Consider the following 72,089-nt stretch of genomic DNA (forward strand, 5'->3'; position numbering starts at 1 on the left):
GCTCTGCAAGAGAAGCCAGCCAGTAAGAAGCGTGCACGCCACAAGGAGAGGAGCCAGTGCTCACCACAACCAGAGAAAAGCCCACGCAGCAACTGAAGATCCAGCACAGCCAAAATAAATAAAATAAAAGTATTTAAAGGGGGGGGGGGGTTCTTTGTGAGTACTCTGTCCTGATGAAACAATAGAGCTGTTTGGAAAATCATGAAATTCCTCCTGTGCAAAGCAATGATATGTAAGCAATGAAACTCAAGAACATTTTCCTTAGTATTTGGAAGCCAGGTTTTCCTCCATCTGTAAATCCTACTTAATCCAGGTTTTTTAAAACACCCAGAGAAAAACATAAGATACCTTTAGTTTATATATCAGCTATTAGGTGGTTCCTTACCCACTGTATGCTGCAAATTTCTTTAAAGATATTTTCTAGTTTAACAATTCCAGGAATACTTTCAATTCTCCTTTTCAACTGCTACTTTTCATTAAACACAAGTTATGCTGTTTTGCATATTGGAGGTCTGGGCTAACTGTATTTAAAAATATGCATTAACTCAATAAAACAAAACTTTAAAAAACCTTAGCACAGAAAGAAATATTAGAGTGCAATTTCCCCAACCTCTTCATTAAAAATAAAAAGTAATATAAAGTATTCACCTGGGGAATTTTGCTCATTGGATATCATGGGTGGATGATGAAGGGCCATATTGTAATCACCTATTATCAGAAGAAAGTTTTTGAATAAGGAGGTAAGAACTTGCCCTGTTGGGGAAATAAGCTAAGATTAAAAGGGTGTCAATGAAATAGGCAGTTACTATGAAATATGGCCCCGGCGTATGCTGGCCTCAGGGACATACCACTGTGGCACGTGGTACAAAAGTCAGGTAACATCAGTATAGCAGCACCAACAGGAGGAAGCTGGACAGACCTCTTCACTTGGTTCGCTGCTGCTGCTAAGTCGCTTCAGTCATGTCCGACTCTGTGCGACCCCATGGACTGCAGCCTTCCAGGCTCCTCCATCCATGGGATTTTCCAGGCAAGAGTACTGGAGTGGGTTGCCATTGCCTTCTCCTAAACAGAGACAAAGCCAAGAAAAAGGGAGGAACTGGGTAAATGATCCTCAACCAGTCATTCTTCAGTGACTGAAAACCTCAAGTCTGACAGCACCAGTTTCTTTTGCTAAAGACCACCATCTGGAGTGAAATTGCCTCATCCCATCAGCATCGGGGCCCTCATTATTCTCGACAGGGGTTTTTTTTTTTTTTTAACGTGTCTGAGCTCCCAAAGACAATGCAAGAAGTTTATTTATACCTGGAACTCAAAGAGCAGAGCAACATTGTTGGTCCTACAATGCCAGTCCCAGAGTTATCACAAAAGGAGGTGGGGTAATCTTGCCAGCACAGTTTGCCTGCTCTCAGTCCCACACTCTGATCTGCTTGCCACTACATCCCTGACGCTCCAAACAGCAGAGGGTATAATGTTGGCAGAGCTAAAGCAGAGTTGAAGCTGTGTTGCTATTGAACACGAAGAACTAGCCATAGAAACAGAGGCATAGGGATGGGGAGGGGACAAAATGACAAAGAAGCCGCCAGAAGGCAAAGGGGAACGAATGTGGAAGAGCCACATTCCTCCTGCCCGTCGGCCGCGGCCCCCCACCCCATTCCTCTTGAGCAGTAGCTACACAAGTAATTAGCCAGCCACTCTCAACACTAGGGTTCCTGGGGTACTGCTCAGTGCCTGGTATTAGGACATTAAGAGGATAGTTGTTCCTGATAAAATGGGGAAGCGGAAAGAATCTTGAGAGAGGTTTCGGAACAGAAGCCAGATTTGACCAAGTCAGTAATAACAATGAGAATAACAGCTAAATGTACTGTGTGTTTACATAGTTTAATTAACTGTGTTAACTGCTTATGTGGATTATATAATTTAATGCAATTATAAAATTAACTAGACGGGAAGGAAGGTACATAGAGAAAGCATTGCAGAAGGGAAAGGTAAGGATCAGAGAAAGTGTCATGTCAGGAAATGGCAAGATAGAAAAAATAAGGAGCAGGTGAGGGAAGAATCATGCTGGGATAGCATATTCTTCTCAGAAGCCTCTCTTGGCACTTCCCCATTCTGATTATTCACTGTATATTATCCCCTCCACACTTAAAACACACTTTGTTGAAAGTGCCTGTCAGGATGACAAGTAGCTGGAAGTATCAGACACCTAAAATAATAGACAGCTGGCAGTTTACTGATCTTTCATGGAGAAGCCCGGGATAGCTGCCCAGGGCCGTGTGGCAGTCCCGTAAATGCTGGGCCCCCAGTCGCCCTCAGACTGTGCCCCACCATTCCTAGGTGCGGCCCTCATCTATGTGGTCCAGCATGGTCACAGAAGCCCCAGCAATTACATTCACATCCAGTGAGCAAGAAGAAAACATGAAAAAGAAAGGCTGAAGGAGGCATAACAAACATATAAGGGAGGCTTTAGAAACTTCCTCTTACCCTGGACGCTCCATACTTGGCACTGGCAAGGGAAGCTGAGAGATGCGTCTTTACCCTGGGTGGCCAACTAAAAACTGGAATTCCGTTACTGAGGAAGGAGCAGATGTGGGGGGACACCTACTAGCGTCCATAAATGTTTATTTAATCTCTTGTTTCTAGGGCATTTTCTTTGACTCAATCAGATCACAACTTCCTTAAGAATAAGGGCTGTCTTCTACTCTTTAATGTGTTTCAAGGCATCTAATACATACCAAGCATCCAATAAATGATGTAGGAAAAGAACGGATGAGTGAGAAATGAAACAAGCAAGTCCTTGTCAAGCTTTGTGGTGTTTATGGAGGTGATTTTCACGGCTGAGCTCCACACAAATAGTGTGACCATAAGATAATGAAACGCTGGATTGGAAGAAACACAAGCTGGAATCAAGATTGCCGGGAGAAATATCAATAATCTCAGATATGCAGATGACACCACCCTTATGGCAGAAAGTGAAGAGGAACTAAAAAGCCTCTTGATGAAAGTGAAAGAGGAGAGTGAAAAAGTTGGCTTAAAGCTCAACATTCAGAAAATGAAGATCATGGCATCCAGTCCCATCACTTCATGGGAAATAGATGGGGAAACCATGGAAACAGTGTCAGACTTTATTTATGGGGGCTCCAAAATCACTGCAGATGGTGATTGCAGCCATGAAATTAAAAGACGTTTACTCCTTGGAAGAAAAGTTATGACCAACCTAGACAGTATATTCAAAAGCAGAGACACTACTTTGCCGACTAAGGTCCATCTAGTCAAGGCTATGGTTTTTCCAGTGGTCATGTATGGATGTGAGAGTTGGACTGTGAAGAAGGCTGAGCACCGAAGAATTGATGCTTTTGAACTGTGGTGTTGGAGAAGACTCTTCAGAGTCCCTTGGACTGCAAGGAGATCCAACCAGTCCATTCTGAGGGAGATCAGCCCTGGGATTTCTTTGGAAGGAATGATGCTAAAGCTGAAACTCCAGTACTTTGGCCACCTCATGCGAAGAGTTGACTCATTGGAAAAGACCCTGATGCTGGGAGGGATTGGGGGCAGGAGGAAAAGGGGACAACAGAGGATGAGATGGCTGGATGGCATCACGGACTCGATGGACGTGAGTGTGAGTGAACTCCAGGAGATGGTGATGGACAGGGAGGCCTGGCGTGCTACGATTCATGGGGTCGCAAAGAGTCGGACACGACTGAGCGACTGAACTGAACTGAAGATAATGAGACTGATTTCTTTTTCCAGTATGTATCATGGAAAGATACTTTCTAAAAGCCATGAGCATAATACCATTAGAAACAGAATTTTGTTTAAACAAAGAAACCAGACCGCATGTAACAAAGAAGAGTCTTCACATTCAGAGCAATCTTCAGAGCCCACTGCACGTTCTCTTTTACAGTAACCAATGGTGCTGAATCCTCTATCATGTGAGGGTGTGTTTGGAATTTGGAAAAGTGATCTAGAACCGACTCTGATGAATAATAAGCCAGATAATTCAACTATATCACACCATTTCTTTAAATTATAATGATAAAGTAACTAGTCTAAATTCTTCACATGCTTTTTAAATGCCTGTGAAAAGTAATTTCAGGAGTGCAATTTTAAAGAATGCTGAATTAGCTAAATGTCATAATTAGTAGTTACTTATGTTACATTATTTTAGTAGAATAATAATACAGACATGTTAAGCATATTAGCATAAAATTGATATATTTATATGTGTATATTATGTATACATACATACATGTGTATTTTGTATACATACACACCTATAGCCTGTTATTTAATAAACAGGATTATACATTATGGATAATGCAAATTACCATTTTATATTTCTTTGTATATAGATACAAACATATGCTAATATAGATATACATATACATATATGCACACACATGTATGTATGTATGTATGTATGTATCCTCCTTAATATTTGACAAACAGGATTGTCTAAAATGGGTAAGTAAAATATTTACCAATCCAGGCCTTCCACAGTATAAAGCATTTACTAGGTTCAACATTATCACCAATAGTTACTGAAAAAGCAAATCAAACAAGCAAATAAAAAGAAAATACACTGATAGGCAAATAAAAATACAGTACCAATATGATCAGTTTAAATCAAATAACAATGTCTTTTGAGAGAAAGCAAAGGCATTTTACAGACATCAATTTTCCTAGGGGAAAACACAGGCCACATCTCTTCTGCCAGCAATTCTTGGCTGTTTATGCAATGCTGAGCCATTATCTGATATGTGGAGAATTTTATATTAACCACAAGGAAAAAATTGAATCGATAATGCTGCTTAGAATGGACCCAGCACTTCTCATCTTCCTAGCACTTTACCAACATTGATGAATTAAGCCTCTCGTGGTCCCAATGAAACTAAAACACAGTTATACTCTTTCACTCAGGAAAGAGACAGAGACAGGAAGTCAAGACAATCGTCCTCAGCTCTGTAAGGGTTAGGGTCAGGGCAAGAACCGAGGCAAAAACCGGTGTGTGGAGTCAAGAGGACCACACCCAGCATATTCTGCCTCCCACCCCAGAGAACTGGACTTGAAGCTCGGGCGCCCCACTGTCTGAGCAAGTGTGGAAAATGTGTTTTCAAGTCAAATATCTATCAATAAACACACATTGATTTTCTTTAATTATCTCCACAGAGCAGACTTGATTCTGAAGAAATTTTGTGATTTGAAAAATGTATCACCTATTTGTCAGACATGCATAATTTATGAAGGTCCTTTCACTCTGGGTCTGTAGTCCAAAACCGACAATTTGTGAGTTATTAACATGTTATTAGATATACCCTATTAAGATCTGCAGACTTCCAGCCCCTTACTCAAGACACTACTTAAATTTTCACTTGCATTATTAAGCTCAGAGGATTCTGACTCAAACACCACCCAGTGAATTCTTTCTAAGGGACTGCCTGATACAATGAAACTATCAGAAAAAATTATCCTTACATCCATAATTAAAGCCTGTAGTTTAAAACAAGCATGCTTTACATGGAATGTGTTTCAGGAAGTTTCTTCCCATGCATAGTGCATGCTAATACTGATATTAACCTCAACAGAAAATCCTAGGAATCTTTATTACCAATAGATGCTCTTGATTTGGAGGACAGATTGTCTACTTTACAGGTAACTGACTTAAAAATAACTACTAAAACGTAATTCATGAGGCAACAGCTTTCTATTGCTGTCACTAAGTAATATTAAATTTAAATATGTGCAAACAACATGATAAGAATTTCTGTTAAGTCTGGTAAGATAACTGTATGCCTGTTAATGTCTTATGTATAGCAAAAAATGAGGCAAGAATAAATAGACATGTCCGTTCGTAAACAGGGATAACGGGTATTGAATGTCACATGATTCATTTACTCTCTCCATTCTAATTTCAAATTAATTAATGAGAGTTAATAAATACGTATGGAGCATATGCCCAGCACTAGGGAACCAGTAGAAAATGAGAAAAACACAGACCCTAGTAAGGGGCTCAGGGAAGAGATCCCTGAAGAAGCACCTGGAGCCTGGGGGCTGAAGGGGGATGAGGGACAACAGGAAGACAGGCAGGAGCCACTGCCCTGTGAAGACCTGGTGGGAGAGGTGAGGGACTATGTCAGGAGACAGAAGTCCAAGAGGCAGGTGTGGTGCCTGGGCCGGATGCTGCAGGCCACCTGGTCTTCATCCTGAGGACAGCAGGTGGCTACAGGAGTATTTTGAGCACAGGGCTGCCAGAAGCAAGGGAAGGGGCTCAAGGACACCTGAAAAAAAAATCATTATGAATGAAAAGGTCCTGAGAGTCCAGATCTTTTTCAAAACCTATCTTGAATCTAAGTTTGAGGCAATGTTTTTAAATTAAAAACAAAGAAGAAATCACCTTCTCAAAACCCCATGAAGATTACCCATCTTCTAGAGGTTGTTTTCCACATGCAATTCTATGATACCTCCCTGAAGTTGATATGAGAAAAAAGGGGAAAATGGAGAAAGGGAATGACTGTTTTAATATTATTTCCCATATACCAAAAAGCATTAAAAAAAACAATAACAGATACCCCCATGCCTACCAGCAAGGTTTAGCCAAGGTTAATATCTAATAATATTTGATTTGGTTTTTTTTGTTGTTTTTATGAGATCTTATTTTTGATAAATAAAACAAGTTATAGACAAAAACTAATTTCCCCAAAGGGGACAAGTATTTTGAAATTATTGTGTATCCTTCTTTTACATTTTACTTTTACTATAAATATGTATACCTATATATAATTTGGAGTCTTCCAAGTTTTTAAACTTGAAGTGGTTTCATACTGTATGTATAATTGTGCCACTTGCTTTTTTTGACCCAACATGTTTTTGAGATATTTTCATTTTGATACATGTTGTTCTAGTTCATTCACTTTAACTGCTGCATGAACACTGCATGATTATAGCACAATACATTGATCAGTTCTCCTGTTGGTGAATATTTAGGCATTCTTTTTTTTCCTGAACTCAAACAATAACTGCAGTAAACATCCTTGCATTTTTCTATCTCCTGATGCACGTGTGTGAGAGCTTCTCTGAGGGACAATGTTTATGTAAAATGTTTTAACACACTGCAGGGAGGTAGTCCACTAGATTGAACTAATATTTTAATTGTCAGCAGTGATGACAATGGCAGTGACATGTCTAGGTTACAGGGAATAGTTCAAAGCCACCGTTTCAGGACACATATTCAAAAACAAATGGAATTGATTCTGTAGAAATGAGGAATGGGCATTTAGAGGTCAACCAGAACTTGGTCAAGTTTTTAATTCAGTGGCTGAAGCTCTGCAGGGTCTGATCTACACTGAAAATCTGGTTGAAGAGCTAAGCATTTCTAAGTCAAGATATATGCCAAGTAGACCTAAATAGCAAAGAAAAACGGGAATAGATGTACTAAGAGAAAAAAAAATCCTGGCATGTTCAGGTTGGCATCTCACTGAATAAGTTTCCCAAACCCCTGAGGCTCATCCAACATGAAGAATTGTATAGAATTCTCTATAGATCGATGAGATTTTTTTCAAGATCTTATTTTTCTTTCCCAAAACTAACAATCTTGGGCCAGGCTGGAGTCAGGATTTCCATTCACTTCCTAGTGCTACTTTTTTCATCATCACTCATCAAGAAAACTCAAACAGCCACCTTGTCAGAACTTGCCCTTCGGCTAAGTGAATTGAAAATGAAAAACCCTTCTAAACTGAACAGCAGTCCCATGTGGGCAAGTGGCAAGGCTTCAGTGGGAAGAAATTAAGCACAAAATTCATTCCCTCTAAGGCTGACTAAGGGTGAAAGTCTTTCATCTCCCCACCTGCCTACAAAATGCAGGGCAACGCTTTCTAACAGCCCAAAGAGGCCCCGAAAATCACACCCTCAATACTACCAATACTGCCTCCCACATATACCACTTGGCATGTACCTGGAGTTGGTGGAACACGGATGTTTTTAATTTACAATGAAATTGGAGATCCTCTCATTTAAACCCTATGTTTTGCAGAAATGGAAGTCCAGTGATACTAAACGCCTTGTTGAGGCTTACTCAGTAAGTACTGGTATACAGACTCCAAATTCTCTCTATCCTGGGGTTTGTCTTGCATTATGTGGCTTTTCATATACTGTTAATACATGATGACAATTAAAAATATTCATTCTTTATTAAATTTTCATTACTAGAAGTTTGCCAAAAATTTTCAGGAACAGTACTTTCTGATCATTAGAAACTTCCTGTGGAAGATTATATTAACATTCTCAATCATTTGCTCTGCCTTCTGGCCCATTGATGCCAGACTTGACTACGTGATGTGCTTTGGCCAATGACATGCAAGCAGAATTGAAGTGTAACTTTCTAAGCAGAAGTTTTAAAGGGCATTGCATATTTCCTCTCTTTCTTTCCTTCCCCCTGTTATAAGACAAACATGTCCCAGACAGGGGCCATTCCTTCAGCCTAGATCCCAAGATGAGGAAGAGAGATGGGGAAGAGCTGACCCTTACTCACAGTGGCACATGGAGAATGAGAAGCAAATCTTTGCTGTTTTAAGTCATTAGGCGCTCAGGGTTCTTTGTTATTGCAACATCACCTGATGAAAGCTGACTGACACAGTTACCAACAAACTAAAAATCACAAAAATGGTCAGTCATCACAAAACAACTCATAAAATTGTGAGTAGCAAGACCAACCTCAAAACTGTTTTTGGAGATGAAGACAAGTCATAATGCATTCTTTTTCTCTTTCATGTATTCACTTTCACATTGTACAGAATTTCCAAGAGCAGTGTGGAAAGTTGGCTATGGGATCATTAATAGGTGCTTTTCATAATGTTCTATATCATCACCCATGGCTTCTAGAAAGGAGGCTGAAGAGTAAGGGCCATCGAGAAATTCAACACACGAACAGCCAAGACTTTGGGGGCTGAAGGCTCAAGCTACTTTTCTCTGTGCCCATCCATGATGGTGGTTCCCCAACAACTACTGTCTCAGAGGCTAGCCTGTCATCGTCTGTATGAACCCAGCAATGAAATCCACCCTGCTTGGGTAAGAGAGACAGTACGGCCCTCAGCAAAGCAAGTCACTTGTCTCCCTCCCTTCAGGGACAATACACAGCCCACTCCATCATTCAGCTAAGATCTGTTGAGTGCCAACTATGTACAAAGCGCTGTTAAGCCTGAGAATATAAAAAAGAACAAGACTTCCCTGGTGGTACAGTGGAAAGCAATCTGCCTGTCAATGCAAGGAAAATGGGTTTGATCTCCACATGTCTTGGAGCAACTAAGCTCGTGTGCCACAATGACTGAAGCCCGTGTGCCCAGAGCCTGTGCTTTGCCACAAGAAGAGCCACTGCAGTGAGAGACCCATGCAACTAGAGAGTAGCCCCCATTTATTGCAACTGGAGAAGCCCACACAGAAACAAAGACCCAGCACAGCCCAGGATAAGTAAATAATTTCAAAGCAAAAAAAAAAAAAAAGAACAAGACAGACAAGGTCCCTGACCTCAATTAACTTATATTTTAGTGGCATACAGACAAAAATCAAGCAAAGTAATAAAGACATTGTAAAAACTATGGAAAGTAAATTAGGTGCTGTAGGAAGGAATCACAGCCCAAATTGTTTTAGATGGTAAAAAGCCCTCTTAGAACATGATATTTTAGCTAAGATCTGAAGGATGAGATGAATTTGGTCATACAGAGAAAAAACTGGGAAAGTGTGCTCTAAGCAGTTGGGGCAGGAATTGTAAACACTCTGGGGCATGGACAAGCATGATGTGTGCAGGGGACAGACAGGCCTTCAGGGAAGTGAGCTTGTGACTTGGGTCCTGGAACCATATTCAGCATGAGACTAATCCAAACTGAATGAGAGTCAAGGAGTGAACCATGGGTAAACAGGCTATCCAGATGCTTTAAAGCAAGAAGCAGACATTTTTCAGGCTTAACTGAATATTGACTCTCTGTCAATGTGATAATGTGGCTTTGCTGATGCTGAATTTGGTTCAAACCTGGAAAACCAAAGGACACAGTACACAGAAGGTTAGGTTAAGTCTTGAAGCGAGTCCTATGTGTGAAAGACTTGAGGTACAGCCAAAACCTGGCTGCTTACTTAGACACAGCAGGCCCCTGTCCTGTTCTGTGCGCACATGCCATGGGGGGTCTAGCACAGAGGAAAAAGTCCTACCATAATAGGCTGCATCTGCTCCTGGCCTCTGTGGCTACCTCTCTTCTGAAAAATTCCTCGGCTTTGATGACACCAATCAGGGTGTGGTGTGGTGTGGTGTGTGGGAGAGAGAGAGAGAGAAAGAGAGTTTTCTCTTGTTGCACACCCATAGCCCAACGGACACATTGCAAGTGTGGCTACAGCCCCCTAACTAGGGGGTAGAGAGGATGAAATGCAATTGAAGTGTAGATAAGGGACAAGACCACACAGGACCTTGTGGTCTCTGGGAAGACATTTGGGGTTATTCTGAAGGACAACAGGAAGACAATAGAATCCCTTTAGAAGGGTACAGAGCCTGATTTTTGCTTCATGCAGATCATTCTGACTGCTGTGCATGGAGTAGGTAAGAGGAGGCAAGACGACAAGTGACAGGTACAGTTGAAGTGGACGAAAGATCCCGGTACAAACCCCAGGGTGGCGGCAGTGAGTAGGCAATGGTGGGTGGTGTGACAGATACCTGGTAAGACTTAGTGACAGACTGGTGTGGGAAAAGGGAAAAGAGAAGAATGAAGAATGATTTCTGGGATTTTGCTTGAATGACTAGATATATAACAGTGCCATTTACTGAAATGACAGAGTGTTCAGCAGAGGGGCAGATTTGGTAGGAGAAAAATGAGGAAATTAGAAGTTCACTCTTGAACACAGGAGATTAGTAAAATCTACCTAAAATATCCAGGTAGTGCCAAACAACCGGATATACAAATGTGGAGCTCAGGGCATGGAACAGAGAAGGTATGGAGAAGGAGTTATCAAGACATGGATGGTGAGAAGAAAACAAGCTTCAGATATTGTTTAGAAATTATTTTCTAGAATCACAAATATACTTTTCTCAGATAAACTCTACAACAAGAAAGCCAAGACAAAGGGCTTTAATGGTTCCTGACTAGAAGCCGGGTTTATGAATTTATGTAGAAACAGAGTCATGGGACAAAGTGAGTGAAGTCATTAACAGGCCTGGTAGGCACATGACTGCTCAGGTACATAAATTCTATCTCCTACCCAAACATATTCCAATATATACAATTTCTTATAACAGATATATAGTGAATAAGTGGAATTCCCCACAACAAATATGTAAAACAAGCCTTGCAGTTACCAGAGCCTCAAAGTTAAAGATTGTAGACCATAGATTATTACAATAAACCTGTATAATAAGGAAGGGAAATATCCCAGGTGAATTCTTTACTTTCTCAGCAAGCAACCCAGCCAGAAATTTAGTTTCACAGGGAGAAAAGCAAGTATTTAGAGATCTAACTTTAACAAGATTTTTAACCCACCTGGCTAATACACTTGATGTTTTGTGCCTTTATGGTGCATGGTGCGTGCAAAATCGCTTCAGTCCCATTTCTTTGCGACCCTATGGACTGCATCCTGCCAGGCTCCTCTATCCATGGGATTCTCCAGGCAAGAATATTGGCATGGGTTGCCATGCCCTCCTCCAGGGGATCTTCCAGACCCAGGGATCAAACTTGCTTTTCCAATGTCTCCTGCATTGGCAAGAGGGCTCTTTACCACTAGCACCACCTGGGAAGCCCCATGCCTTCATGGTAACTACTTCTAAATATTCTCATACATTATCCCTTATGTTCAGAGCAAAAGATAAGGAGTAACTCGATGCTTTGCCTTCTCAGATACGCTTGTGTCAACAATTTTCCTTCCTCTCAAAATTTCCCATTAAGTACTATTTCTCATTATATTCCCTGGCCTACCGTTTCAATACCGTGTGTGATCCAGGGTTTTCTCAAACTGGTTTGGGCTATGCCCAACTTCTCCTTTCACAATGGACTAGATGAAATTGCCTTGAGAACAGTACAGTCATACAAGGGGGGAAGCTTTGGAGCTTGGCCACAGGGATATTCAACATTAGAGATCCAGTTGAGGTGAGTGACACAGTGAGTGAAACTGAAAAGAGTGAAGTCGGAGGCACATTAGGAAAGTGTGGTATCAGAAAAACTGCTCTGGGCATTTGCTGTTTTTGCTGTCCCAGAGTCAGTCCATTTCTTATGGTAACAGGACCTCAAATATGCTTTAGGGGAACCACCCTTTCCTCTCTCTAATATATGGGATTGGGGTGAAGCCGGCTCTCTCTTAGGTGGAACATTTAACCCCAGCCTGAACCAATCAATGCCTTCCATCCCCTGGCCATAGTGGTTGGTTCAGGAATGGACACTGAGCCCAGGATAAAACAACAGGACCAATCACCGCTAATCCCAGGACTTCCTGGCTGAGGCATAATTTTTCTTGCCAGAGTTGCACGTAATTTAATGAGAGAGTGGAGTTTATGGCAGCCATCTTGTCACTATGAGGGGAGAGTATGTTTGAGAATGGAGCCAATTTGGAGAAAATGGAACCAAGAAATACATATAAAGAAAGTGGTCTTAGTAACTCTATCTGAACTCCCAAATCAGACCATGTCTAAAACCAGCATCACCAGGACAGTGATCATATGAGCTAATAAATTATCATTTAGCTTCATCTCCGTTCTCACCAGCAATGAAGTCTTAACTAACAGAGAAAGCAGGAGGCAAGGCACTTCAAGGAGTACTGAACTGCAATATGGTAAGAGGTTTAAATCAAGTCAGAAAACTCGCCAAGTCCAGAGAATCTGGCAACTTGGTGGCTATCAAGAGCCTTTATCGAGATCAGTTTTGGTGCAGTGGCAGGTTGGAAACTAGATCTGGGTAGCTCTGTGGGATATCCTCCAAGAATGTATATTATCAGTCATGGCTTCTAGTGGATAAAATGGAGCAGAAGGAGCCCTGGACGGAGAGCCAGGAGATCTGGACCTCAGATATGGCAGCCACTAACCAGCTGTGTCTCCTTGGGCAACCTGCTCACTTAATCTCCTGGGGTGTAACAGCTGCCTCATCTATCAAGTGATTACCCCTCCTTCACACCCAGGGTCCCTCTAGCTCTCAAACTCTCAGTATTTCTAAATATCTCAGTGTTTCATTGAAATTCAGCACACTTGTTCTGTTCTGAAACTTAGTGGAACAATAAGTCATCCAAAGGTACCCAGGTTCCATTAGCATTCTCTCCAATGTTGCTAAGTTAAATTATCCTTGGTTGCTGTCTATTTCATAATATCATTTCACTGAAAGTCACATCATGGATGTGGTTGGCTTGGGCAGAACACTGGGGTGTGTTCCCTGCCTCTGGAATACTAGACTCTCTTCTCTGTGACCATCCACGGCTGACACTGTACCCACGTGTCCTGTTTGGGGTTGTCCACGCTGCTTCTATTCTCATCGTTGGTCTCATACAGAAGACACAATTTATGGCTCCATAATATCTGGCCAGGGGAGTTTCATAGGCCTTTTGAATCTCTAAAAGGAAAAAATATTGGCAGAGTCTTCCGCTCTTCGGGCTTCCCTAGTATCTCAGTTGGTAAAGAATCTGCCTGCAATGCAGGAGACTCTGGTCCGATTCCTAGGTCAGGAAGATCTGGTGGAAAAGGGATAGGCTATCCACTCTAGTATTCTTGGGCTTCCTTTGTGGCTCAGCCGGTAAAGAATCTGCCTGCAATGCAGGAGATTCTGGTCCGATTCCTGGGTCAGGAAGATCTGGTGGAGAAGGGATAGGCTACCCACTCTAGTATTCTTTGTGGCTCAGCTGGTAAAGAATCCGCCTGCAATGTGGGAGACTGGGTTCGATCCCTGGGTTGGGAAGATCCCCTGGAGGAGGGAAAGGCTACCCACTCCAGCATTTTGACCTGGAGAATTCCATGGACTATACATAGTCCATGGGGTTGCAAAGAGTCGGACACGACTGAGCAAATTTCACTTTCACTTTTCTGCTCTTGACTTCATACCATGGGCCTGCCCCATTGCAAACTGAACATTGTCCAGGAAGCAAAACATGCAACAAAGGTCAGTGGCTATTAAAAAGTATTCTTATTTAGCTCAATCAGGAACAGGACAGGAGAGGTTAATTTTTCAACAGAATAACATACCGTATATATCAGCACTAACAATGAGGTTTTATTTCCCTGAGTCAGCTTTAAAAATAATGTTGACTTTTATGGTCGATACATTATAGATCACCATATTTATGTCAGAACATATTGGCATGAAAATAAATCAATGAAAATATTAATATGTGAGCCTTGTGTTTAAATGAAACCCCTTGCAACTCCACACCTTCCCCTCGTATTTCACTGTGGCACTTTCTGAGCCCTCACCTCTGACATGTTTTACTGAACATGACATCAAGGCCTGATTTTACTCTCTGCGACTCCTGTTTTTCATACATCTTGCATATAATGAGGTTCAAAAAATATCCAGTTGGTTCTTTTACCATAAACATACATATCTGCATTCTATCATTTATAGGACTGTCGATTCAAATATGCAGTTTATGCATGAACAAAATATCTCAGAGTCAAATCTCTGACTGGTACACTATTAATAAATGAAACTCTGTGTTGGAGACCACCTTCAAATATTATGTTTGCTATCGACAATCACTTTTAAGAGTCATGGTAATTTTCTGTTATAAATATGCATTTTAGAAAGCAAGTTCACAATATAGACATTATTAAAGAAAATTGGGTTTAGTGAAAAAGAAAATCCATTCTCTTAAGTGTATCTTCTCTTTCTAACACTCTTCTGTACTCAGAGCATGCCAAGCGCCAGCTGCTCACAGCCCTCTTCTGAGAGGGAATCATCTTTCTCAAAGCCTCCCCAGAAACAGCAACCACTGGTGTGCATCCACCAAGAGTGGCCTGCTCCTACCTCCGTGCTCGCATCCCAGCAGCCCCTGGGCACCATGCAGGAGCCACCCAGGCAGCCAGCAGGCGTGCAGACCCACAGCGTGCCAGAGGCCTGGTGTGGCGCTCCTATCCAAACAGGAATAATGGTGACCACCTGGGCCAATCAGAGTCTCTTGGGGAAAATTCCCATGTTTCCGCGGGCAGAGTTAGCCACCTGCAGCAGTGATGGAAGGTGAAGGAAGCCCGGAGGGAAAGCTGAGTCAGAGGAAGCAAGGAGGAAGCAGGAACTGAACAGAAAAGCAACGAAATAGAGGAAAAAAGGAAAAGGGTGAAGGTGTCGGTTAGAGCAGCAGAAAAAGAGGTCACTAGGGGTAGTCGTCAGGTCACCCCCCATATTTAATTCACTAGCTCCTCCCCAATATTTAATTCACCAAAAACTCACATTCATTTCCCTCCCAAATATCCACTGAATACACCCAGAGCTCTCTGGGTGAGGGGTGTACGCCTTCACCACTCGGTCAAAGCTACCATGATGTCCCTCCTGGACTAGAGCAAACACCCTCCAGCTGTCTCCAGTGCTCCCCGCTCTCCACTCTACACATCATCTAATCCAGTCATGCCATTCTGTGTTTCTTAGACACACACATATACACACCCACACACATTAAACCCTTCAGTAGGAAAAATCAATTAGATCTAAATGGGGAAGGCTTTCATATGCTAATTGGACAAGAAATGGAGACCCACTCTAGTATTCTTGCCTGGAAAATCCTATGGACAGAGGAGCCTGGTAGGCTACAGTCCATGGGGTCGCAGAATCAGACATGACTGAGCGACTTCACTTTCACTTCACATGCTAATACAGAAGAATATCCTTATGACCTCAGGGTAGAGAAGGAGTCTTAAACCAGAGACAAAAGGTACAAACCATAAAAGCAATATCGATCATTTCAACTATGTTAAAATTAAGAACTTTGTTTCCTAAATATATATATATATGCCCTTAAGTCCAGGAAAGCTGGAGTAGGAAAACAAAGACTTGTAACATGAGTAACAGAAAACAATTTTTATCCAAAATATGTAAAGAACTCCTAAAACTCAATAACAAAAGGACAGACAACTCAATAGAATAAAAAAAAAAAAAGGCCAAGAAGAAACTACAAGAATCACTTCACACAAAGAAGCAGGTCCAGAGGCAGCAGGAGCCCCTCTCCCACATAGAAGCAGCACAGAGGATGTGGGGAGGGAGAACACCTCATAGGAAAAAAAAATTGGGTTCAGTGAGAAAGTCTCATGCCAGAGGGTAAGAGTGGACGAAGGCAGGTGCTTCTGTCACCGGGTCACTCCCCGTGTCCCTCACCCCTGCTCCCTGGAGTCGCTCTCCCAAACAGGATGCTACCACATCCTCCTCCTCCTCCCTTCTCGTGCTGAGAGTCCAGAGCCACTGTGGATTCCTCCCTCCACAGCCCCCACCCCGCCCTAGCAACACCCTAGCAACAGGAAAGGCTCCACAGTGGACCGCGCACATCCATCGGCGCGTTAGTGCTGTAAACGGCCCTTTAGGGAAGCTGTAGGAGGAGCGTGATGCCTGAGGGTAAGAGTGAATGAAGGCAGGGTCCCGAGATACGAGTTCTCTGCTCCGCCGATGCCTTGGGCAACTTTACCGCTAGTTCTTGAGCCGCAGGCTCTGCCACTGATCTCTCTTGCCCCAAACCAAAGCAGCTTTCTACATTTCTGCACACAGCACACAGGAAAAGACTCAGTCGTGATGCGTTTAAAGATCTTTGATGCCAGATGAAATGAAAAGGAAAAAGTTTCCTAAAGATCTCCTTTCAGGGTCATGACTCCAGAGGAAATGATGGACTTCCAGAGCCACAGGACTTTATAGCTATTTTTACTGCATCATTAATGCAAAAAAAAATCTGATTTCAAAGTCATTGACAGGGTGGTATTACACTTTTGTATAGGTGAAATAAAAAGATTACTTCTTCAGTAGTAATTATTTTTCCAGACAGTAACATCAGTTTCAGAGCAGCCACCTTCTCTGTTGTGACAATACAATGTCAGAGCAATGCTTCCCAATCACTCCCTGTGTTTACACTAATTTGAAGCTGCCAATTTTGTCAGATCCTTGTCAACAGAAAACAAAAATGTGCAAGCTGCTATATAATTATTGAAATTAAGTACTCACAGTCTCTAGATATTCTTCTAAATTATTTAAAGAACCCAATTTGCTTTTCCTTTTGAAAAAGTAAAAGCCCTTGCATTCTTATGTTTGGGGACAATTCACACATGGAAAAGAGATCTAGGTACGCAGCAGGCATAAGTCCACACTGCAAAAATATAATACAAAATTATTAAAAGGCTAATCAGCACCTTTTATATTAAGACTCAGGTATAGTTTAAAACTAGGTTGCTATGTAGGTATCATTCTTTTTTTCAAGATTTTTATCTTTTTTGATGACCATTTTTTTAATTCTTTATTGAATTTGTCACAATATTATTTCTGTTTAGTGTTTTGATTTTTTGGCCATGAGGCATGTAGTATCATAGCTCCCCGACCAGGGATCAAACCTGCACCCCCTGCATTGTAAGGTGAAGTCTTAACCACTGGACTACTAGGAAAGTCCCTTGACAGGTTTTTAAAACTCAGATCTGTCCTCTCTCTCTTTACCATTATCTCCAGATCATGTTTTTTGAGACCTGGGTTCAATCCCTGAGTCAGAAAGATCCCCTAGAGAAGGAAATGGCAACCCATTCCAGTATTCTTGCCTGTAGAATTCCATGGACAGAGGAGCCTGGTGGGCTACAGTCCATGGGGTCCCACAGAGTCAGACATGGCTGAGTAACATTTATACTCTGTCATCTATAAGAGGCACTACCTCTAGTGACTTCAGGGATGACCTGCTTTTCTATTTCCCTTCTTTCTTTGTTATGTGATTAGGTGGGTGAGATGGGGGAAGGTAGCTTAAAAAAAAAAAACAGAAATCCTCTGGAAACCTGGAAATTTGCTGTCTCTGCTTTGTAAAGGAAGCCCAGGCTTTCCCCAAAACATCACAGATGGGACTTCCACTGCACCTCAGTTTGCTCAGCTGTAAAATGGTGAAAACTCAACATTCAAGAAACTAAGATCATGGCATCCAGTCTCATCACTTCATGGCAAATAGATGGGGAAACAATGGAAACAGTGATAGACTTTATTTTCTTGGGCTCCAAAATTATCGCAGATGGTGAAGAACTGACTCACTGGAAAAGACCCTAATGCTGGGAAAGACTGAAGACAGGAGGAGAAGGGGACAACAGAGGATGAGATGGTTGGATGGCATCACCGACTTGATGGACATGTGTTTGAGCAAACTCCGGAAGTTGGTGATGAACAGGGAAGCCTGGTGTGTTGCAGTCCATGGGGTTGCAAAGAGTCGGACATGACTGAGTGACTGAACTGAACCAAACTGAAAATGGGGGAATTATTCCAGCCATGCCTATCTCACAAGATCTTTTTATAACTCAGTCTCAGCAAGGTTGCTTTCAGCTGATTGCAACACCATTTTATTGTGGGAACCTAACATAGTAACTTTAGATAAAAGACCAGTAGGAGGTGGTATAGCTGGTGGGATTTTCTGTATGTCCTCAATGAATTATATCCATTCACAACTACTAGGCCTGGACCTAAAACCAATACCAAGTCCTGCTTTCATTTGGAGGGAAAAAATTATAAACTGTCTGTCAGTCTTCATCGCCACCTAGTGGTTCATTGGCCAAATAACATCAAACTATCTAGTGGATTTGAAACATAGGAAAAGTAATTCAAACTACTAACTCCTATAATCCACCATCTAATTAAATGTAGCTTGGGGCCCCATTTTAAAAGCTTATTGAAAGACAAATTATGTTGTGAATATGAAAAATAAATTTCTAATTCATCTTTATAAATTAAGAAATCTTTATAAATTAAGTACTGCATACATTAGCTTTTTTTGGTTGCACCATGCAGCATGTGGCATCTTAGTTCCCCAACAGGGGATCAAACCACCGCCCCCTTCAGTGGAAGCACAGAGTCTTAGCCACTGGACCACCAGGGAAGTTCCCTAGAGCAGCTGTTTTGAGAAATCGCCATACTGTTCTGCACACCTTTGTGGGAGGGGCATCATATGGAAGCAGGAGGGAGAAACTACGGGGTGTAAGACAGGCTCAAGGATTTACTCTACAACACAGGGAACACACCCAGTATTTTGTAATAACTCTTAATGGAGTGTAACCTTTTAAAATTGTATTAAAAATAAAAACCCTAAAGAAATGCATCTATTTATCAACAGTTTTTCAGAGTAACTTGGAAAAACAAATTTACTGTCTGAAAGCATTTATAAGCCTCCATTAAGTAGCTCCACTTCTCTAAGAAAGGTTTCTAGATATAGGTAAAATATTAAAATCAATGCATAGATTAAACACATGTAGAATACAAGAGTGGCATTCAAAAATGGAAATAAGAAATGTCCACTTCTTTGGCCCAAAATTTTTTTAAGGGAGATACTATTTTCTTACTTCAACAACCACTCCTCCACAACTGAAAGCAGTAATACTTCGTTGTTACTCAAATTTATTCATAACTTTTCCCTTTTCTGAACTCTTGAAGTACGTATCTTACAGATACTTGTTAAAGGCGAAAGAAAAGCCCTTTCTTCATCTTGCCTGAGTCATTTCTCTGGGTAGTGGTAACTATTTCAACCATGAAAATGATAAAGACTTCCCTATTCCCATGGAAGAAGAAGAACTAAAGAGGCTCTTGATGAAAGTGAAAGAGGAGAATGAAAAAGTTGGTTTAAAATTCAACATTCAAAAAACTAAGATCATGACACCTGGTCCCATCACTTCATGGCAAATAGATGGGGAAACAATGGAAACAGTGACAGACTTTATTATTTTGGCTCCAAAATCACTGAAGATGGTGACCGCAGCCATGAAATTAAAAGATGCTTGCTCCTTGGAAGAAAAGCTGTGACCAACAAAGACAGCATATTAAAAAGCAGAGACATTACTTTGCTGGCAAAGGTCCATCTAGTCAAGGCTATGGTTTTTCCAGTAGTCATGTATGGATGTGAGAGTTGGACTATAAAGAAAGCTGAGCACTGAAGAATTGATGTTTTTGAACTGTGGTGTTGGAGAAGACTCTTGAGAGTCCCTTGGACTACAAGGAGATCCAACCAGTCAATCCTAAAGGATATCAGTCCTGCATATTCATTGGAAGGACTGATGTTGAAGCTGAAACTCCAATACTTTGGCCACCTGATGCAAGAACTGACTCACTGGAAAAGACCCAGATGCTGGGAAAGATTGAAGGCAAGAGGAGAAGGGGACAACAAAGGATGAGATGGCTGGACGGCATCACCGACTTGATGGACATAAGTTTGAGCAAGGTCCGGGAGTTAGTAATGGACAGGGAAGCCTGGCGTGCTGCAGTCCATGGGGTCACAAAGAGTCAAAAGGACTGAAGCGACTGAGGACACACATATGAATTTGTAGGTGACACATTTCAGACCACAGCAGAAGGTGATAGGCAGGAAGAAAAGTGACCTTGTCTGTTATGAAGTGGTAATGCCAGACTCACCTGCTCATCCTCCCACATAAGCCAAAGAGCTTAGATCACCGTAGTCTCTAGGAGGAAAAGGGAAGGTGGGAACAGAACCAGAACCTGTTGGGTCACCCCCTTTGCAGTGTGCCTTTCTTCCAGCTGATTCTCCCAGCAACCTCACCAGGTTACATCTGTGGAGACCGTGGCTTGGAGAGAGAAGATGACTTGCTCCTTCACCCTGTACTCACAGTCCCTGCCGAGCTGGGATTGGAGGGCTTCTTACCACAGTCGTGAGGGGGCAGAAACCCACAGCCCACCTCAGGAGCAAGCCCTCCACACTGGAGGGCCTAGCCAGCCCTGCAGGGGTGTCTCCGACTCGAGGCTTCCTCACGGTAAAATAGAGCTAGTGCTTCATCCCCAAGGTTGCTCAGGAGACTAAACAAAATCACAGTGTGAACTGGTGGGCCCGAGCCAGCACTGAACCAGGCTGGTACCACTCCTCAGCATCCCTCTGAGAGCCCACATTGTGCTGGGAAGGCAGCTTTGCTGAAAATAACTAAGCATTGGCCAGCCCTCCATGTGGAAGACGATAGGGGACAAAATGAATGAAAATGTCATTCTTTCTATGGATACTCACCCAGCCAAAAAGCTTTGCTCTCCCAGTCAGGTGGATCTTAAAGTCGGTCAACAGGCCCCTTGCCTCAGAACATCGGTCCCAGCCTTCAAGCTTCAGGCTTCAGCTCAGGCACTGGCCTCACCTGCCCCCCACCCCCAGCCTCAGGTATACCCTCAACTCCTCCTCTGGCTCACGCCCCATGTTCAGTGGGTCCCATTGTTCCTACCTCAGAAGTGCCTCTGGATCAGGTCCTCTCTCCTCATCGACCCACATGGCCTCACTGGGGTCCTGAGCATCCCTCACTTTCAGGCACTGCCCAGGCCCCCTTACAGTCTGACTGCTCCAGGCTCGCTTCTGGGCTGCTGCCAGGCCTTCCTCCCACACTGCCTTACCCGTCACTGTCCTGCTTAAGCACATCCATCTTCCTTAAAGCATCCTTGGAGTTCTGCCCCCACAAAGGTCACCCCGCCATCCCAGGACTCTTCAGCTCTGTCTCCTTGCGTGTGCTATGCCTCCAACCCCACCCTTCAAATGCCCTTCACCCTTCTTTCCAAGCAAACTCCTCTCGGTTCTCCCAAGCAGCTCCGGTGGCACCCAACCCAAGTCTTCACTCAACTCCCTCAGCACCCTGCTGGTTTTTGCAGCGCTTGGTGACCATTTCCCACACTGCAATGCAATCAGCTGTATCTGCTTGTCTTCCCCACCAGACTGTGAAAGCCTGGAGAGCAAGTGCTCTACCCATGTTTTCTCCATAGTGCCTGACCAACAGATGCTCCGTAAGTGCTTGTTGACTGATAGAATGCACGAGGTCCCTGTTCCTTCTGCTGTGAGTGAAGATCTATCCGTTGCAGTTTACCCCCAAATTACGCAACGTACACTTTCCCCTCTTTCCCTGTATTAACTCATCTTTCTGAAGATGAACCCCTAGAAACCAGCTTCTTGGAAAGTTCAGGCTTCATCTCAGGCACCCCTGTAGGTCTTGTCCTGGCTGATTTCCCAGTGCATCAGGCTCCACACACAGCTGCCTCAGCTCTGCGGCTCTGGCTGTTGGATCTGCTTTGTCAGCGGGGACGAGGGTAAGAAAGAAGCTGCACCTGGCTTCACCAGGTTTCACTGAGGTGAAACACCTCAGCTGTGTTTTCTTGGATGTCCAGGATGCTGAGGTGTTTAACAAGCAAATTAGCCTTGGGATTCAAATATGCAGTTAATAAATCTTGATAGAGATACAAATCAAAATCCTCTCGCAGAGCCTGTAGGCAAATCCTATGCTTTCCCTAAACCTCCCTAACCCCCAAGGATCACTTTCCACTCCCACCAAGGCATGTAAGTGGGGTTAGGGCCAGGTTGCAGGAAATACTGCCCTCTACGGATGCACCATCATCTTCAGCTGGAAGAGATCCTCTTGGAGGTTTCCTAACTCTATGCAAAGTAGTCTAGCCAAAGAACTAGTCACAGCGCTTGAGGTGGTATGCCCTGCTTAAATCACAGCAGCAACTTTTCCTGCCACCATGGGTATCGGAGCTTCCTATCAACCCAGCCTGGAGCCAAGAGCACACAAGTCAGGGTAAGGGAGGCCCTGTGGACCTGGTAAGTTGAAAAGCCCTCCTTTAAAATCTGCTTTGCCCTTGGTGCTAGCTCTTTTTTTTTGTTTGTTTACTAGCACTGGTCTCTCTCAAACAAGGACTCTGACCAGACTTCAGGAGTTAATGCCAAGTCAAGGCAGAAACTAACACTCTGCTGAGGCCGTGATGCTCTTCTAGCCACTCCGTTTCCTCCCCGAGGAAGGAGAAGCACGAAGAGCTGTGCTCCCCCGAGGAGATGGAGAAGCTGGACACCAACATCTCAGAGGAAGGAAGATCCTGCCATCTCTCGGAGCACTACAAGCAAATCTACCTCTCCCTGACCTACAGCATCATCTTTGTGCTGGGGCTGCCCCTGAATGGCGCCGTCCTGTGGCTCTCCTGGCGCCAAACCAAGCGCTGGGGCTGTGCCACCATCTACCTGGCGAACCTGATGGTGGCGGATCTGCTGTATATATCAACGCTGCCCTTCCTCATCGTCACCTACTCCCTGGATGACACCTGGCCCTTCGGGGAGCTGCTCTGCAAGCTGGTGCGCTTCCTGTTCTATGCCAACCTCTACAGCAGCGTCCTGCTGCTGACCTGCATCTCCGTGCACCGCTTCCTGGGTGTGTGCCACCCACTGCGCTCGCTGCCCTACCGGACCCGCCGGCACGCCCTGCTGGGCGCCGCCGCCACATGGGCTGTGGTGGTCATCCAGCTGCTGCCCACCCTGATCTTCTCCCACACAGACGACATCGACGGCCAGATGATCTGCTACGACTCGACCAGTGCAGATCACTTTGACAAGTTTTTCGTCTACAGCATGGTCCTGATGTTGTCCAGCTTTGTCCTGCCCTCCTTGGTCATCTTGGTGTGCTACTCACTGATGGTCAGGAGCCTGGCCACGCCAGTGGAGACCCTCACGAGGGTGGGTGGCACAGCCCGGGCCAAGTCCATCCGGACCATCCTGCTGGTGTGTGGCCTCTTCACCCTCTGCTTCGTGCCCTTCCACGTCTCACGCTCCCTCTACTTCACGCTCCGCTTCCTGTCCTCAGACAACTGCCAGCTCCTGACGGTGGTCAGCCTGGCCTACAAGGTATGGAGGCCTCTGGTGAGCCTGAGCAGCTGCCTCAACCCAGTCCTCTACTTTCTGTCAGGTGGGAACAGAGTCAGGCTCCTCCAGGAACTGGCACACAAGGTGGGTGAGCACCCAACTGGAGCCAAGGGACAGAGACCCAGGGGTGGGCAGGTCTGGGTCCTGCCAAGATGAAGTTCAGGGGGAAAGCTCCAAGATGCTCACAATGACTTGTCTGAACAGAGTCACGAGCTAGTGGGGTCCTGAAAGGATTTTAATTTTGATGTTAAGTGATTTTAAAATAAGAATATGGAAAGAGCTACCAACACAAAGGAAAACTTTTTTAATGAAGCTGACATTTCTCTCTTGTCATTCAGATTTCAGCTCACACGTCACCTTCTCCAAAGTCACTCCTGCCACCCTAGCCAATGTTGACCTCTCTCCCCTGAAACCAATCAATCTCTATTATATTTCCCGATTTGTTGTCATTATTGTAACACTTATTAGGACTTGGACTTGTTTGCTTACTTATTCATGGTCTCTTCCCCCTAGAATGGAGGCTCCAATAGGACAGGGACCTCATCTGAGTGCTGTCCCCTATCAACAGCCTCCACAGCAGGGCCCAGCACACAGTGAGAGTACAACAGGGGCTGAATGAAGAAGTGGGTGGCTGGCTGGATAGATGGAGCCCTTAATATGTAAGAGCACTTTTTAAGAAATAACTCATTTAATCCTCCCAACAGTCCCTGGATGCAGGAGCTATTGTTAGTCCCTCTGACAGATCAGGAAACTGAAGCACAGAGCTTAAAGTAGCTTATCCAAGGTCACCCAGCTGGAAAACGCCCAAATCATAGTGCTGGGTGGGAGCTCTAAACCCAGGCACTGGCTCTGAGGAACACAGCCCTAAGATTGAAGCAGATGGCCCAATCCAAATACTCAAGAGCTGGCTGAGTTTTTGTTGATAGTACCAGCTCATCTGTTTACATAATTGCTATGACCTGAAAACAACTGTAGCAGTCCCCAACCTTTTTGGCACCAGGGATTGGTTTCATGGAAGTCAATTTTTCCATGGAGCACGGGTAGGAAGGGATGGTTTCAGGGTGATTCATGTGCATTTATTGTGCACTTTATTCCTATGATTATTACATCAGCTCTTCCTCAGATCATCAGGCATGATTAGATCCTAGAGGTTGGGGACCCCCGGTACACAGTATGTGCTCTTTTATTATGCTTCTTAACCGGTGTTCTGGTTAAAGTCAGAAAAGGCTCTGCAGGCTAAAGTGGCTGCAGAAGTGATGATCCACCTTATTCATATGTGAACATAATGTCTCAGTTTATGACAGAAAAGTCTACCACTGTCTTAAATCACAAGATGATGCTCATCTTCTTAAAAAAAAAGTAATACAAAAACAGAAAGACCTTTTAAAAAAAACTCATTTAAACAGTAACGATCTCCAAGGGGCTCTCAGGTCTAAACATGTATGATTTAATAATTCCTTATGATCTCTCTACAAAGAGGTGGATAAGCCTTTTTCATAAAAGCTAAACTGTAACCCCTCATTACTACCCCGACTCTATTTACAGGGAATGTCTGAGTAAACCACATACATGTCTAAATCATAAAATTTTATTCTAAAAGTGCCATTGATCGCTTTCAAGGGCACACAATAATTAGAACTAGACTAAGTGTTGCCTAGCAGAATTCCTTCAGATAATTAGTTTAATGAATAGGCGAGGATGTTTTCTAATTAGCAGGTCAGCTGTTTCTATATAAATAAGTGCTTCTATAGTAGCTGAGAGAGCTTAAAACTGTTTGCTCTTTTGAACATTCTCTCAGTTGTCTTGCTTATATTATTACTTTTTGTCCCTTTCTTCTCACAAACACAAAGGAAACACTCAGCTGACCTACAGTCCCAACTATCACCTCTTACAAATGAGCAAGGTTTAACATTCCTGGAGAGTTGGCTCCCCAGTAAATGCTTAAAGCCACCCTACATCCCACTTAGACATTATTTCTAATGCCCACCAGCCTGCCAACCCTGGAAATGGAAAGAAAACTAATCTAGAATTTTCAGGATGCATCACTTTTATCTAAAAAGTAGTTTTTAAATACTAAGTGTTAGTCACTCAATCGTGTCTGACTCTTTGCAACTCCATGGATTGTCACTAGCCAGGCTCCTTTGTCCATGAAATTCTCAAGGCAAGAATACTGAAGTAGCCATTCCCTTCTCCAGGGGATCTTCCCGATCCAAGGATCAAACCTGGGTCTCCTGCATTGCAGGCAGATTCTTTACCATCTGAGCCACCAGGGAAGCCCAAGTGCTTTATACCCCTGGCCGAAGTTTTCCAGTCTTAAGTCCTTGCTAACTTACATGCTTACAATTATTTCTCTGATCCATATAATGCTAATTTTGCTTCTGCAGAATCTTTTGACCTATCTAATAGCAAAAAATAAGCATCCACTTTTAACTTACTTCTCTATCACTGGGATCAAGAAAGTTTCACCTAGTTGTCCCTAGTTTTCAAGGGTAGTTATCTCAAGATATGAGAATCAAAGTAGACTATTCCCCTTTAGAGAAAGGGCTCCATTGAAATGGGAGCTGGGAACCCACTGCCCAACAAAAGTCAAGGGGATATTCCTGACTCCCCTTTGGTTAGCAAACACCCATCAACACCAGGGGATGAGGAGACAAAAAGGAACAAAAGTTCTTCCTCAATCTCCCCATTCAATGCCCACCACCCGAGTGAAAGCTTGGGTCCTCAAACGTGTTATCACCCTGGGCTCTGAGCATCTGTGTAATCCACCTGGCTGCTCGGAAGGTCAGCAAATATCATGTTTGAAATACCAGCACTGGGACAGTACTGGATGCAAATGTGATGGCTGTAGCCACCTACAAGGGGCAAGCACAGTGCCAGCTCTTGAGGAGGTTCCAGACTGTTGGAAAAACAAACCCAGACAAACAATATGAGCGCTAATTAACAACTTCAGCAGCTACAGAAAAAAGTAATGTCAGTTGGTGATTAATTTAAAAGCAAACAACAGAGTATAAGCATGAGGGAAGCTTTGTCAGGGGGCAGGGGCTTCGGGGGCCATGAAAGGTGTCATGTGTAGGCTGAAAGCTGGGTGAAACTGCAGTTAGCATTTCTCGAGCATTGGAGAGAATGGAAAATTTGTGTGGGGGCCAACGGTTGGTTACTGAAGGGTAGGAGGCAGAGACAACGCTGGAAGGGTAGGCTGAAGTGTGACTACAAAGGCTACCCAAAGCCAGCAAAAGAACTGCTCCTCAAGGCGTGGAACCCACCAAGGGCATCTGGGAAGGTCACAGGACCCAAACTTCGACTGAGAAACTTAATCTGGCAGTCGTTGTGTTTAGAGATAAGAAACAAAATGTTACAGAAGACTTCTGTGATATCTCCTAACTGGCTTCAAACTCAGCCTACACACCACGTCCAGGTACTTCTCAAAGAACACTTTTCATAGGTCACACTCTCCCTATTTCTGCCCATTCCCTCCCTACAAACTTACTTCTATAGGATAAAGACCAGATATCTCATCCTGGTCTACTAGATCCATCACAGTCCGGGCCTCGCTGAACTTTTCAACTCATAGGTCTTATACCACACCACATGGCTGTCCCCCTCTCACATGTGCACCAGAGGGCCACCATCCACCACTCGACACCCTGCCCCAAACCTTCTCCACGTGCCTAGATACCCATCTCCCCAGATCTTGGGGCCCACTTCCTCCAGTCTCACTGCACTGCTAACTCCGCCTCTGGGCCTGTCGCCTTGGACTTGGTGATGGACTTCTTTATCATTCAGGTCTGTTTCGTCTCTCCTTCTACTCCACTTTTCAACGTATAGACTATGGTACCCTAGCAACATTCCTAGGAGGAGAAGGGGATGACAGAGGATGAGGTGGTTGGATGGCATCACTGACTCAATGGACATGAGTTTGAGCAAGCTCCGGGAGTTGGTGATGGACAGGGAAGCCTGGCGTGCTGCAGTCCATGGGGTCGCAAAGAGTCAGACACGACTGAGCGACTGAACTGCACTGAGCAACATTCCAAACGTGATGGACGCTCAGTAAGCAATGGCGATGTTGACAACGAAGAGGAGGTAGAGGAAGGTGATCACCATTTACGAGGCCACTGCAGTGATCCAGGCATACAGATAATGGGCATGAAGAACTAAATCTTTTAGTAGAACCAAAAAGATTTCAAAACATACTGGAAAGAATGAAGATGAATGAAATAAATTATTGAGACATAGGTGGTAAGGGGGACAGAAAAAAAACTGGCTCTGAGTCTCCAAGCCTGAGGAATCTAAAGAATGATCAACTAGCAATGAGCACACAGGGACACTCACTAGTCGCTCGATAGGAAACCAAAAGGAAGGAAGTAAAGGAGGGAAGGCACAGGCGGTGTATCATGAGGGACAGTTCAGACAACTGAAATGTGAGCTGCCAGTGAGGCCTCAAGTTGGAAATGTAGGATGGAGGGCCAGAGAAAGTTTAGGCTCAAGCTCTGGGTTTAGAGTTATCTATTCAGGCAACTCTTCCAAGCTGCAGATGGAAATTATATCTCTGAGGAAGAAGGGAAGAGAAAGAACAGAGGACCTAGGAGATACAGGAACCATAAAAAGGGTTGACAGGGAACACAGAGGCCGAAGGTGGTGCTGATAATAGTGTGGGAAAACCAAACCAGGACAGTTTCAAGAAAGAGAGTCGTCAAGGGTATCGCATGAAACAGACACGCCAAAGAGAATGAATGAACAGTCATCTCTCAGCATACAGTTCAAATGCCACCTCTTCCAAGAAGCCTCCCCTGATCACCCATCAGAAGGCCCTTTCTCGGGACTTCCCTGGTGGTCCAGTGGCTAAGACTCTGCACTCCCAAGGCAGGGGGCCCTGGTTCAATCCCTGGTTAGGGAACTAGATCCACATGCTGCAACTAAGACCTGGTGCAGTCAAAAAAATAAATACTAAAAATAAATATTAAAAAAAAGAGAAGGCTTTCTCTCTTCTCTGACCCCTCATCCACATCTCCCTTGGACCAAGTATGAGCAGCATTATTTAAGTCCCCTATTTCCTATCCTACAGGATCTAGCAGAGATTTCAACATATGGGTACTCACTAATCTTTGTGGAGTAAATGAACATACAGCAAATAATTCTCCTGTGCATGCTTTCCGGAATTACTGCCTGAATCCAGTTTATGAGTGTGTGCCTATAAAACTAAATCACAAATCGTTTGGGATTTATTTGTTCTCACACTCACCAACTGCAATTCAAAGCAATTCCAGGACACACAATACCTGCAAGCATTCTCACTTCTTAGCCCATATTTCAAGAACAATAAAGAAGGGAAATTTTTCATCAAGTTGTTTGCAATTAAGCATAACCCTAGCTTATAAAGTTGCGTATTCTCATTGTCTTTTACTTTTTTGTAAACAAGCTCAATCTCCTTAGTATTTCAACTTCTCAACTTTTTGTTTTGTTAATGTTTTCTGTTTATTTGTTTGTTAATGTACCGAACAACTTCAAAGGTAATGGCCTCAAGAATTCCATGATAAGATGGAACTCATATTCCTGCAGCAAGCTCTAGCTGGGCATTATTATAGTGTTAAATCATGAACAAAAAGCAAAAAGTGCCACTTCAAGCAAGTTAAAGAATCGTTGAGTCTGAGAAAGTTCCACTCCACAGGTAGAAAAACACATTAGCCAAGAGACCTTTAGAAAGCATTAACCCAACAATCAAAGACACAGTCACTGAACACTCCTTATGGTCTCTCCTTTTATAGCCTAGTTTCCTGCAAGAGTAGGCAATGCTTTTTATTGCAATTTCTACCTTGAATTCATAGTGCCAAATCATCGCAAGCTGGCTACTGCCCATCTCGCCATCCCAGTGCATTGTAACTGCTCTTTACAACACACCAGTGGTTTCCAGTTACAAACCAAACGGTCGTGCCCTGTCCTGCTTGGGCTTCCATGCCATTTGTCAGTCACCCACTTCCTCATTATACTGACTGCACACACTGCACCCTCTCCTGCTTCCACCCTGTAAGTGTGGGTGGGAGGCCCCAGGGTTCCGCCCCCGCACTCTTCCTATTCTACCCCACTCTCCTCCTGGACAACCTCACTGACTCCCTGAGGGCCCCAATGATGACCCGCAAACCCCTCTCCAGGGAAAGCCTCTTGCGTTGCAAACCCATGCTCTTGTCCATACAACAGTTCCTCGGGCATGGCAAGTTCCATAAAGTCAAAACTGAAATCGTTTTCCTCCCAAACCTGCTTTCAGCTCAATGGCACCACCATCCATCCAAGCCAGAGATCTGGGAGTCGTGCTTAATTCCAGCCTCTTCCCACACTTCAAACTGTCATGATCACGTGATCAGATCAGCCTCCCTAGCATCACAGGAATGTGTTTTCTCCTGTTCATCTGCTCCACCACTGCCTTGGTTCTATCACTTCTTGTGGGCTTCACTGCTCCAACCGATTTATCATTCTCTGACCCCTAGATTTGTTCCCCTCATCCTCTAATTCATTCCCTTCCTTCTGCTTCTACAGTCATCTTTGTAAGATGTAAATCTTAATTCCCAACATGTATATCTTCCAAAATCGCCCAAATGCCTTCAGGCTTAAGTTCAAAATGCCGAACATATAACAACAGTCCTTCATCAATCTCATCTCCTATCAAAGCTTCCAACCTGGGATTTCCCTGGTGATTCAGTCGTTGGGACTTCACCTTCCAATGCAGGGGGTGTGAATTCAATCCCTGCTTGGGGAGGTAAGATCTCACATGCCTTTGGGCCAAAAAGCCAAAATACATACAACAGATGCAATGTTGTGACAAATTCAAAAAAGACTTTAAAAGTGGTCCACGTTAAAAAAAATCTTAAAAAAACAAAAAGCTTCCAACCTGAACTCTACACTTGCCTCCTTCACTCCATCTTCATCAATCAGCAGGTTCCAAGATTAGCTCTAGAAACTCATCCATACCTCGCTCATACCTCCTCATTCATACCTCGCTCCTCCACTGCTTAGGTGTCATCTTATTCATCCTTTGTCATGCAGCTCAAAGACCATCTTCCTCTGGAACCTCAGAAGTCGCCTAGGGTCCCTAACCCCCATCAGTCATTGCTCTACGACAGTGCTCTTGGCACCACATCACCATCTCAGAATCACTGATCTTTCGTCTGTTTCCCTCGCTCATCGATGTGTGGCCGATGGTCCACAATTTTCACATTTCTGACTCACCACCTCTAGTAAAGAGCCTTAGGTTCAATGCTCCCAGAAATGAATGATGATACAGAAGTCTGTGCATATCATCAAGTCTCATCTATTGTTACAGTATTATGGCTTGGTTTTCCTCACTACTATATCTCTTTGAATCATAAGATGCTGTCGCTTACTCCTTGGAAGAAAAGTTATGACCAACCTACATAGCATATTCAAAAGCAGAGACATTATTTTGCCAACAAAGGTCCGTCTAGTCAAGGCTATTGTTTTTCCACTGGTCATGTATGGATGTGAGTTGGACTGTGAAGAAAGCTGAGCGCCGAAAAATTGATGCTTTTGAACTATGGTGTTGGAGAAGACTCTTGAGAGTCCCTTGGACTGCAAGGAGATCCAACCAGTCCATTCTGAAGGAGATCAACCCTGGGATTTCTTTGGAGGGAATGATGCTGAAGCCGAAACTCCAGTACTTTGGCCACCTCATGCGAAGAGTTGATTCACTGGAGAAGACTCTGATGCTGGGAGGATCGGGGGCAGGATGAGAAGGGGACGACAGAGGATGAGATGGCTGGATGGCATCACCGACGCAATGCACGTGAGTTTGAGTGAACTCCAGGAGTTGGTGATGGACAGGGAGGCCTGGCGTGCTGCAATTCATGGGGTCGCAAAGAGTCAGACACAACTGAGGGACTGAACTGAACTGAAGATGCTGTCAAAGACACATCCCAATTTCAGAGATGTTAAGAGGTGAAATAATACAGTCTACAGAATACAGCATATTAAGTTACATGATTATAAAAACTTTATAGTCATCACACTAAAAAGACATTTTAAAAAAATCCAAGCGCTGGAAAATAACCCAAAACTTTCTAAAATAACTTATAAGTGAAAAGAACACATGTATGTTATCTTAAAATGTTACATTTTTCCTTTGAAATGTTCATTAAAGAACTGTTTGTTCTATATTCTGCTTGTGGTAGCCAAACACAAATCTACATCCATTAAAATTCATAGAACCATTAAATTCATGTAATCCATTAAAATTCATAGAAAATAAAATTAAAGTCATGGGAAACATTTTTAAATCCCCATTAAATATGACCCATTCATTGCCTCTCCTCTCCCCCAAGCCTGGACTGCACCTCCACAACCCCATCGGAACCCAAAGAGGACACTTACTTCTCACTTACACTTTCACTCCAGCCCCTGAGCAATGACTCTGAAACTGGAAATGGCCCATGTCCGGGCCCACCTCCCCACACCTCCACATCTCAGGCCAAGCTTCCTGCCACTCACATAAGCCCTGCTCCTCCTGCAGCCAACACCCCCTGCAGCTGATTCCCTCATCCCTGCTCTCCCACCCCTGTTGCTGCCAGTTCAACAACCTTGAACTGGTACCTTGCATATCTTTCCTCCTCTCTCACCCTCCTTCCACTTCACTCTCTCAACTCTTGTCCACTGTACCCTACAAAGTCTGAGCTCTACTGGGGTGCAGAAGGGGGAGAGGAATTTTCCTTTTGTCCTGATTATTTACTATTTAAATATTTATTAATATTTACTCAGAGCAGATAGGATCTGCTTTGAATGGTTAAAAACTGCCTGAACATGGTAAGACACAGAATCTGGACAATAATCGGATTTTCCTTGGGAAACTGAACCAGACTCTGCAAAGAAGGCAAGTCTGCTGCTGTGCAGGGCGTGTGTGGTCTCGCAGCCACCTTACACTTCCTCTGTGCCTCAGCTGCAGTGAGCAGCTTACATTTGTTTGTTTTTTTTAATTGGTCATGTTCCATCCCTTCTCAGGGGCTCTGTCCATGCTGCTCCCTTTTCTTAAGACTATTTTATCCAAGATTCTTTACAACCTGGTTTCACAGAATTTACAACAGAAATCTAAGCCCCAGTGCAGCTTTTCCCAACTGGTAAGGCCAACTTTCAGTAGCCATAGACTAGAATGGTCACATAGCAGTCAAAGCCTAAAGAAATAACAACTGAGTAATGATACAATAAACCAGAAAAACGGATGTGCTGAAGAAATAAACTTACCCTAAGTAATACACTTTCAAGCTGTTCTAGGAATTTTAAACTTACAATGTTATGCCATGTACATCAAACAATATAATCAGCTAAATATGTTAAATGTTGTCTAAAATATCTGCATGTCCAGAGAATGCGATACAAAAAAATTCCTTGACTTTAATATATAATATGACAAGACCAGTGTTAATTGCTCAGTTGTGTCTGACTCTTTGAAATTCCTATGGACAATGTAGCCCACCAGGCTCCTCTGTCCATGGGATTATCCAGGTAAGAATACTGGAGTAAATGACCATTTCCTTCTCCAGGGATTCTTCCTGACCCAGGGACTGAATGTGTGTCTCCTGCACTGCAGGCAGATTCTTAACTATCTGACCACCAGGTAAGCTAAAGAGTATTTCAGTTTGACAGAAAATTTTCATATCCATATTTTATTTAATGCAAAAGACATAAATGTTACTTAAGGTCCTACTCTGGAGGAAAAAACTACTCCCATAATCTTTAAATGACAGTAACTAGGCAAATTTTCCATATTCCAACATACTTTCTTTTTATAGAAATAATTTTCCCCATAAATTAGAGTTAAAAATCAGTATTTTAATTTTTTTAAGTCAAAAGTTAAAGACATCAAGTATTTCTTTTGCAGCGCTTTTATTTATCTGTGTAGATATACAATTATCATAATTTATAGTTATGTAACTTTTAGTAATTAACTGGACTTTAGGAAAAATCATACAGAAAGTTTGTACCACAAAATCATGTCCCTAAGGGATTAGGGTTCTCAGTAACAGAGAAATATAGAAGCTCAAAAGGGTCAGCAACCTCTCATAACTAAAGAGAGAACAGAATCTGTTATATGTGGAAATGAGACTTCACAAAAGTATCTTTCAAATATCCCCTATTACAAAAGGGAATGCCTATTAAAATGCCATTATTTATTCTATATAAAACATCCTTTCAATCACTTCAAAAGCTTTTTTTTTAAGGTTAAAAAAAAAAGGGCCAAATCCTTAAGATAGATTTTGTGAAAATTATGTCAATACAATATCCAAAGATTTCCATTATTTACTGTCCTTACTCAAAATCACCTGCATGTACCAGGTGCAATTTTGTAAACTTCACCACTGATAAATCTATTCCAAAGCAGAATTTTTCAGCAATACAGAAGACACAGTCCTCACAGTTATGCTTTTGAATAGGTATATTAAAAATATAAATATAAAATCTCTCCAAATTATTATTTTTCCTGACTAAACTCTAAATTAAAAAAAAAAAATGGAGGTTTTCAAACCAATGATGTGTGCAGCCCATTCTCATGACACAGTCATTTAAACTTCTCATCTGTAAAACACAATATAATACATTATCAAAAAAGGGAAGGAGAAAAACCCACAAAACCCTATCATTAGAAAATGAAAACCATAACCACTATAAAAAACATGCAGTGTCAGGTATTAAGTTACACATTTTGCTGGATAATCTTTTCACTCCTTTTGACCATAAAAGTAACACAGGATCAATGTAGAAAATTCAGAAAATATACAAAAGCCAAGAAAAAAAATAAACTCTTCTAACCCTACCATTCAAATGGAATTGGTAATATTTGGGGATTTTTCTTTCAGCCTTTTTTCCATTATATACAAGCAATGGATTTAAGAAATACATATGCCTGCATACTTTTTCTTGAATAAAATTAGGATATATTTGCATTTTCACCTTTTGTTTACTTAACATATGGCAATGTTGAGTATCTCTGACTTTAAAAATCCTTCTAAAATATGATTTTAACAACAACTATTTACAGAAGTAGCATTACCATGTTAAAAGGGAATTTGAGGGAGTTCCCTGGCAGTCCACTGGTTAAGACTCCACACTTTCACTGTTGAGGCCCTAGGTTCAATCCCTGGTTGGGGAACTAAGATCCCATAAGCCTCAAGGTATGGCCAGAAAAAAAAGGAATTTGAGACAACCAAGAATCAATCTCCAGAAAACACAGCCTTGTTCTATCCTATTTCAGCCTACTCAAAATTCATAAAACGTACATGGTATATATTTACAAGTAAATTTTTTAAATCATAAAAAATTCAATATCTAAAAAACTAGAAATAACAAGAAAAAGAATCATCAGGAGAAAGTATTTGCAAATGATGTGACTGGAAAGCGATTAGTCTCCAAAATTTACAAACAGCTTATGATGCTTAACAGCATCAAAACAAACAACCCAATCAAAACATGGGCAGGAGACCTAAACAGACAGTTCTCCGAAGAAGACATACAGATGGCCATTAGGTGCATGAAAAGATATTCAACACTGATAATTATCAATATCGATAATTATGAGAGAAATGCAAATCAAAACTACAATGAGACATCATCTCACACCCACCAGAATGGCTATCATCAAAAAATCCACCAACAATAAATACTGGGGAGGGTGTGGAGAGAAGGGAACCCTCCTATACTGTTGGTGGGAATGTAAATTGGTATAGCCACTATGGAGATCAATATGCAGATACCTTTTAAAAAAACGAAAAACAGAGCTACCATATGACCCTGCAATCCCACTCCTGGGCATATATCCAGAGAAAAACATGATCCAAAAGGATACATGCACCCCAATGATCACTGCAGCATTGCTTACAATAGCCAAGACATGGAAGCAACCTAAATGTCCATTGACAGAAGAATGGATAAAGCAGATGTGGTACACATATACAATGGAATAATACTCAGTCATTAAAAGGAATGAAATAACGCCATTTTCAGCAACAAGGATGGAACTAGAGTGTGTCATGCTGAGTGAAGTAGGTCAGACAGAGAAAGAGAAGCACTGTATGACATCCCTTATATGTGGAATCTAAAAAGAAATTATGCAAATGAACTTACAGGACACAGAGAAACTCACAGACATAGAAAACAAACATAGCTGCTGGGGTGGGTAGGGACAGTTAGGGAGTTTGGGATGAACGGGTACACACGCCTGTGTTTAAGATGGGTAACCAACAAGGAACTACTGCATAGCACATCAAACTCTGCTCAGTGTTAGGCGGCAGCCTGGATGAGATGGGGGCTTAAAAGAGAAGGGATGCTTGTATATTTATGGCTAGGTCCCTTCACTGTTCACCTGAAACTATCACAACATTGTTAATTGGCTATATGCCAGTATAAAATAAAAAGTTTAAAAAAAAATAGAATTACTACTATGGTTCAGCGTACACTCATGGAAAAAACTGATTTAACTTAAGTTCCACACTATATACTTTAATCTGTTCCAAGTAAGAGAATACAGAATAGCATGTTAGTACCAGGAGGAAATAAAAGATTATCTTAACTAGTTAATGTCAACTAGCTTATCTCAACTAGATAATACAAGATTATCTCAACCATCACAAAGAGACAGGACTGAACAACGGAACAACAACAATTAGTTAAGAAAAAGAAAATACGAGAAAGAATGAAAGGATAAGCCTAGCACAGAAGTGAGGAGAAAGCCCTTTCCCCCAATAAATTACAAATACTGCAGGCCTCTCTCTCTCTCCTCTCAGAAGGAAAGCTAAAGCCCAATTTGCTTTTTATTCCCTTCATTTTAACCTTTGATATCCACCCTTTAAAAATTTTCTAGTATAAACAAGAATTATGTTACAGTAGTCCCAAAGATAATTGTTAGCTCTCAAAACTCAAGAGACTAATTTCTTAAAAGTCTAAACCCAATCTTAAAATGAACTACTAATGCTTCAAGATTTTCAAAATAAAGACTTTTCTCTTTCAATACTTACTCTTCATGAGAAAGTTTCACTTCTTCCCTTTTTTTCGCAGAATAATTCAGGTTCCCACCTAAAATACATACGAGTGTGAAATTTTTTCAATGTAACTATCAGAAGTAAAGTTCAAACATTCACATGCCAATGTGCATGTGCACACATACATCTTAAAGTAACAAAAAAATCTATGGAAGGTGACAAATAGTTTATCTCCTGAAAACTTCCCAAGGCGGAAAAAGTGTTTTTTAAGAACCCTTATATGATACAAACAACCACTCCTTAATGTTAGCATTTTTTAAGAAATTTGGACTTATGTATTGCTCAAGGTTTTGGGACACTGTACTATTAATAAGTAGTAAAAATTAAGAGACATTTAAAGACATGACCTAAAATTATTTAAACATCATATATACTCATCTTTTTAAATACATGACAACCCTTGGGGGCAAGCCAGTTTAGAAAAATTAATAAAGGTAATATAAAAATTTTATTAAGGACAAAAAAATACAAAAACAAATATAAGCAAATGAAAAACATCTGTAACTTCTCATTCACATGAAAGTATCAAACACTTTCAACCTTAAAATGCGAACTTCAGCCATAAATGTGTTTACTTCTCATTTTTTAAAAATATAAGACACAGGCTAAAACAGTCCTCACAATTATACTTTAAAGGAAGTATATAGGAAGGACTTCAGGTTACTTTTTTTAAAAGTCATACTTCTTTATGATAATATAAAAATAACATCTAACACAAAACAAACTGAACTGACCAGCAAGAACATAACAATTTTAATAAATAAATGTGAAGGTCCAGAATGCATAATTATATGCTATGAAGGAAAATGTGTTTCAACACTATAAACAGAATGTTATTACATGAACTAAAGCACTGGCCTCTACAGGGGCATGGAGACAATCCAGGGGCCCCAAACAATTGTCCATTGTGGTTGATATTTGGCAGAAAACAATAAAATTCTGTAAAGCAATTATCCTTCGATTAAAAAATAAATTAATTTAAGAAGATACCTCAATTTCTCTTACCTTGGGCACGATTCACCATGTAGAGTAAGACGACAGATAAAAGTGACACTGGAAGGGAAAAGAACATAGCGTCCTTAAAAACATGTACTTTTCCCCAGTGGTTCCTATGTAATCATAATTGCAACCCCATGGACTGTATGTAGCCCGCCTGGCTCATCTGCTCATGGGATTTCCCAGGCAAGAATGCTGGAGTGGGTTGCCATTTCCTTCTCCATGAGATCTTCCCAACTCAGGGATCTGGAAGATGGGTGGATTCTTTACCATCTGAGCCACCAAACCAGGGAAATCCATTAATTCATATACAGCCCACTATTTAACAAGAAATAATATATTTTTAAAATGTGATGTGCTAATTTCTGCTAATTTTGAGATAATAAAATGCATTCAGGCTAGTCATAGCAATCATCTGCAAATACCACAGTTTAAGTAGTCTTTATTCCTGTAAATGAAGTCAGATAAAATTATCACTGAAGTATACCATTGTAAATACAACTTACTGAAGTATAAAAGACATCTTGCTATGTTATGTGACATTTTCTTCAGATGAACACAATTTATGTGTAAGGTGACCACATTAGTGGAAAAATACTGATTTATGTTTGCAGTTTTCAATAAATCATTTTATTGATTTAAATAAATGATTTATTGGTAAAATTAAATAACAGGACCAACAATAAAAATAATTCAAAACAGACTAATGAATAAACCATGAGTGCTCAGCCCCAAGCCACACTAATGTCCACACCTTCACACTAGGGACATACTCAGGACCTTCAAATAGTTCTACTCTAAAGGGGAAAGTGTTGTTTTTAAAAAAAAAAAAAAAAAAAATTTAAGTCTTTATGAAACAGACAAGATGAGTATAGGATCTGGGTGACTTTTTCTGTGTAACTTTTTCACTGAGAATGTTTTTAATGTTCATTCACGCTGTAACATATATCTGTACTACATTCTTCTTTGCACCGTAATTAAAAATATATAACATAACTTTTACCAGTAAAAAAAAAAACACAAATATTTAGAAAAGAATAGAAAGTAGATTCTGTTGCTACCTTTAAGGATAGGAATCTTCTGAAAAGTGCCAATGAATCTTCACAGAACTAAAAAGTCACTAGTTGGAGTAGGAACACAGGGAGCTCAGCCTCATGCTCTGTGGGTTTTAGGGGAAGGAGGTTCAAGGGGGAGGGGACATATGTATACGTATGGGTGATTCACACAGCCATACGGCAGAAACCAACAAAACATTGTAAAACAATTATCTCCAATTAAAAATAATTTTAAAACCTGAGAGATCAAAAAGAATTAATAATACCAAAAAAAAAAAAAATCACTAGCTGGAAAACAGATGCACAGGCTAAGAATTAGGCAAATCTGAGTGCAACACTTTAGGGATTTGGTTTTTAAAAGCGAGGAAAAGAACAATAACAAAAACCTAGAAGTATAAATGACAACGTGTGCATGCTAAGTCACTTCAGTCATGTCTGATTCTGCAACTGCATGGACTGTAGCCCTCCAGGGCCCCTTCAGGTTCTTCTGTCCATGGGATTCTCCAGGCAAGAATACTGGAGCAGGCTGCCATCTCCTTCTCCAATAAACAAGGACATTCTGCCACATATCAGAAGAAACTAAATGTTGCCAGGTGGCGCACTTACAGGAAACACAGGCAATGAAGAAAACTTCTAAAAACAAGTATCCCCGAGTATCCAAGATCATTCCAGCAATGATGGAAATGACCGCCAACCCAAGATTCTGAATGGACTGCATGCTACAATTTAAGAAATCAAAAAATATATATATCAATTCTAAAGTCATCATACACAAAAAGCAAGTCACTATAAATAACCGTATCTATAAACCACATATTATTAATGCTAAGAGATGTTTTCAACCAGGAATGATCTGATTAGATTTTTTTTTTTTTTCCCATGACTGTTTCCACTTCTTAACTTTAGGCTCACAGGTAAGGGAATCTGCCTCAGCAAGGGCAGGATGAACATGACACTTTCCTGCTGAAGGAGACAAAAGGCTAAGCGAATGCCAACCATAGATGTGGTTCCCCCCTTTGGCCTTTTCCACCAGAGACGACAGGAACGCAGCGTCTCACTGAGAAGTCTACAGATAAACAGGCAGCAGGATGGTCAGCAAGCAATGCCCTTTTACAGGATGGCTTATCGCTAATTCTCCTATTAGAGACTTGGTGCATTTTTCTGCCACAATAATAACACAAATAGATTAACGGACTTTTCTGGTTATTTCGAGGTTCAGAGCTGTCCCAAAAGCCTGAAGATGACTAGATTCAAGAGGTCTGGATTTTAAATCGATACAGCAGGGAGAGACATTATATGATCCATGTGCAAACACTTACAAGCCATATGCAGTTCCCAGTTGATGTTCAGGAACTACAAACGCCACCATTGGCCACAAGGCACAGGCAAGTAATGAGTAGGAGAGTCCCAGGAGACACTACAGAAAGCAACACAGAAAAGAGTAACAACTCTTATATTTACCAAAAGGTGATTTTTCCTTTGATGCAGATTAGCAACAGTGACATAATAACTAACACATGCATATCCACACAAATTGCGTTACAAAATAATTAGGCTAAAAATTCACATTCAATACAGAAAGGTCCTGACCGCTCTCTAACAGTATTCCTCCAGTGACAAAATACACCAAGTAAGAAAATAAAGCTAATTTGCAAAAAGTCATTACCAATGTCTCAGGAAAGCTAATTTTCCAGTATTCATTAGGAATTACAAATTAAGCAATCATGGGAACATTATGCCAGTAGTCTATTATCTTACCTCTGGGTCATCACCACCCATCTAGAGAGCCAAGCACAGAACCAGTAACAACCACTGTTCGTTAAACAGCACCTACTGCTAACTTTTTCTCCAATTAAAGAAGAGACGTTATGATTTAAGTTAAAATGAGATCACTCATCATTTATCCCTATCAAATTGGCAACAATTAAAACAATGCCAGTGTCCAACATAGCAAGGACACTATTAATAAAAAAAAAAAATTCATATATTATTGGTAAAGTTCTAAATGGGTAGAAAGTTATTACAGAAGAGGTTTCACAGCATCCACCAAGATGTTCAATGTGCAAAACCTCTGCTCTAGCATTTCTATTTCTAGGAATCCATCCCACAGATTTCTCACCAAGGGCACAAATATATATATTCACAATATTCTTTTATTAACAGTTAAGAAATATAGCACTTCAGCCTGTGGTCTTAAAAAATGACATTTTTGATGAATAATAACAAAAACTTGATGAATTCATCACTACTCTTTGACCTACTTAGAGTCAAAGAACAAAAAATGTAAAATCATAGATACTGGGCTAAATGATGGAATGACTTCTCTTAATGAAAAATAAATGGAACTAATAGGCATTTTGGCTTTTATACGATTATTTTATTTCAAATTCTCCATTAACAATGAGTATTATACAGCCAAATGAAATCAAAAAGACTTTATGTATTAATAACTATTATTTATATGCTTTACAAATAGTTATCCTGTGGAAACTGAAATCAACTCATTGTTTTCCCCACTATCATGAGCACTGGGATCAGAAGAGCCAAGCACGGCTTCTGCTACATGCTGTACAGTCCTCCCTGAGCCCCTGAGTGTCAGCAGCCACATTACCATAGCAATCCAGGGGTTCCACAGTGTGAAGGCCAGCATGATGTGGGAAGCAAGTGTGGTCACCACTGCACACAAAACCCAGATGAGGTTCTTTCCTGTTTTATCCACCAGAAGCCCAAATATTGGGGACATGGGAGCTGATATTACATATACGATACTGCCCAGAAAATACAAAAGATATTTAATAAAAGATATCACAGCAAAAAAACAAGAAAAAAATCCAAAAGTCCTTAATTCTAAAATTCCTAGCTCATTTAACATTCTTCTAAAATGGTCATCAGTAAATAGAAATATAAAGATATTTCTGGTTTTCCATTAATGTAAAGATGGCCATTTTCAGGATCAAGACCCAAGACAGACTTGGTTTCACACCATAGACGTTAGCTCACATAAGTCTTTCTGGCTCTAACATGGGGTTATAATTACAGACCCACACTAAGCACACAGTAAGCATTTCCAGAATTAATGGAATACCTGTTAATAGCACTGGCTGCCTGGGAGGAAAATCCAAATTTCTCTGTAAAGAAAACTCTAAAAGAGAGAGAGGGGGGAGGAAAAAAAATAAACCCTTTAGAGATAACTATTCTGTTTTTGTAAAAATAAAAGCAAAATAATACTGAACAAAATAGTCAACTTCCCCTTCTTTCTAAATTGTTTTCCCATCTTATTTGATATTCATCTTCGAGCAACTGGCTAAAGCTTTAGTATTTATGTATGTACTTCACCAACTAAAGAACATACACTGATGCCTAATTTTTCCTCTTTTACTTATACAGAAAATAATACACACAAATTTTCAGAAACCCAAATGTATTACTATATGAAACCAAGATGGCTTCTTTTCCTTAAAAGTAACACTGGATGCGTCCTTTGCTAAATAATGCGTAAGGTTCCCCTCTCAAACTGTAAAATGAAAGACTGAATTTAAGGATTATGATTACAAAGATGTTTCTCCACAAACACACACTCACACACTGCTCTGTTTAAGTGACAGTGAAAATCGGTCAGTCGTGTCTGACTCTCTGCAACCCCACGGACTATACAGTTCATGGAATTCTCCAGGCCAGAATACTGGAATGGGTAGCCTTTCCCTTCTCCAGGGGATCTTCCCAACCCAGGGATCCAACCCAGGGATAGAACCCAGGTCTCCTGCATTGCAGGCAGATTCTTTACCAGCTGAGCCACAGAGGAAGCCCACTCTGTTTAAGTAGGTGGCTACAGAAACATAGAGGAGGTAGGAGATAAAGCAAAGAATTTGATTTAAACCCTGAATTTGAGTCTGGTAGAACTGCAGTTCTAACAAATGGAGATGTGCCTTGTCACTATGAGCTAATGCACTGTCTCCATTCTCAGTAAGAGACTTCCTAGCAAAAGAATAAAGAGGAAACAAAGAATACAAATCCAAAATCAAGCATTAAAATAAATCAGTATCATGAATCAAAAACTGTACTTAGGTATTTCCTCAAAAACCTGATACAAGTATTAAACCAATACTAAACCTTAAGCTTCAGCTTCCTGGGTGGCTCCGCAGAAAAGAATCTGCCTGTCAATGCAGGAGATGCAAGAGAAGTGTGTTTTCTCCCTAGGTCAGGATGATCCCCTGGAGGAGGGCATGGCAACCCACTACAGTATTCTTGCCTGGATAATCCCACAGACAGAGGAGCTTGGCGGACTACAGTCCACAGAGTCCAAAAAGAGTCGGACACAACTGAGTGACTGAGCAAACAAACCTCAAGCTAAGAAAAACAGTTGCATCCCAGGATGTACAACAATTTCTATGAACATACTAACCACCAGAGAAGCAAAATTTACAGCTTAAAAATTTACACTTATATGATTAAATTCTCATTATAATTTAGCCAACAAAAATGGAAGGCTAGAAATTACTTACTTTCCAAGTCCAATGAAAGGGAAGATGGCGACATAGTAGCAGACACAGATGATAAATATAAGCCACAGGGGTAAGGAGAAGTCCTTCACGTCAGTTAACTTGATCACTTCACCTGAGAGGAGAAAAGAAAGATGCTGTCAGTGCAATTCTGCATTTCTAAGTCAAGATTCTTTTTCTTTTATCACCTGATTAACTTTTGCAGTTCAGTTAAAAAAAAAAAAAAAACTTTTCTCAGTAAATTACTAGAACACAGCTTGGGGATAATTTTAAAAGACAATAGAAAAATATAAAATCTCAGATTAGTATCTACCTTCTTCCTCTCCTCCAGAACACTTATCACTTTGCAAATATACAAAGTACAATCAAGAAGGTAAATTCTGCCAAAACTACTTACAGGGGAAAAAAAAATGTATCCAAAACTTTAGACAAGTGGAAATAGATTTGGAAATAAAAGATTTAAACTGAATATACATCAGTATAAAATTTAAAAAAATTTTAAGTGGAAGAAAAAGATTTAATAAGCATGTATTAATAAGCTTCGCTGGGTTTACAACATTACTATTAAGAACTTACCTCACTGTAAATTATCTCAAAAAGGCCATAATTCCCAAAAGCCTAAGTTTTCTTGCATTCAGACTAACCTGTTTTTCCTTGTTCTTTATGAAGGATTCGTTCCGCTCTCTGATCCAAGTAAGCAAGGGCCAAGGCACAGACAAGTGAAAGAATGCACGTTATACCCCCTATTAAAAAAAGAGAGAGAGAGTTTTTAGAGAACCAAACTGAAGGTTCCTCAAAGGCAGCACATTATATTAACAGCAGAAAACTTAGCCACGGAAAGGGATGGCATCTGGACGCATATATGAAAAAATTATAATTACTAAATCAGGACAGAAGGAAAAGAAGTGAATATGGGAAGCACTCGACACATAACAGTTGCTGTTACTATACATTAATTATTTCCCAGTAGAAGGCTGGAGATTTAGAAGGAAAAGGCTTGAAAGAACTAGTCTAGTCTTATAATCAGAATACAGATTAAAGAAAGCTGATGACCAGCTATTAGCCCAAATTTCTTAATTCAGTCTAAGCACCCATTATTGATGGAAGCAGGGGAAGAGGATAGAATTGCAAAAGCAAAGTCTGATCCTATGATCGGCTCATGTTCCTTCTGACCCCTTCCCAGTCTAACCCCCACTCCCACCCCGTGGCAACCCCAAGGGCACCAGCTCAAGTTTCTTCTGACCCCTTTCCAAGTCTACCCCTGTCCCCACCCCGTGGTGGCCCCAAGGGCACCAGCTCAAGTTTCTTCTGACCCCTTCTGAAGTCTAACCCTTGCCCCCACCTCGTGGTGGCCCCAAGGGCACCACAGCACAGCCCACTCACTCTCTCCTCTGTGCAGTCAGCATTACTCACCGATGCTGACTCATATCATTAAAGTGAATCAGGACAGAGAGTGAAGAAAGTTTACACTTCTCAAGATTTTAATAAACAGAAGTTTAGTAAAGCTAATGAATCTTTAATTGGCTGATGCAATACGACATAATATGAAAGACTGCAGAGTCAGGAGACATGGGTTCTGCTTCTGGCACTAACAAGCTGATTGATCTTGGGCAAGGAATTTAACCTCTCTGAGCTTCAATTTTCCCATCTGTAAAATAAGAAGTTTTGACTTGATGGCACAGATCCTTCCTGGCTCTAAAATTCTTTAAAATTTATTCTCGAATTCTCCATCGTGAAGGGAACCAGAAGGAATATTGAAGAGCATTTGCGAGTAAGAAAAAGCTTTTGAGAGACAAAGGATTTGAGAGGGAAGGGAAGGGAGGAGGGGTCTCTAGAAACAAGCTGCCTGTCTAGCATTACCTCTCACTGCCCCCCAGTTCAATTCCTGGGTTGAGAAGATCCCCTGGAGAAGGGATAGGCTAACCACTCCAGTATTCTTGGGCTTCCCTGGTGGCTCAGATCGTAAAGAATCTGCCTGCAATGAGGGAGACCTGGGTTTGATCCCTGCATCAGGAAGATCCCCTGGAAGAGGATATAGCAACCCATTCCAGTATTCTTGACTGGATCTCCATGGACAGAGGAGCCTGGCGGAGGCTACAGTCCATGCGGTTGCAAAGAGTCAGACATGACTGAGCAACTAAGCACAGCCCAGTCCTCCCTTTACCCACCTGTATGAAGGAATTATAAGGAATGAAAGATGGTACAGAGCCTGCAGCTCGCCACCCACAAGTCTCCCTAGGGCTCTGCAAGCAGTTCTCCACACCCCATGGGGCTCGGTTAGACAAATTTACCACACAGAGGAGCACAGCTGCTGAGTCCAGAGAGCCTCAGCCGCTTCTCACTGACCCAGCTGGCAACCAGCACAACCCAGCCTTAGCCAACAGAGCTTGGAGCCAGAAGTGATCATATGGCTTAGTCAAACAGCCACACTTTCACAGAAAACTAAGACATGGAGGTTAACTTCCTTGTCAAAGATAAGTCAGGACCAGAATCCAGACCTGGGCTCCCAGCCTGGTAGGTTTCTAATCACATCCTATCACCTCTGACATCTACAAAATCTAAGTTCCATAAGCAAACTGAATTTGATCAAAGGGAACGATTCTCCCTTTTGCTTCAGACTATTAATGAACACCTTACAGGGAGGTATAAACTCCCTGACTGCTTTCAGAGTTCTCACAGATACTCTCACTTGCTCTTCACAACAACACTGAAGCACACGTGGGACAAGATCCTCATCTGAAGAAAGTGGGGAAAAAAACAAATGGGATGAATGATGTTTCTATGTTCACTGCGTCTAATTAGGTCCAAGACCTAGTGAACTGTGCAGACACAACTATAACCAAGGGGTCTAACCCGGGTTTCCCTCTCTGTCACGCCACTTTGCGTAACAAGCTTTCAAAAGAGACAAAACGTGGGACTTGAGCTTTCACTAACCGATCATAAGTGTGACCCCAAGGGTTGTGTGACCAGCAGAACCCAAGGAAGCTTCAACCTTAGAATACAGCCATCCCATGAGGTTCATGTTTACTGTGCTTCCCTGGAAGAGAAAGGAAAAAAAAATCATCGTAATTTTCATTTGTATCTGTCCTGCTTGAAAAAAAAAAAAAGATGTGAGTAGCTTAGAGAAATAGGTATAATAGGGATCATTAAACAACAGATAATTTAAAAAAAAAAAACACTAAAAGGAAAAGTAACAACCTAAGATAAAGCCACAGCTAAGATTACTACACAAAAATAGCAATTTATAGAAAATGCTAGTATTCAAAACAGCACAGTACATCTAGAACTTCCTAGTAACCCAAACAAAAATAAAACACAAGTTACAAAATTTACAGGGTGCCCAAGACAATAATAAACTCTGGCTCAGAAAAAGCACAGCTTTTCCTGATAGTGACATCTGGGGGAAAAATTCATCCTGATTGTCCTTGGCGCAGAATGCTCAGTCGTGTCTGACTCTCTGTGGCCCCATGGACTGTACCCTGCCAGGCTCCTCTGTCCATGGGATTTCCCAGGCAAGCTTACTAGAGTGGGTTGCCATTTCCTTTTCCAGGGGATCTTCCCAACCCAGGCATTGAACCCGAGTGTCCTACAAGTCTCTTGCATTGCAGACTGATTCTTTACCACTGAGCTACCTGGGAAGCCCATATCAAATAGCAATACATGTTTCCTTAAATAACAAGGAACAAATAAAGCATGGAAGGACAACAGAAAGGGGTGGACACCTTGCTGAGAATGTGACTGTGGATTAAGAACTTAAAGGAAGCTGTCAGACCGCCCCAGGGAAAAGCACAGCATTCCAGATCAGAGAACAGCCAGTGACCTGGCCCCGGGAGGGAGGCCACCCGGCGTGCCCAGGGCAAAGAGCACAGAGTCTAGAGCAGTGTCTGTAAAGGAGAGACAGGAAGAGATGAGGTCCTCAGGGAGGAACTGGGGGGAAGGCTACTGGTAACAAAAGAACTTCTGGCTTTTACTGTATGAGATGGGAAGCCAGTGGGATTCTAAGTAGAGAACTGGTACAATCCCTTACATTTTAACAGACTCACTCTGGCTGCTATACTCAAAACACCCTACAAGTGAGGATGACACGGAAGCCAGGACATTGCCTGGGGGATGCTGCCGTAATGAAGAAGAGAGATGATGGTCTGGAACTGGGGAGACTGGCAGAGGACACAGTGAGAAGCGATCAGATTACAGATACATTCTGATGGTAAAGCTGACAGGATTTGCCGCTGGAAAATATGTGGAGAGTTGAGCAAGTGGTAAGGAGTGGCTCACAGTGACATCAAGGTTTTTGCCTGAGAAACTGGAAGATAAGAGCTGCTCATAAATGAAGATGAGAAACCTTTAGCATGAGCTGGTTTGGGTGATGGTAGGTGGAATAGCAAGAACTGGGCTTTGGCTGTGTTGAGTCTGATACGCCTACGAGACATCAACATGGAAATGTCAGTGAGAAAGCTACACATAAGGGATGGAATTCAAAGGAAAGGCCTGGACAATACAACTTCAGGAGCAAAGATATGCTATTTAAAACTTCAAAACCAGATACGATTACCAAGGAAGTTAAGTGTCAAAAGAAATGAGGTGTCCAACAACCCAGCCCACATTACAGGTTGAGAAGACTGAGATGGACGCAGCGAAAGAGGCACAGGAGCAAGAAGAAAACGATGAGACTGTAGGGTCCTTGAAGCCAAGAGAAGAAATCAAGGAAGTGTTCTAACACTACTGCTAAGGTCAGACACTGGAGATTGAGAAATGAATGGGTCCTCAACCAGATTCTCACAGCAAATTGCACAAATGGCACAAATGGCTATTTCTCACAAAACGGTAGCCAGTGGCACTACTCAGATGAGCATGAAGGTATAAATGAAGACCTACCGGAAACTTTCCTCAATATCATCAAAAACACAAGCCTCTCAAAGACTTGTTGTCTTAATAACCCTTTAAATTTAAAATGCCTAACGTGACCTGGCTTAGCAAGTACTCAATAAATATTTCTCAAAATAAGGAAATTTTAAAAGTAACAAAGAAGAACCAAAAGGCCGCTGGACTTCCAACCCCAGGTAAGGCATGAAAAATAATAGAAGTGAGAAGTCCACTGCGTGAAGGGTAATGGTAACAGCCTAAGTGTCTAAAATTAGACAAACTCCCAACTCAGCCAACAAAAAAATCATGACGAGGTAAAGCCAGAACCTCCACGATCCTTCTGAGTAAGTGCAGGGACACGAGAAACACACAAAAAAGACTGAACCTCCATCTATCCCAGCGGCTCTGTGATGGACTCCTCTGGCCTCACGCGTCTCACAAGGACCCTAAATACACCATCCAGACCAGAGCCGAGCCACCCTCGTTGTTGCAGAGGTGGCTGCCTGAGCTCTGTTTCATTCCACGTCCAGCTCAGGTCCCTTACCATCCGATGAGCCCTGCATCACAGAAGCCCCTGAGACACCTTTTGAGAAACTTAGGGCTCCTCAGGACGAAGGTGAATGGATTATTAACTAGTTTGTGACCACAAACAAAAGAACCTGAAGATCACTAGTAATCACAATGGCATCACTGAGAATGAGTCTTGCTCAACTGCTCCTATTTCCTTCTTTTAGGAGTTACTGGATGATGAGATCCACCAACTGCTATAGACATGTCTTGATTTGCACAAAATACATTATGAAGCACCCACAATGTCTCTGTGGATAAAATTTAGAAAACATGGAAGTTATCAAACAGAAAAAATTAAAATAATATTTGGGTGTTTCCTATCCAATTGACAAAATGACTTTTTAAAAATAATAGCCTCCACTATCAAAGCTACAATAAGAAGGATCCTCTCATATCCCAAAGACAGAGACAGAAACATCTCTGAAAAGATAAGGTGGAAATATGTCTCAACAGTCCTAAGAAACCCAAACAAACCCTCTGACTCAGTAATAATTCCATTCCAAGCAATCTAGCCTCAGGAAACAATCAGAGATACAGACAAGTTTTAGAGTGTTGCTGCATAACAGCTCTATTTATAATGTTGGAAAACTAGAAAAAGCCTACGCGTACAAAAATTAGAAATGTTTTATATACATACGACACACATATATGTAATATATCTCATAAAATGAAGTATTACATTAAAAATATTTCATTTGTACTTCATTTTTTTGTACTGGATTTCTTCCCTAAGACTATGTTCCAAGGATTTTCATGCCATTTACAGTCTTTAAAATCTTGACTTTTAATGGCAAGAATCTTTTTAAAAACCTCTATTCATGGAAGTTCATGAGAAAAAAAACCTAACAGGGTTTGGGACAGCCAAAGCACCTTCCAGGTTGAGTTTATAACAACTTGCCAAAGCCTTTGACTGTGTGGATCACAATTAACTGTGGAAAATTCTGAAAGAGATACCAGGAAATTCTGAAAGGAATACCAGACCACCTGACCTGCCTCTGGAGAAACCTATATGCAGGTCAGGAAGCAACAGTTAGAACTGGACATGGAACAACAGACTGGTTCCAAATAGGAAAATGAGTGCGTCAAGGCTGTATATTGTCACCCTGCTTATTTAACTTATATGCAGAGTATATCATGAGAAATGCTGGGCTGGAAGAAGCACAGCTGGAATCAAGATTGCCAGGAGAAATATCAATAACCTCAGATATGAAGATGACACCACCCTTATGGCAGAAAGTGAAAAGGAACTAAAGAGCCTCTTGATGAAAGTGAAAGAGGAGAGTGAAAAAGTTGGCTTAAAGCTCAACATTCAGAAAATGAAGATCATGGCCTTTGGTCCCATCACTTCATGGCAAATAGATGGGTAAACAGTGGAAACAGTATCAGACTTAACTTTGGGGGGCTCCAAAATCACTGCAGATGGTGACTGCAGCCATGAAATTAAAAGACGCTTACTCCTTGGAAGGAAAGTTATGACCAACCTAGATAGCATATTCAAAAGCAGAGACATTACTTTGCCAACAAAGGTCCATCTAGTCAAGGCTATGGTTTTTCCAGTGGTCATGTATGGATGTGAGAGTTGGACTGTGAAGAAGGCTGAGCACTGAAGAATTGATGCTTTTGAACTGTGATGCTGGAGAAGACTCTTGAGAGTCCCTTGGACTGCAAGGAGATCCAACCAGTCCATTCTGAAGGAGATCAGCTCTGGGATTTCTTTGGAAGGAATGATGCTAAAGCTGAAGCTCCAGTACTTTGGCCACCTCATGCGAAGAGTTGACTCATTGGAAAAGACTCCGATGCTGGGAGGGATTGGGGGCAGGAGGAGAAGGGGACGACAGAGGATGAGACAGCTGGATGGCATCACCGACTCGATGGACGTGAGTCTGAGTGAACTCCCGGAGTTGGTGATGGACAGGGAGGCCTGGCATGCTGCAATTCATGGGGTCGCAAAGAGTCGGACATGACTGAGTGACCGAACTGAACTGAATGTTGCTCCCCTGGGTACCCTCTACCAGACCATCTATCATGAAACACCATGATCATTTCCAGGTTCCAAATGCTGGAAGAAGCATGACCAACCACAGTGAAGTCCAGAGAGGCAGGAGCACCACAGTCAGGGAACTGAAACCCAGGCCACATGGTTTAGACAAGCACAGGAAATGAGTATGTCTGACCAAGACCCTCAGATCTGTCTTTGTAAGCAAAATGCTAGTGCCTGAGAGAAAATAAACACTCACTAGAAGGCAAAAGTCCAACAACCAGTAAAAGCTACTTGTGCAGGCATATCTCATCTCTATGGGAGACTGAGCGTCACTAAGTTGATTGTAGTTGGAACTTCCCTGGTAGTCCAGTGGCTAAGACTCCATGCTCCCAATACAGGGGACCCAGGTTCAATCCCTGGCTGGGGAACTAAGATCCACATGCTGCAACTTAAGAGTTCACGTGCTGCAAGTAAAGAACCCATATGCCACAACTAAGACCCAGGGCAGCCAAATAAATAATAATAATAATGTATTTGGATGCTTTTTATAAAGGGACACGACCCTGAGAATCTGTTTAAAAAACAAAAAGTTAACTGTAGTAGATGAGTCAGAGCTTCTTATCACTAGAAATGTGCAAGCAGAGCCGGGATGACCATACATACAGACCTTCACTGCAGTAATGCTGAAAATGGGTAAAGAATAAAAACTCTGTGATCCGTCTGTCCCAATGCTCAGAATCTCTGAACTAACGAATGCTCAATTAGCATTTGAAACTGCTTCCTCTTGGGTGAAATAAGATTAGAAATGCCTTCACTAAAGGTAAATGCTACATTATGGTCTAGAAAAGTATATAAAAAATCAACACAACTTATACACAGTTATATTTCATCCTGTGATCTTTAAGACAGGGTTACAAGAGTCAATCTTTTGCTTCCTATTTGGCTTTGTTATGTCATACTTACAATTCTCGCCATGCTAAGCTGGAGTCCAAACACCAAGTTTAACTCTTTGCCTTTAAACCAGCTCACAGCGTATGTATTCTGGGCAACTGCTAAGGACTCCCCACCAATCCTAAAACAAGGAAAGAAAAGTCACAGCTTTTAAAAGAAATACCACAGTTAGCAATGCAGCAGGTGTAAAATTTTGACACTCCTCCTGTCAAGAGGTAGTGTCTATGCCCCTCCTCTGAATCTAGATGGACTTGTGATTGCTTCAAGGAGTAGAAGGTGGTGGAGGTGGGGCTGGGATAGAAAAGGGGGTATCTGCCTTTCCACGCAAACGTTCACACTTAGAATCCTGAGCCACTGTGTAAGAAGGCCAAGCACCCTGAGTCCACCACACTATGAGAAAGCCAAGCCACACAGAGAGGCCACGTGTAGGTGCTCTAGTCAGCACTGCCAGTCCTCAAGTCACCCCGGTTCAGGCTCCAGGTGTCAGGTGCAGACACACTGTCCACACTGTACCCAGTCCGAATTCCTGACCCACGAAGTCCACGATGTAAGGGTGGTTTTGTAACCGACCAGGATCTATGGGGCCTTCCTGGGACAGGCCTTTGCCCATATCCTCTGCTGCAGCTCCTCTCTGAAGTACACAGATAACAGTATTTGGTACGAATTTCCTGAGTTGTGATGCAGATGTGAAAACTGGCCCCACCAAAAGGAAGACCTACTTGATGACCATGAGCACACAGCCCAGGCCTCAGGGAGCCTAAGGGCTGATACAGCTAACCTCTGTGACACCACCCTACTCCTCCCATCACCACCACCCATCATCAGCCAATAACAGAACTGTGCATGAGCTGATCAGGTATCCTGAGACATCCTCACTTCATCTGTCTTTTAAAATGCTTTGCCAAAACCCTTCCAGGAGCATGAAGCTTTTTAGGGCATGAGCCACCTTGTCTCCTTGCATAGCTCTGCAATATACCTCTCTCTGCTCTAAACGCCTACATTTCACTGTACCTTACTGTGCATCAGGCACACAAACCTGCGTTTAATAGTTTTATACTGCTAAGTACAGGTAATTTAATATACTGCAATGACAACCCTGCCTGGCAATAAACGGAGTTCGAGCTACCACATCATCTACGCTGTGTAAAATGTTCATCTGGGAAGAGTGGTCCATACTTTGTGAAAACACATAGATTCACACTTTTTAGGCCAGTATCTTCCATATTTGACATTCTCCTACTTTCCAGATTTTAATTTTCCTTCTGCAGGTTCTAAATATTGACCTACAGGTAAGAGACTCCTCTTCTCTGCATCCAAACACTGAGTCCTCCTCGCCACTGTCCTCATCTAAATATATTTCCCCTCTTCTATGAATCCAAATCCTATATGGATGGCCATTTCTGATCACACATCTATCTCTGAGTCCCTTTCACATTTTAATAAACCATTTTTCCCTTCTACCTCACTTAGAGCACTTTTGGGGATGTGTCACCTATGACTACATGTCCCTGGTACCTGTAAAAAGCGTAAGTTAGGTTGTCTGCATCCCTCCAGGCAGGAAGCCCAAGGCTGAATTGAGAATGAGCTTATAGAAGAGACACTGAAATTCATTGACAGCTATTGGTCTTTTAGTAATCTGCTCATTAAAGTCTTTTCAACATGATTCAAAAGGACCTACACATTACCAATAAGAAGCAGCAAAATGTCCATTAATCACCAAGCTAGAAATTGACAGTCTATACTTCTCTACATGAGGTTTAAATCACAGTCTTCAATACAACAGAAAAGCAAAACACCAAAGAAAAACATCATCTCTGGAAAACTATTTAATATTCAAACCCTATACAGAGTTAACTATTACCACTCAAAATTGTTGCTTACTGGAAAGGAAAATTAAGACGACAATTGAGCAGTTGTATGTGTCCGTGTGTGTATATATGTGCACACACACACATATAGAGAGAGAGAAAGAAAGAGAAAGAGAGGTAGATTTCAAGGATTTGAAGTAATTCTCCAGAAGATACAATAAAATATTCTGGCAAATCTTTAATAAATTGATGAACAGTAATGTGTGCGTGTGTTCAGTCACTCAGTCGTGTCCAATGCTTTGCTCCATGGACTATAGCCCACTAGGCTCCTCTGCCCATGCAATTTTCCAGGCAAGAATACTGGAGTGGGTTGCCATTTCCACCTCCAGAGGATCATCCCCACCCAGGGACCAAACCCATATCTCCTGCAATTCTCCTATACTGCAGGTGGATTTTTTACCACTGAGCCACCTGGGAAGCCCCCAAAACAGTAATTTGTTAAGACAAATTAAACTATGCATAACTTACCCAAACACAAACCTTCCCAATTCCATCAGCCAAAAAGCATTAAATATTCCACCCAGGGCAAAAACAACCTATAACATGGAATATAATGTAGGATCAATGAAAAAGAAAATTCAAGGAATCCAAAATAAGTAACATATGATGAAACACAACTTCTACAATGATTTTAGTGTTTCTTCTTAGTAAATCTGTGAAATTTAAGTATCAATGTTCATTTGTCTCAAGGCTTAAAATGGACTGTGCATTATGTCGCATGGGCATTTGTGAACTCTGCTTACTTAAGTTAGGCTTTCACCAAACACATCCATGCTGGTGAAGTAGACAAGAATTCAAGAGACAGCGTTCACAGTGAATCAGTGAACAATTTGTCTTACCTGCCCAACGCAAACAAAGCAACTAAAAATGATGGTGCCCCATCTGTTAGAAAAAGAGAGAGAGAGTGAATTAAGAGTTTATCACCAAATCCTTCAGTAATAATTCACTTTGGATTTCTTGAGACTCTTCTGCATTCCCTCCTAAGGAAGAAAAATGAGGTTCTAGTTGGCCTCTGAAATCAGCAGCTTTCCTAGGCTGAATGCTAATCCATAGAGGTCTCTAATCCCAAAGGGATTCCAGAGGCTTTGGTAAAGGCATGTTTAAGCCACTATCATCTCTTAAACAAAACTTGTTAAATAATGTTCAAGAAGTTCCCAGGGTTCCCATTTAAAAATGGACATTCTTCACAAATTTTTTACTGAGTTTAGGGTTGATTCCAAGGAATTCTATATTAAATAATTTTAAGTTGTTTTAATTCTGTATGCTGCTGCTGCTAAGTTGCTTCAGTCGTGTCCAACTCTGTGCGACCTGATAGACGGCAGCCCACCAGGCTCCGTCATCCATGGGATTTTCCAGGCAAGAGTACTAGAGTGGGTTGCCATTGCCTTCTCCATTAATTCTGTATAACTAAAAGCTATTTTTAAAAGGAAAAACAGGGACCATGAGAAATGATATAAATCTCCTTACTCTAACATTCCATACTCTGAATAGCTCATTTATGTTTCCCCAGAGTAATAAAATACCAGTATTAGGAGAGTAATTGAAGATTATATGAGTAAACCATCTTTCTGAAATCCACGTCCCTCCAAAAATCCTTGTGAAATGGTCATACCACAGTCTACTGAAAGTTTTCCCAAAGTAACTCATGGCCTCTCCTGTTATCCTGATCAAGCAAAATCTTCATCACACATAAATGGCATCTGTTTCCTTCAAGTTCAAGCAAATTCTACCCCTTTAGACAAAGCAAATTAAAGTCCTCCTTTATACACTCATAGAGAGTTTAAAAGTTAGTCCCCAAGCTTAAACACATATAGTTTCTTCAATTCTTTTTCACCACACAGGGCTGGAAAGCCCATCGTCATTTTGCCCTCTGCCTTCTGAAAATATTCCAGACTACATCCCTCCTAAAGTCTCCACAAACAGCACACAATCATCAGGATGAAGACTGACAAAGCTAATAATCTGATGCCTTCCTCAGCATCTAACTGTGGTCACAAAGAGTTTAATGCCTAAAGAAAGGCAGAAGAGAAAATCTCACTGGGGCTGGGAGAGGTAAACAGTAAATACTTGCCAAATACTGTGCATCTATCTCCCTCAATCCTTATAACCACCTTGCAAGGCAGGAAATACTATCCATATTTTACCAATGAGAAAACTGAGGCTCAGGAATCTAGGAACAGCTCAGAAGAACTAAGAAGCTGAGCAAGTAGCAGCAACAGAAATCAGACCTGGCTTGCTGATTCCAAGTGAGGGCATAATTTACCTTTAGATAACTGAGTTACCATATGCCATGAGCAGCATTTAACTAAAATACCAACCAAGTTTCAAAAACCAAAATCACACACACACACACACAAACAAATGCAGATTCACACACTCAATATAAAAGTTTATTCAGTTCTTTCTAGAAATACTTAATCTAGTTTTGTGTTTTCTTAATAATCATCTTTACCCATAAGTGAGATTTTTCCCAAGCTTACCGTATTCCAAATACTCGGTCTATCAAAAAGCCACCAAAGAAACACAAAACTACATTGGGCCAAGAATACCAGGCATACAGCAGCATGAATTTCGTGGTATTCACCTGCATATCCTATACGGAAAGAAAACAAAACGATTTTTTTCAAAGCAGTTAAATGTAGCAACTAACAGTCAAAACATTCTTTCTGGTAGTGGAGGCATTTCTTAATCATTTACTGTTACTAACAGCTTTCGCCTCTACCTCCAGAAAAACGGTCACACCTGGGAACTTCTTGAGTCTGCAGTCATTTCAGAGGCTTCGTGGGGTTCAGCATCCATCAGCTCTTGCACTATAGGGATCACCTCTGCCTACATCTGCTGTATCTTCTACCTTTCTATTCCCTGTGTACTACCTGCTGTGGGGCTTCACCCACATGAAAAAGAACAATCTTTAGCATATCCTTTCCCCCTACCTCACTAATTCTTGGTCTTTCTCACTCATTCTAGAATGTGAAGGGCCAATCTGTGTTGTTTCTCCTTATCTAAATGTAAAAAAAAAAAAAAAAAAAACTTACAAAAGAAAAAAATCTAAATACATAGGAAACTGTAAATATCAAAAATACTGACACAGACAATCCTCTGGAATCAGTATCCACATTTTAAAAATGAAATAACAATAACATATTTAAGAAAGCAAAATGCTCTCTTACCAAATCATCTGTCATTCTGATGATTACACAGTGGGAGAGAGAAATGCCAACAAAAATTTGCAATACTTTTTGGGCTGCACTGTGGAAATAGTAGTTATTTATCTAAGGCATGAAACAAGACTAAGTCATAAGTGCCATAAGTGAATTCTTTGTGGCCACTCATTCCAAGTCAAGAATACTCCTTGCCTACACAGATTTGGTGACAACAGATGTTCAAATGGATTCATTAGACAATGTTTCGGACCATGCGATCTGAGAGATGATGCTTCAGCTATATATCTGCTCCAGAGACAACAAAAGAAACAGGTGAAAAGTCAACTTACCCGTTTAACTTGAATCTGAAGGGCAGCAGGATTATCATAGCAAAAGTAGCTGCCTAGAAAAAGGAAAGGCAAATTTCTTTTTAGTAATACTTTCCATATAAAAGTTTCAAGTTGCAGTTACTACTCCAATGGTGATTTTAAATGTTTATACTAGGGACTCAAAGAAACTGGAAACTTTTTGGACTGCTTCCTTGTCCACTAATACTTTCTAAGTTGCAGCCAAATAACCCAGAGAAAACATACCAAGCGATTTACAAATTATTAGCCTCCATACACAGCAAATACTGGGAACCTGGATTAAGAAGTTAATCAACAACTGTTTTTCCACCTTGAAAGTGAAAGTCACTTAGCTGTGTCTGACTCTTTGCCACCCCATGGACTATACAGTCCATGGAGTTCTCCAGGCCAGAATGCTGGAGTGGGTTGCCATTCCCTTCTACAGGGGATCTTGCCAACCCAGGGATCAAACCCAGGTCTCCCACATTGCAGGAGGATTCTTTACCAGATGAGCCACCAGGGAAGACCCTTTTCCACCTCACTTTCATCCTGTTTCCTATGTCTATTGTTTTATTAGCATCTTCATGAAACAGCTATATTTTCCTTAAAGCTACCCACACCCACACCCACACACACACACACACACACACACACACACACACACAAATGTCAAAACATCCTCAGTAGTTTCCTAGTAATGTTACCTAAAGCCACCACTTGAGCACACAGGAATGGAGTTTAACTACTCTGACTAGATCTGTTTTCAAAATAAGAATTCTTATTTCACAAACAGTATATCCAAGATCAAATAACTCAGCAGATACACAGCCAGGAATGAAGAAAAATAAAATAGAGTTCTAAAAGGTTAAATTAAAACATAGTAACATCTTCTGGAGGGTCAGAAAGAAGTGGAGAGAGGTTGGACTTTTTACAGTAATAAAATCAACAGAGTTTTGATAAGCCAGGAGATAATGCTGCCTCTGTTTCTCCACTAACTCCATCTAGAAGCATACAGGAGAAACAACCAGTTCAAAAGAAATAAAATTGTCGTTAGAAAAGTTATGACTCTGGCTTCTGAAACCCACTGAAGGTAAACATAAAAATCACTAAAAATAAATTGTTAAAGTAGGGGCAATTTTAAGTATTTTGTGTTGTTCTTGCTTTTTGTTCCTAAACTCAGAACTTTATGAATCCTGTTTTAATGGCATATCAATGTCAAAGGAATCATATCTTATCAAAGGAATATCAATGTCAGGCTTCAAAGTTAATGAATGGGCACCATCTTTCCACAAAGTGAAAAGAAGGGGAAATAAAAGGAGATGCAAAGAAACTAAAGCACAAAGCAGCCTCCATGCCTACTTATATATTCCAGCAGTAGCAGAAAGGTAACCACCATAAACCTGTTGATTACACCAAATCCAGCAAGTCCACGAAAAATACATTATTACTTTCACACCAAGCTGATACTGACACAGAATGTTACTGGAAAAATTAGTTGCTGGGACATAATAAGCAGATATTTTAAAATCTCCAGAAACTGCTTTCACAGTCACCAAATTTCGTAACTGAAACCAAACAGCACAAGTCCAGTCCAGTAGGATTGCTTCAGATTAGCAGAGGGGAGGAGTACGAGAATACATCTACCCACTGAAGCAATCAACAAGACACACTCATACCTTCTACCAAAGAGGAAGAGATACATAAACGACTGCCAACGAATTCTTCAATCAAAATATTTAAAGTATTCTTTAAATACTTTAAAGTATTTTTGGAGGCTTCTTTGGGGGAGGGGATTACATCTTTCTGAATTCCCTCTAAACAAAGTGTCATGAGAGGAACCTTGACATCTAAGGATTCTCTCGTATCTATAGCCCCAGAAGGCAAATTGCTAGCTTTTGGAACTTCTTGCGAGAGCAAATGAGTGGGACAAAAGTCGCTCGGCTCAGTCCCTTGACCCCCCACCTTCGGGACACTGAAGAGCCAGCAACAGGCTTGAATGGGGTCGCGAAGGTGGTGGGGGAAGAGCGGGAGGACCTAGGAGTTCAGCGCAACTCCGAGACAGTCTGGAATTCCTTGATTACCAGTCCCACCCCACCAGGCCGGCCGGCTCACCGAAGCCAAGGAAGCACATCAGCAACAGAACCACAAGCCGGTGCGCTAGGCGACTGGGGTCGCAGAGGGCCTGCAGCGCCCCGGAGGCAGCGGGGGCAGCCCGGGTTTCTCTGCCCGCCTCGTCCGAGCCGCCTGGCAGCAGCGCCCTCGCTTCCTCATCCTCGTCCTCCATCGAGCCCGCGGGAGACCGAGAGATGACAGCGAGTGCAACTCCAGGAGGAAGCCGATGCCGGAGCCCAGAGCAAACTGTGCTCACGTGACCGCAGCCGCTCACGTGACGCCGCGGCAGATCACGCAGGGCTACGCTCCTGTGAGTGGGCGTGGTACTCGGTGGGCCGGACCGGCGGGGCACGAAGGGTAACGGCGGCGTGAGTTTTTCACTCGGAACTTTCTAGGCGGGGGGCGCTGTCCTCTCTTTTCCTGCCTTGCTCCCGCTGCCGACTCCGTGCCGCTCCTCCGGAGAAAGTGCGGGCCTCCCGTCCGGCCCGACGCCAGGCTCCTCCTGCGCGGTCCCACCTGCGCTAAGGACGCGAGAACGCGCGCAGCGCGCCTCTCAGCACTGCTCTCCGCAGCTTCTTTGGCTGCTCTTAATAACACGCAGTTGATTGAGCACCTTATGATGTGTCAAGTTGCGTTTCAGGTACTGGGGAAACTAAGTGGAATGTGACAAGCTCTCGGACCTCAAAGAGTTCACAGTTCAATTGGAGAGAGCGGCAGAAACTAATACCTTAGAGAACAGTATGGCGAATGAATGAGTGTAGTGAGAACTGCGGCTGAAATGAGCACTGAATTCTAGCGGAATGTCAGGGAAAGGCGTTTGGGAAACGGAGAGTAAGTGTACCGTTTAGCCAGCTGTAGGGGAAAGTGACGGCGAGGGGGTGAGGAGTACTAAAGATCCTGAAAGTTCATACCTAAACTAGAATTAATAAGAATGAGTCAGTCTTGGTTCTTTATGAAGGGGTGGGTTATAGAGGTGAGGGGAGCGTTACGGATAATAAAGATGCAAGCATGAAACATCTGAGTGAGTGAGTGAGTTGATCTGGGAATGAGAGCGGGAACTCCAGAGTAGGAACAACGAAGCTTGTTTCATGAGGAGCCATGCAAGGTAGAAATTTCTAGCAGAGCAGCAAGGACTCCAGACCTGTGGTGGTTGCCAAGCTTCATGACAGAACTCTTGAGGGTGACAAAGCTAGAGATTGAATAACAATGAGGATTACTAGATATTAGGAAGATTAGAGCTGATGAAGGCCTATCATGGATGGAGCAAAGGAAACGGGCTTCCCAGGTGGCGCTAGTGGTTAAGTACCTGCCTGCCAATGCAGGAGACCTCAGAGACATGAAATCGATCCGTAGGTTGTGAAGATCCCCTGGAGGAGTGCATGGCAAACCACTCTATCAAGTATTCTTGCCTGGAGAATTCCATGGATAGAGGCGGCAGGTGGGCTGCAGTCCATAGAGTCGAAAAGCGTCAGACAGGACTGAAGCAACTTGTCTGCAGGCAAGGGAAACAGATGAGTGTTTCACAGGTGAAATGGATGACTTTGTGAATAATAGCTTGTGAGGTCTGAGAGAAAGGCCGGACTTGAGAACCTCTCCCAGGTTTCTAGCGTGGGCTCCCCAGTAGAGATCAGAATACAGAGGGAGGGGAGTGAGGGAGGATGCCAGAGAAGAGAGATCAGTTTGGAACATGTTGCCTTTGAGATGTCTGCACAAGACGACTCCACCTTCCACCTCCCATTCTCCAGCTCCGAAGGAGGAGCCCCCAGTCTAAAAAAGCTGTCTTGCCAAGATTATTAACAATGTCATCTTCCCAATCTCAGTGGTCACTTCTCTCCCTATCTTACTCCATTTCTCAACATCAGTTGATGCAGTTGACACCCCCTTCTTCATGGCTCCTTTGACATACTCTTGCCTTGTTTTCCTGCTGGTTTAGTGGGCTCTCATTTGCTATCTCATTTGTCAGCTCCTCCTGTTCTACCTGAACTCATGTTCAAGTGCTCCAGAATCCAGTCCTGGACTCTCCTCCACTCCTGCAGTTCCATAGCTTTAAATATCATCACTGTTCTGTACTGTCCAATAGGTAGTCATCACCACATGTGACAAGTTGACACTTGAAATGTGGTTAGTCCTATTTGAGGTGTGCTATAAGTATGAAACACACACCAGATTTCAAAACAATATGAAAAATATATATATATATCTCTGGGAATTCCCTGGCGGTCCAGTGGTTAGGACTCCACACTTGCACTGCAGGGAACACAGGTTCGATCCCTGGTTGGGGAACTAAGATCCCACATGCCTCAAGATGCAACCAAAAAGAAAATCTCATTAATTTTTATACTGATTACATTTTGAATTAATAATATTTATGTATATTGGGTCAAATAAAATGTTAAAGTTAATTTCACCTGCTTTGACTTTTTAATCTGACAGCTAGAAAACTTTAAATTATGTGTGGGGCTTACATATTTCTGTTGGTGCTGATTTATATGCTGATGCCTTCTAAATAACCTCCATTCCAGACTCCTTCTTAAACAATGACTCCTATTTCAACTGCCTATATAACATCTCTGCATGGATGACTAATAGGCATTTCAAATCTTACATATCCAAAACAGAATCCTTGAGTTCTCTCAAACGTTTTACCTGTTCTCCCTAGCTGCTCCCAGCAAAGTAAATGGCACATCCCTCCACCTGTTGCCAGCCACGAGCCTAACATCCTAATGGCTTACTTACCTCAGCGCCAATATCTGCTCCCCACCTTTGCAGTTGTCAGCTTTCCTCCAAAACATAACCTGAATCCATGCATGAGCTCCACCACTACTGTTCTTAAAAGACTGATGCTTGCAGTGGTGTACTGCAACAGACATTTAAATTCTTTTTTAAATTTTCTCAGTTTTCATGAGAAACACACCTAGTATGACATTCAAACAGTACCAAAAAGAATTGAGCTCAAGGCAAGACTTTTTTGCCTCTCCCCAGTTCTCCTGGGAAGCAATCACCTTTTCTAGATTCCTTTGTATCTTTCCAGAGATATCCCACAGTTTTTTTTTTTCTTTCAACAGAGCAATATAACAACAAGAATGGCTTCATTTTGTATAACAGATGCAAAGGATTCTGTCCTATAAATATGTTATACTTAGCAAGTCCTCCATTGATGGACACTTAAGTTGTTTCCAAACTACTGTACACAGTCCTGCTGTGAATTGTCTGGACAATGTTCATTTCACATTTACCTGTAGGATAAATTCTTGAAAGTAGTTTGCTGGGTCAAAGGGGTATACTTTTAAAATGCTGCTCAGTTCAGTTCATTCACTCAGTCATGTCCAACTCTTTGCAACCCCATGAACCACAGCACTCCAGACCTCCCTGTCTATCATGAACTCCCGGAGTTTATCCAAACTCATGTCCATTGAGTCAGTGATGCCATCCAACCATCTCATCCTCTGTCGTCCCCTTCTCCTCCTGCCTTCAATATTTCCCAGCATCAAGGTCCCCTTTTCAAATGAGTCAGCTCTTCGCATCAGATGGACAAAGTACTGGAGTTTCAGCTTCAGCATCAGTCCTTCCAATGAATACCCAGGACTGATTTCCTTGCAGTCCAAGGGACTTTCAAGAGTCTTCTCCAACACCACAGTTCAAAAGCATCAATTCTTAAGTCTTCAGCTTTCTTTATAGTCCAACTCTCACATCCATACATGACTACTGGAAAAACCATAGCCTTGACTAGACGGACCTTTGTTGACAAAATAATGCCTCTGCTTTTTAATAAGCTGTCTCGGTTGGTCATAACTTTCCTTCCAAGGAGTAAGCATCTTTTAATTTCATGGCTGCAGTCACCATCTGCAGTGATTTGGGAGCCCCCCAAAATAAAGTCAGCCACTGTTTCCCCATCTATTTGCCATGAAGTGACGGGACCAGATGCCATGATTTTAGTTTTCTGAATGTTGATCTTTAAGCCAACTTTTTCACTCTCCTGTTTCACTTTCATCAAGAGGCTCTTTAGTTCTTCTTCTGCTACATAGTGTCAAATTGTTCTGATTAAAGACATACTAGTTTACACTCCACCAGCACTATCCCTAATCAGCCTTGTGATCAGAATTTTGGTGTTTGCAAATCTAATAAGTGAAAAACAGTTCTCATACTGTTGTCTCAAATTACATTTCTGTGCAAGTTGCAGGTTCAACATCTTTATATGATTAATAGTCACATTTTCTAGGAATTCTCTTCATATACTTTGTTTATATTTTCAGATGAGTCCTTGCTTTCTATCACTGATGAAATTGGCTGTTTGTGAGATAATTTCCTTTGACTATGTTTATAGTGTATTTTTTCATATAGTTTTTTAGTGTAAACTTTTTTGTGTGTGACTCTGGGGATTTGCTTCTCACACAAGATTTCAACAGCCTTAACTGGGTTTCCTACTTCCACTGTTACATTTCTATGATATGTTGACCACACAGCAAGTCAGAATGATCTTTTTGGTTAGTTTTAGGCTTTGGCCTGTCAAAAGATAATGAGACAACCATCCAATATGTGAACTGAAAAAGACAAAACTGGAGTTGTTGTGTACTCTTTGTAAGGGAAAGCTGTGTGAGTGGGTACGTAGGTAGGTGCCACCACCTTAACCAAGTGATCAAAGTTAATATTACCAGTACTGAGATAAACTGACATCATGTGCCTGCTGATATTATGCACCGAAATGGACACAGCCCTCTGTAGTAGCCCTACCAAAGCTCATGCCTAGATCTAATCATGAGGAAACGCCAGACAAACCCAAATCAAGAGACATTTTACAAAATAACTACCCTGTACACCTTCAAGAAGTCAGTGTCATGAAAGACTAAGGATTTAGCAGACTAAAGGGACATGATCATTGACTACAACGTGTGATCCAGAATTTCTTCAGTTGTAAGGAGCACTATCGGGTTAGTTAACAAAATCCGCATAAGGCCTATGATTAGATAATTTATACCCTATCAGTGTCACTTGCTTTGACTATCACACTGTGGTTATGAAAGAGAAATACATCATTTTAGAAAACACACTGAAATATTTAGTACCAACTTAACCGGCAACTTAACTTTCAAATAGTTCCAAAAAATCTGTCTGTGTGCATGCTTACACATGTGCATATATGTATGCATGCATGCATGCATGCATGCACGCAGAGGGATGAAAAGAAATCAAATGCCAAAAACATTGACGGTTAGGGGGTCTGGGTATAGAATATATGGGAATTCTGTGAACTAGTCTTACTTTCATGGAAGTCTGAAATGATATCTACCAGACATTGACCTGCCCTAAGTGCCTTGTGCGTTCTGGTATCTAAAACACCTTGTACAGGACCCAGCCTGAAAACACTAAAGTGGATGGATGACGCCATTAAACCCAAGGAGTGTTGCTCCAGCTCAAGGTGTAACGAGGAAAACATATGGACTTGGAAAAACCCATTCCTGCCTACACAATAAACATGCTCATTCTACCTTCCTTGACCTCTTATAAGTCAAGCAAATCACTTATTACCAAGTGATAGAAAAATAGGAATGTGGGTATAGGTGTAGATTTTATCATCTGGCTGGGATCAAAGGCCATTGGGTTGACCAGCTGGTTTCATTGGTGTGGAGATGGCTGCAGCCTCTGGAGCAAAGTTAGCCCTGTAGGCAGAGAAGAGGGTTGGATTCTCTCAAAAATCAAATTTCTAGATTCAGCCTTCACCTACTTTTACTTCCTACCACTCATCCTGAGGGCTCTGTGGGTCAGAACTTTTCACTGTCTCCCTCCTACTCAGAAGCCAAGCTGGAAACCACTCAGTCCTCTTCAGTGTCTTCCTGCCGGGATGTGCCCCAGCCCCACCTCTCCACCAGCAGGGTGAGATGTTAACATGGGACAAGAGAGGAGTGTCGGGTTCTACTTGGGAGTCCAGGAGCAGTGATAAGTGAGCTTGATCTCAAAGAATGGAGAAGGTTGAGGAGGAGAAGAGTGAAGGTTTTTCAGGCAGAAGCAACATCATATGCAAAGACTTAGAGATTCAAAATTGAACGTGTGTGAAGGAAAGTGTTGGATGTCTGCCAAAAATTATTTTTAAATCAATTAAAATCCCGGAGTTAAGATTTTTCCATTTATCAACTCATAATGGATATTTTATAGTCTCTAGTCAAGTTTATATAATCAGAATGAAAATTCTGTAGATTCTTGAATAAGGCACCAATTTTAAGAGGAAAAAATATGTGTTTTAGTAGTGTGTGTATGGTGTGTGTGTGCATGCTCGGTTGTGTCTGACTCTTTGCAGCCCCATGGACTGTAGCCCGCCAGACTCCTCTGTCCATGGGATTTCCCAGGCAAGAATACTGGAGTGGGCTGCCATTCCTACTCCAGGGGATCTTGCTGAACAAAGGATGGAACCTGCACCTTCTGGGAAGTAGTATAGTAGTATAAGATAAGATTGCCCTTACATTTTGGTATTTAATTGACAAAACTCATGGGCCAGATCATGAAAAGGCATCCACTAGAAGGTCTGGGTAGCCTTGGCTAGTTCACCTACTAATCATTCTTTAAATGCTTTCTTTTCCTTTACCTTTTCTTTTGGCATTAGCAACCATGACCTGAGAACCTATGTCTTTCACACATTTTGCCTGGTACCTTGCCTTTGACTGTCACTGGTGTGGACCACGCTCTTCACCTCTCAGCTCTGGGGCTTAGGTAATGTTCCTGTTCATTTGTTAACATTTCTCTCAGCAATATATTTGCAAGGAAGTCCACTCTGAATATCTACTTCCTCTGCCCAAAATATAAAATTCACTCATTTATAAGGAACAATAGCATGACATAAGCTTGAAATGATGTCCTCAATAAGCATAATTTTAAAAGTCTCTTGAAACACAAGTGCTTTTGCAATAAGGAAAGATACCATGTGACTGTAGTCATACTATATGACTATAATCATAAGTTTAAATGATTTAGACTTATTTCAGATTTTAGCACCATAATTTTCCCATCAGTTAATCAAAAGATGCTTACTCCTTGGAAGGAAAGTTATGACCAACCTAGACAGCATATTCAAAAGCAGAGACATTACTTTGTCAACAAAGGTCCATCTAGTCAAGGCTATGGTTTTTCCAGTAGTCATATATGGATGTGAGAGTTGGACTATAAAGAAAGCTGAGCGCCAAAGAATTGATGCTTTTGGACTGCGGTGTTGGAGAAGACTCTTGAGAGTCCCTTGGACTGCAAGGAGATCCAACCAGTTCATCCTAAAGGATATCAGTCCTGGGTGTTCAGTGGGAGGACTGATGTTGAAGCTGAAACTCCAATACTTTGGCCACCTGATGCAAAGAACTGACTCTTTGGAAAAGACCATGATGCTGGGAGGGATTGAGGGCAGGAGGAGAAGGGGACGACAGAGGATGAGATGGTTGGATGGCATCACTGACTCGATGGACATGGGTTTGGGAAACTCTGGGAGTTGGTGATGGACAGGGAGGCCTGGTGTGCTGCGGTTCATGGGGTAGCAGAGTCAGATACGACTGAGCGACTGAACTGAACTTTCCATCAGTAAAAATCCTATTTGTGACTTGATACTTTATTGGGATAGCAAAGTAACAGTGGAATTTTTAAACATGTCCATGTCCTCATATGGAAAAACAATATGAACAAAAAATGCTAGTCTTAATGTCTTTTGGGAACAAAGCCTCGAATCTAAAATAATTAAAGCCAAAGAGCAGTCTTTATGGGTCAGAGCCTCTGCAGCCAAACTTTTTTTTAAAGGTCTGAACGAATGTTTGCATGCTCGATAAATAATGCTTTTAATTGTATAGCAAAATACACAAGAACTATTTAGATCTATTTTACACACTTCCAATGGAATAATTTTATTGTTTTCCTCATTTGTTTATGGCAAACTCAAGTCTTGAAGGAGCAGAGTTTGTTGCAATACAAATTAGTGCATGAACAAAGATTAAACAGTAAAGTACTATATAACTTACTTCAAACCTCTGGCTAAAAGAAGGAACAAAAGTGAAAGTGAAGTCACTTGGTCATGTTCGACTCCTTGCGACCCCACAGACTGTAGCCCACCAGGCTCCTCCGTCCATGGGATTTTCCAGGCAAGAATACTGGAGCGGGTTGCCATTTCCTTCTCCAGGAAATCTTCCCAACCCAGGGATTGAACCTGGGTCTGAAAGGGATTGTAAAAGATATTGCATTATTTCTATATATGACTATTCCACTGAATGAAAAAATTCATTAAAAATGCAAAAATTGGGACTTCCCTGATGGTCTGGTGGTTAAATCTCTGAGCTTCCACTGCAGGGGGCACAGGTGCAATCCTTCATTGGAAAATCAAGATCCCACATGCCTTGCAGCACAGCCTAAAACATTTTTTTAATTATTTTTTAAAATGCAAAAACCTATAAAAGTATAAAAAATATATGAGGCAATATGACCAAACAAAACTAAAAAGATACATAATACAGACTTTAGAAATGAGAAGCAAAAGATAAAAACAAACAAGACAACACCAAAACCAGCCCCTTGAAAAAGCTGCTTTAGAAAGTAAATCTGAGTGCGCTAGTACAGAAGCGCACAAGGTTCCCCAGTGGGAAAAGTGAAAACTGGGAAGGGGAAAGTTCTTACACCTTAGAGCTCAGAGCCTCTGACTCTCAGATCCCAGCATGACTGTTAGGGCTGTAAGTACATGAGTGTAAAGTGTAAGAGTAAATACGTGTGTTTCCATTCATACACAGACCCCCAGACTGACACATTACTATCTGTTTTGAAAACCAGTTGAAGAGATGGGACCCGCCCCAAAGATACTAAATTGGTGAATTTGTCAGGATGAAGAAAAGAAAAGGCTGGCTTATGGGGGAACAAAGATATGTACAATGCCTTAAGAGATGCTATCCACAGTTGCCCCAAATTTCTAACACCAATGGTTGAATTTATGCCCTACAGACTTCAATTTTTAATAAAGTTAGAATCTGCCTACAATGCAGGAGACACAGGAGATGCAGATTCAGTTCCTGGGTTGGGAAGATCTCATGGAGAAGGAAATGGCAACCCACTCCAGTATTCTTGCCTGAAAACTCCGATGGACAGAGTAACCTGGTGGACTATAGTTCAAAAGGTTGCAAAGAGTTGGACACAACTGAGCGACTAAGCACACACATCTCTCTCTTACTATGTGTTATCTGTGTATGAATTCTTCTTTCAACTTATTTCTGGTTTTCTCTTTATGTGTCTATATTCATTCATCCATATATCTATATATTTATCTGCCTGTTTGTCTACTATAGTTGTGGAAGTCTGTGTTACTGTCTAATTGCAAAAATAAATTCATCGTATTTTTCCTCCTTAATAACAGTTAAAAGAATAAGTAATGTTACATCTTCTAATTGGAGAAATATAAAGAAACTCTCCCTTTCTTGGTTAAATATATATATATGCACATATACATATATGTGTGTATATATGAATATAAACAATGAAATATGTTCACATATTTATGAATTACATGTTGAGAAAGAGAAAGACAAAGGATGAGCAAATATATTAAGAAAGAATTAAGCTGCTAGAGGAACAGCCATAGGACGTGTGTGTGGACACTCCTTATGCCCATTACAGATTTACTGTCTGACCTCCAGCTCATCCTTTTCCCCTCTTCTGTGATAGCTGAAATATGCTTCCTTTGCCAAGTGGCCCTGGTTAAGTTTTGTCAGTAGATGGCAAAGGAGAGACATCTCAGATGGAAAGGGTTTCCCCTTCAGTCCTTCGGTGCTCCATCCAGAGTTTCCTGTGAGTGCCCAGGCACTCCAGCTCCCAGTTCTGCAGTACCGTGTTTGGTGTTTTTCTTTTTTTAAGGAAAAATGTTAAGAAAACTGCAAATTTAATAGAAGACAGAAATAGAATACTATAAAATGAGTACTACTGCAAAACCATACAATAAAACTGCCTCATGAAATTCAAAGTGAGACGAGGAAAGAGAAAAGGATGAGACAAAATTAAATTAGATTAGATTAAATTAAATTAAATTTCAGTGACCAGCTTGCTGGAAGAACAACAATAGAAAGAGAAATATGAGCATACCTCTACCGAAGCGATGGCATATTTTACAACCTGGGAAGCGGTAATTCTTCCCTACTCTAATCTTGAAATTTAAGTCAGCACACACCCATGTCAAATCTTGAAGTAAACAATCTTACTAGATTCTGGTTCACCTATTGTCATCTGTTCAAGTATGATTTGTCTGTAAATACTGCAGAGTCAATGTATGATTCAATTCATACATGTAAACCCACACATTTTAATTATCTGTTTCAGATATCTATATACCTACATATGTATATGTGTATATATCTCTGGAGAAGGCAATGGCACCCCACTCCAGTACTCTTGCCTGGAAAATCCCATGGGCGGAGGACCCTGGTAGGCTGCAGTCCATGGGGTCGCTAAGAGTCGGACATGACTGAGTGACTTCACTTTTACTTTTCACTTTCATGCATTGGAGAAGGAAATGGCAACCCACTCCAGTGTTCTTGCCTGGAGAATCCCAGGGACGGGGGAGCCTGGTGGGCTGCTATCTATGGGGTTGCACAGAGTAAGACACGACTGAAGCGACGCAGCAGCAGCAGCAGCAGCATATATCTCTACCTATACATATAGATGTATGGTACATCTGTACCTATCTGTAGAAATGACTGGCCCATGAAAGACAAAGACAAGTATCACAGGTATCATACCTGACTTGAAATGCCTTTCTCATCCATCTCTACTATGCCTGATTCACCACACATTTATAGTACAATAAAATTTTTAATTATCTCCTGGCTTAGGTTAAAAAAAAAAAAACAGTATTGTTACCTATGTCAGTCATTGAGTGGTTTCTCTCTGCCTAATGATCTATCCTGAAAAACTCTCCATATCAGTTCATATAGATCTTAATCTTTCTCTTCTTTCTCTTAACTGCATAGCACTGTGTCGTACGTATGCACCATCATTTATTCAGCCACTCTCCTATATTGGGGCATTTATTAAGTATTCAATACTTTGCAATTATAAATCATGTCACAATAAATAATTTCATGCATATGTATTTTATATTGTCAGAAGTGTCTCAGTCTAAAGTGGGATTGCTGGGTCAACACATAAATGCATGCGTGGTTCTGTTGGATGTTGCCCAATTTCCCTTTAAAGGGTTTGTAACATTTCATGTCATGAAAATACCTGTTTTTGAGGGGCGATCCTAAGATGGCAGAGGAATAGGATGGGGAGACCGCTCTCTCCCCCACAAATTCATCAAAAGAACATTTGAACACTGAGTAAATTCCACAAAACAACTTCTGAATGCCGGCAGAGGACATCAGGCACCCAGAAAAGCAGCCCATTGTCATCAAAAGGAGGTAGGAAAAAATATGAAAGATAAAAAGAGAGACAAAAGAGGTAGGGACAGAGATCCATCCTGGGAAGGGAGTCTTAAAAAAGAGAGGTTTCTAAAAACCAGGAAACACTCTCACTGGCGAGTCTTTGGCAAGCCTTGGAACCTCAGAGGGCAAAATAACTGGGAAGAAAAATAAATAATTAAAACTCACAGATTCTGTGCCCAGTGGTAACTCCCAGCAGAGCAGCAGCACAGACACCCGCATCCACCACTCGCAAGCGGGGGCTGGGCAGGGAGGCGCAGGCTGCATTGCTTAGGGTAAGGGCAGGCCTGAATACCGCGAGGGCTGCTGCTGCTGCTGCTGCTAAGTCGCTTCAACAATCTGAGGTAACTTGAGATAGCAAACCAGACTGTGGGATAGCTACCCCCGAAAAGCCCTAATTTAAGACACCGCCAGGTCTGCTCACAGAACAAAGGACTGAGTAGAGCTAGCCGGCTGTGGACCGGGCCATCCCCAGCTGGAGACACGCAGGTGAGGGCAGCCAGAGCCAGAAGGGGGCAATCACGGCCCCAGAGAGGCATCATCTACCAAGCTGCAAGCAGGCTTCATTGCTAACCAAGACTTCTTGGGGTTCTGAACGGTCGACATCCGCCTGAGAAGGTGCACTGGTTATACACCCAGAAAACCAAGTGGCAGGGAAGGGGGAGGCGATAGGTCACAGCGACCACGCTCGCCAAACACCTGGTCACCTGAGCTGCTTGGACCTGGGAAGGGCACAAAACGCAGGCCCAACCTATTCTGCACCTCCGAGGACTAGCCAAATACCTGAACCTGAGGGGCTTAGACCTGGGAAGTGCATACAACCCAGGGCCGGCCTCAGACAGTTCCAGGCAGAGCAACCTAGAGCCTAAGCAGTGTAGACAGGGAAAGCACACATGCCCTGAGTGGGGGCAAACCCAGTGTGGCCGAGACACTGCGCGCACACACCAGTGTTACTTGTTTGCAGCGTCTCTCCCTCCCCATAGCACAACCGAACAAGTGAGCCTAAAAAAGTGTCCACCGCCACACCCTTGAGAGACCAGCAAACAGAAGAAGCTAAAACAGAGGGAACCATCTTGGAAGTGACAGATGGTGAAGTCTTGAGGCTACTGTAAGAATAAGACTGAAAACTAGAGGTAGGAGGCTTAAGTCCAAATCCTGAGAACATCAGAAAACTCCTGACTCCAGGGAACATTAATTGATAGGAGCTCATCAAATGCCTCCATACCTACACTGAAACCAAGTACCACCCAAGGGCCAACAAGCTCCAGAGCAAGACATACCACGCAGATTCTCTAGCAACACAGGAACATAGCCCTGAACTTCAATATATAGGCTGCCCAAAGTCACTCTAAACCCATTGACATCTCATAACTCATTACTGGACACTTCATAGAACTCCAGAGAGAAGAAACCAGCTCCACCCACCAGAACACCGACACAAACTTCCCTAA

At 41.9% G+C, this 72,089-nt stretch overlaps 2 protein-coding genes and 1 non-coding gene across 4 annotated transcripts; 2 read left to right on the forward strand and 1 right to left on the reverse strand.

The window, feature by feature from the left end:
• LOC102175899 (P2Y purinoceptor 3-like) lies at positions 22,948-24,022 on the forward strand. Its single transcript, XM_018050369.1, is given in 4 exon segments — positions 22,948-23,541; positions 23,544-23,842; positions 23,844-23,910; positions 23,912-24,022. Coding segments are annotated over 4 exon segments (1,071 nt in total).
• Positions 28,627-28,699, forward strand: TRNAG-CCC. Its single transcript has one exon. It is a non-coding gene; the product is annotated as a tRNA-Gly (tRNA).
• MFSD1 (major facilitator superfamily domain containing 1) lies at positions 33,615-59,562 on the reverse strand. Of its 2 annotated transcripts, none has more exons than XM_005675389.2 (16): positions 59,222-59,562; positions 57,113-57,165; positions 56,100-56,212; positions 54,459-54,501; positions 54,088-54,155; positions 51,764-51,872; positions 46,321-46,423; positions 44,031-44,129; positions 43,390-43,501; positions 41,973-42,029; positions 41,499-41,655; positions 40,207-40,304; positions 39,494-39,606; positions 37,842-37,889; positions 36,813-36,870; positions 33,615-34,377 (listed from the first exon to the last, which is right to left on the reverse strand). In XM_005675389.2, the coding sequence occupies exons 1-16, from the start codon at positions 59,391-59,393 to the stop codon at positions 34,374-34,376; spliced, it is 1,407 nt and encodes a 468-aa protein (XP_005675446.1). In that variant the 5' UTR covers positions 59,394-59,562; the 3' UTR covers positions 33,615-34,373. The 2 variants fall into 2 exon arrangements, with proteins under 2 accessions (XP_005675446.1, XP_013820548.1); XM_013965094.2 differs by having other exon boundaries at positions 33,669-34,377; positions 56,204-56,212; positions 59,222-59,334.

This window comes from Capra hircus, chromosome 1 (genome assembly GCF_001704415.2).
Source record: "Capra hircus breed San Clemente chromosome 1, ASM170441v1, whole genome shotgun sequence".
Classification (NCBI taxonomy): Eukaryota; Metazoa; Chordata; class Mammalia; order Artiodactyla; family Bovidae; genus Capra; species Capra hircus.

Excerpts from the sequence above, each read along its gene's own strand:
- MFSD1 (XM_005675389.2), bottom strand. The coding sequence starts at position 59,393 with ATGGAGGACGAGGATGAGGAAGCGAGGGCGCTGCTGCCAGGCGGCTCG. Across the intron at positions 57,166-59,221 it reads GATGTGCTTCCTTGGCTTCG|GCAGCTACTTTTGCTATGAT; the intron begins GTGAGCCGGCCG and ends TCCTTTTTCTAG. Across the intron at positions 44,130-46,320 it reads TGGGGTCACACTTATGATCG|GGGGTATAACGTGCATTCTT; the intron begins GTTAGTGAAAGC and ends TTTTTTTAATAG.